Source organism: Tiliqua scincoides, chromosome 2, assembly GCF_035046505.1.
Source record: "Tiliqua scincoides isolate rTilSci1 chromosome 2, rTilSci1.hap2, whole genome shotgun sequence".
Classification (NCBI taxonomy): Eukaryota; Metazoa; Chordata; class Lepidosauria; order Squamata; family Scincidae; genus Tiliqua; species Tiliqua scincoides.
Genome location: NC_089822.1, coordinates 54,597,481 through 54,669,569, shown reverse-complemented (window position 1 = coordinate 54,669,569; position 72,089 = coordinate 54,597,481). Strand labels below are relative to the sequence as shown.

General features: G+C 41.3%; 1 protein-coding gene across 3 annotated transcripts; it reads left to right on the top strand.

The window, feature by feature from the left end:
• The first annotated feature begins 24,318 nt into the window (after nucleotides 1–24,318).
• On the top strand, nucleotides 24,319–65,010 carry CEP120 (centrosomal protein 120). 3 transcript variants are annotated; one of them, XM_066616738.1, is made up of 20 exons: nucleotides 24,319–24,533; nucleotides 26,355–26,511; nucleotides 27,061–27,172; nucleotides 28,228–28,369; nucleotides 30,046–30,194; nucleotides 30,660–30,857; nucleotides 31,787–32,014; nucleotides 32,438–32,642; nucleotides 33,715–33,892; nucleotides 38,854–39,003; nucleotides 40,497–40,679; nucleotides 43,274–43,370; nucleotides 43,465–43,617; nucleotides 44,995–45,084; nucleotides 46,224–46,316; nucleotides 46,943–47,104; nucleotides 49,208–49,330; nucleotides 52,097–52,195; nucleotides 60,838–60,983; nucleotides 61,618–65,010. In XM_066616738.1, the coding sequence occupies exons 1-20, from the start codon at nucleotides 24,485–24,487 to the stop codon at nucleotides 61,847–61,849; spliced, it is 2,946 nt and encodes a 981-aa protein (XP_066472835.1). In that variant the 5' UTR covers nucleotides 24,319–24,484; the 3' UTR covers nucleotides 61,850–65,010. The 3 variants fall into 3 exon arrangements, with proteins under 3 accessions (XP_066472835.1, XP_066472837.1, XP_066472836.1); XM_066616740.1 differs by lacking the exon at nucleotides 61,618–65,010 and adding an exon at nucleotides 53,856–53,923 and having other exon boundaries at nucleotides 60,838–60,977; XM_066616739.1 differs by lacking the exon at nucleotides 61,618–65,010 and adding an exon at nucleotides 53,853–53,923 and having other exon boundaries at nucleotides 60,838–60,977.
• The last annotated feature ends 7,079 nt before the right edge of the window (nucleotides 65,011–72,089 follow it).

Below are 72,089 nucleotides of genomic sequence, written 5' to 3'. Positions count from 1 at the left end.
CTGCCCCCATCTCCAAGCTCTCGCCTGAGCTCAGCCTGCCTCCCCTCCCCCCGCGCTCTGCTTCCCAGCGCAGCTTCCAAGCCGGTGGAGGGCGCGGGGGACACGTGCTGACGCCGAGAACGGACAGGCAGCCAGCCAGCCAGGGAGATGGGCTGCAGCACCCACAGAACGCCCAGGTACTGGCTTGGCGGAGGAGGAGGGTAAGGAAGCTGGCTGGTGCAGCCCCCGTGCCAGTCTGCAGCAGGAGCCTAGGCGTGTCTACTCAGAAGTATGTCTCATTGTGCTCAATGGGGCTTACTCCCGGGAAAGTGTTATAGCCTTGCAGCCTGAGTAGACAGGCAGAGGAAAGGCTCTGTGGCTGCAGTCCTTTCCACACCTTCCTGGGAGGAAGCCCCACTGCCTCTAATGGGACTGACTTCTGAGGAGACAGGCACAGGATTGGGCCCTGAGGCTGCCATCCTATCCACAGTAAGCCCCATTCACTAAAGTGGACTTCTGAGTAGACATGCATAGGATTGGGCTCTTAGGCTGCAATCCTAGGCACTTTCCTGGGAGTAAGCTCCATTGACTAGAATGAGACTTACTTCACAGTAGACATACCTAGGATTGGGCTCCTAATCCTGGCAGAGATATATATCTGCACCCGTTTTCACATGCTAAGGGCAGGTGAAAAGGGATTCTACATGTGTTCAACGTGTTGTCCAGCCTTGCCAGAGATCCTCCTCATCCTTCCCCCACAAGCATGCTCTCCACCAGCCAGCATTTGCAGCTCCTCTCCAGCAATGCACAGCAGCTGCTCAGGGCAGCAGAGAACATACAATTGCATGCCAGGTGCCTTCCCAAAGACACAGAGTATTCTGATACCTGAATTAAACCATATTTAATCGCTTGTTTGCAAACGTAGCTGTTTCTATGTGCACCTAAGGACCCCTCTCATGTAAGAATTCCTTTTTTGTTCTTACTCTCACAGTTGCTTAGAATAATTTTATTACATGGAACTCATGTAAGCCATTTTTCAGAAGCCATTCACTGCTTCCTCAACTCGAAGTAGTGCCACATTTACATACTACATGCTACAAGTGCACCTGTACAGTATTTTTCCCCATGTGTAGAAAAAATAGCTAGGGGGAAGGGGATGAGGAGATTGACAGCCCAATCCTATGCATGTCTACTCAGAAGTAAGTTCATCTTTAGGGGGGAAGCACATAAAAAATATTTTATTTCTCCAATAAAAAATGGTTTATAAATAAATAAATAATAAATAAAAGATTAACAAATTGTGAGTTCCTGCACCTTTTTATTTACAAAAAAAGCACTGCCTATACACTTTATACAGATGAAAGGACTTTACTAAAACAGTGTTAGCTTTAAGACAAGAAAGTATAAGAAGGTATTTTGTACACATCAGGAAGATGGATATCCCCCCTCCAACCTCCCTACGAAGTATTAAATGATATGTCCAAATGACTTCCTTGCCTCAAGGACTTTCCTTTTTTGGACATGCAAAAGTTGTAAATCTTGTGCTGGATAGAAGTGTGTGAAAGGTGATTAAACCTGATTTTGAACTGTAAACCATGTATTGTAAACATCTTTGTCATCATGGCACAGAAGGAGAGTTGCAACGCCCTGATGACTAAGAGTTTTTAGGATACATGTGCAGGTAGCAAAACTGACTGAATGTGTATTAAGCAGGGTATGTTTTCAGGGTTAGAGCTTCTCTGTCTACGAAGCATTGGGAAGTCACTAGGTAAGAAACTAATCTGAATACCAGAGAAGCTTTTTTTTTTTTTTTTAAATACATCTAGGGACCAATCCTAAGGAGCGCACACTGGCTTACCGCCAGCATGCACTGTCACCAACATGCCGTAAGCCATGTTTGCGGGCCCAAGCACCAGTGGAGCACCGGAGCTTCACAGCTCGGTGGTCATATGCAGTAGAGAGAGAGGTGGGGGCATGGGGGGAGGCGGGGAGGAGACATTCTGGGGTGGGGGAAGCAGAAGGAGGGTGGGGAGGAGACATGCTGGGGGGAGCAGGGCAGGAGGGAGGCAGGACTGGTGGAGCATTGATCCACCGGATTCTGAGCCTCTGGGTCCTGCTGTCCGCCTGACGTGGAGGCTCTAAATTCTATGCTGACCCTTGGGTTGTTGTAAAATCAAGTAACCCCATTGTGGGTACTTGCTTTACACAGGGGAAGAGGACGAAATTCCCCTTCACCTGAGGAGGTGGCAGCAGCTGCCTGGGGCACACTGGATGCAGCGGCAGCCATTTTTTGTGCCACTGCAGCCCCGTGCGCTGGGTAGCTCAGGATTGGGCTGCCCGTTACACCAGCCAGTGTAACTAGAAACAATCATTTTCAGCCCAAATATGGTGCATGTGTAAGAGACAATTAGCAGTTAAAATGTAAATTCATTGTAGTACATTTCTGTGCTCTAGATTAGAATTATACAGAAGACAGCTTGAATGTTTGACTACTCTAAAGTTTCCTTTGTAACTTGCTTTAACGTGTATTTCATTGCATGTAGATTTTTGCTGCTGTTTGTCAAATTCAGTTTCTCAACGTTATTTAGAGATTAGTATCAAGAAACTCTAAGTAAATTCTTGGAATCATACACAAGTGCTTTGGATTCAAATCCAAATTAAGAGCATATAGTTGCTTAGATTTGATTCCAAACTAAGAGCATATGCAGCAATATAGTCAAGAGGTTACAATGCAGCTATGTTGTTTCAAAGAGAAATTAAGAACCTACCCCAAAAAATCACTGTAATCTTTCAAAACAAATGTACTTTACTCAGTTCTGATGTAGTAATTTTCCATAAGAGTATGTAATATGAATGAAAGATATGTGGCTTTAGTTATACATTCATTTGCTGCTGCAAGAGACGTATTCAAGGGCGATAAGTGGGCAAAACACACATATAAATGGGCAAGAACTACGTTTAGAGAACTGATAGAAATTGCAGTGTGCTAACCAGAAAAGGCTCTTGTTTACAGTTTGAGGGCATAGTTTGTAACCAATGTTTTTGTTACCCTGTGAATATTGATGGGAATGTATCTTACGCACCATTAACTGTATATGAAAGGCTCTTTACAGGAGCTGAAATGAATAGCAGAGTAGTGGACATTGTAATGCGAACATTAAATAGCATATAAAACCAACTTTATCATGGCCATAGCTTTCTAGTTTTCATCTCTGTATGGGTAGAACAGGAACTGAACAGAGTCAGTATAACACAGGAGTGTCCAAACTTTTCAGCAACAGGGTAACATCATCTCTCTGATACTGTGTTGGGGGACAGGGAAAAAAGAAATTTACATTTATAATTTGAATAATGTTACATAAATTTACATAAATGAATATATTAGAGGTGGAATTTATATGAAGGAATGAAGGTCACATGATAGCTCATGGCCTATAGAAGACCTTGCTCAAAGCAAGGCTGACCTTTCCTTTGCTGCCACTGCTCCTGTTTCACAGACATGAAACAGCAAGCTGCAGCTTGCATGAGAGGTCTAACAGCCTGCAGCTTGTACGAGAGGTCTAACAGTCGGCCCTTGCACTGAGAGTAGTTGTGTTGGGCCAGCACAGGCTCCAGCAAGTCTCCAGAGGCTCATTGGAGACTGAGGGCTCCCCATAGGCTAGATTGGGGGTCCCCAAGGGCCGCAAATGGCCTGCAGGCCATGTTTAGGCACCTCTGGTATAACATGTTATTTTCCCTCTAGGTCATAGATGGTGACTATGCATCATCTATGACCTAGAAAAGAACATTCCTACAAGTCAGTCCTAACCTTTACTCATAGTTAAGAGGGAAAGGCTAGGGCAGTGGTTCTCACACTTTTAGCATCGGGACCCACTTTTTAGAATGAAAATCTGTCAGGACCCACCAGAAGTGATGTCATGACCAGAAGTGACATCATCAAGCAGGGAAATTTTTAACAATCCTAGGCTATAATCCTACCAACACTTACCCAGGAGTAAGTTCCATTGAGTATCATTGTTAAAAGCATATACATAGTAGCCTGTTAAAAGCTGAGATGTGTAATATTTCCCTAATTAAAAGTACAGCTGTGTAATATTCCCCAAATGTGTAAAATTTCCCCATATGCAGGGTAGCATCAAGTCTAATATATTAAAAATAAAATATTGAAATGAATGGGGACCCACCTGAAATTGGCTTGCGACCCACCTAGTGGGTCCCGACCCACCATTTGAGAAACACTGGGCTAGAGCTTTCTTTAGCACTGGTTAAATGAGGCTTTCAGGCTGTGTTAGTCATTAGGTGCAAAAATGCTAGCTTTCTTCTCTAGCCTGGAGCTAGAAAAATCTTTCTTGTAGTTGTAGGGTGTCTTCCTAGATCAGGACAACTGCAGTGATAATCCTCCCTAGCTGCTTCTCTCATCTGCACTCCTATTAAAGGATGATAGAGCACATGCCATGGTGGCAAATGGAAGTATGGAAGCCTAATGTTCAAAGACATCATTTATTGGCTGGTGGGATGTTTGGAGGAGATAAAACTATGAAGATGACAACACCTGCCAGAGGGTTTGCCAGTCCTTCTATAGTCAGAAGGTGAGTCAGTAATACCCATGTTGGTGTTCATCAGCTTGAAGAGGTTGTGTCCCAGAACACACACACCCCACTGCCACCCTCTTACTCAGGGGTATTTCTTTCTCAGGGATATGATAGCTTTCAGTTGTTTTCCCACTGAAAATTGCATGTTTGAAACATTGAATCCTAGCACTACAATTGTAGCAAATGGCATTTTTGGGGTTAAATAACCACTTAGTACATTTTAAGTTCTAGAAAAAAATTACATGAAGGAAGAAGGTGAAACGCTCCCTACACTGCACTGCAGTCTAATCTAAACCATCTCAAACCTAATCTAAGACCCTTCAGGCCTGCTCAACAAGAGTAACAGAAGCCTGTACCTACACACTGATGCATTTAATGTCACATGTAGTTTGGCCCGGGAATGCTTTACAGCAGGGCTTCTCAAACTCTTCAGGAGTTTGAGAACCAGGTAAGTCTTTGTGGGGGTGGAATGGAAAGCACTGCTGTGGGGAAAGGGAGGACTCTTTTTAACCTTACTTGCTGCAGGGTCTGATGGAGTTCAGGGAGCCACGTAGAGACTCTGGAGGGCTCCCTGTAGTTTGTAGAATGTTAAAAAAACAATCGCAACCCACTTCTGGTTTAGCGATCGCAACCTGGAAGTGGGTTGTGATCATTTTTTTAAACATTCTACAAGCTGCAGGGAGTCCCCACGCTCCTGGACCCCTCAGCAAGTAAGTAAGGTAAAAAACAGTCCCCCTTCCCCCACAGCATCATGATTCTGGGGACCATGTTGCTGCTTTCCCCCTGCCCCCACCCTTTAAAGGGAAAACGGCAGGGGTTCTCAGGCTGGTGGGTTGTGACCCACCCATTTGAGAACCACTGCTTTACAGAATCAATCTTTGTAATACACTTTCACATTTCTTTGCATTTCATAGCAGTAGCACAAAGGGTATTTGATGTTTGTTTAACCCATGTTTGCCCAGCCCACAGGTGTCCACATTTGGTCCCTGTTGTGAATATGCAACATTGGGCAGAAATGGCTTAAAGCAGAGTTCTTGTTCTGGTAGAAAGGACTGGGAAACATGGAAGATAATATAATCAAAAACAATTAAGATTGTCACTGTTGCAGACACTGCTGTCTCTCTTTCTCTCTCTCCCCCCCCCCCCATTTCATTCAGTAAAATGTATGCAGTTGTTGAACATGGATGTTGTAATAGTAACTTAGCAAGCATGGAATATATTGTGCAAAGATTGCCCCGCTTGGTTATAAACACTTTGGGGCATTGAAGATGTCTTATCTATATTCCATAAAGCACAATGTAGATTTACAAGGTTCTATAAATGTTTTATAAGGGTTAGGATAATAATAGCAACAATGAGAAACACATGCTTCCTCAAGAGGAAAGGCTATGATGACTGAAAGATACTCCAAACAGATTTATAATTGAGTTGAATTTCTGGAAATGACAGCCAGCAAAGAGCATTCTTGTTCCCACTGCATTTGGTACTATAAGGGCTGCAATGAACTATATAAAAAATTGATCAAAATCAACTTTTCCTTTAATAAAAAGAGCTGTAACTTAAAACATCCCTGTTTTTAAGCAGCTATTATTGTTTTTAAAAACAAATATCAGCTAAGGTCTTACATAATTAAACAAAAACCCAAAACACCCATGGGATTTTGGCTGTAAGCAAAGTACAGCAAAAATTAAAAGATGTCACAATATAGCAAGAACTTCAGCACAACCAAGGTTTAGAATGTGTATAGTTCAACTGTGTGAATATGAGAGGCAGCAGGTATGTGTACTACCCAAGCAAGTCTTTTCAGAAGGATCTATATGCAGAAGAGGGCTGTTCATAAGAATAATTATCACTAACAAATGAAATAAAGCAGTGGTTCTCACACGCTTAGGTTTAGCACCGGGAACCCACTTTTTAGAATGAGAATCTGCTTGGACCCACCAAAAGTGATGCCATGACCGGAAGTGACATCAACAAGCAGGAAAATTTTTAACAATCCTAGTCTGCAATCCTACCCACACTTACCCAGGAGTAAGTCCCATTGACTATCATTGTTAAAAGAATATACATAGTAGCTTGTTAAAAGTACAGATCTGTAACATTTCCCCAAATGCGGTCACATACTATGTGTACACATCAAGTGTAATATATTAAAAACGAAATATTGAAATGAATGGGGATCCACATGGAATTGGCTTGCGACCCACCTAGTGGGTCCTGACCCACAGTTTGAGAAACACTGCAATAAAATGATGCTATACATACTGCACTATTTAGGGTCAAACTAGGTAAGCATGTAAATGCATGCTTTTGAGCCTGAATCCTCCCCCAAAAAACTGAATAACTGGAGGGGGGGGGTGCAATGGCAGGAAATGTGAAATGGTCCAAAACCATGATGGAGTATGAGGGGCTCTAACACTAAACCCTCTCTGTGAATTCCTAATCAGATTACATGTCCCCCACATGCTATTCTTAGGAGGAAAAAAGTTTCTATTGAAAGTCAGTGGCAATGGGTGGCATGCAGTTGAGCTGGGTGTGCAAAGGAACTGCAGCAGATGCTAAAGCTTCCTCACTTCTCACCATGCCTTACGGGTATTTTGTATGAGCCACCATGTTCTCCTTTCACACTAATGTTTAAAAAGTAAACAATTACAGGGTTGAAAGCATGCAATTCCATTCATTTCTAGTTTGAATCTTATTTTGAAATCTTATTTTGATATTAGAGCACAAGTTAATCAAACCAGTTACACTTTTTATGGTTGTTTTTTTCTTGTTCAACAAGACAAATGAGAATGCCCTGATGCTTTTTCATTCCACAGTATGAAAGTGAATACAGTTATAGAATTCAGGTAGTTCCAACCAAGTCAAATTCACCCTGGTGTATAAAATAACATCTTTTTCATCTACAGTTTATATAGTTATCCTTCAATCACTTGAATATTGCATATGTAAGTTGTGCCACTGTAGTCACAAATGACGCATATAAGCAGACAGAAAATAAGATATCAGACTGGCAGTGCACTCCTGAGCAAGTTCCACTCAGTTTAAATTTTTGCCTGGCCCACAAATGTACACATTTGGTCCCTGTTGCATATGTGCAACATTGGGAAGAAATGGCTTAATGGGACTCCCAATTAAGCATGTATTAGATCGCGACCTAATTTCTTTTAAAATTCACCTTTACTGGACCTACATGATACGAATTTGTGGCCAGATTAGTTTTCCAGAAATCTCAGGCACAAAACTATCATATTTTCTCTTTGAAAAGAGAATTCCTATTCCATAAGAATAATTACAGGTACTTATGATTAAATTCAAATACCCTGACATTCAATGTCAGTACAGTTCATTTTCTGATAGTTATGAGTTACAGTTATGACTATAAATATTGACATTTATGCAAGATGTATTGAGCTCAATAAAGCTGAATTCTACTCCTTTTTGAGTATACATTAGTAACTATTACAGGAACTGTTTTTGGAAGTCAGCAGAAAAATCTTTGATAGTTTTAATAGTGCAGAGTCAGTAACCATATCTAAGAATGCCTTTGTGCATATTCTGATGGCCTTGGACATAGCATATAATAAGATGAACACAACCTTCTGCCCTGAGACTCCTGATGATTATAGTTTACATCTTAGCACATATGAAGTTTGTGAGTATTCTGTGACATCACAATAGTTCAACCAATGTTAGGGAAGCAAGGGTATTTTAGTAAACGAAGGCCAAAGCCTTGGTAGTACAGCTCTAATATCTGAGTTTCTGTGGCATTACAACATCTTAATGGCTATGGGGAGCTCACAGATTGATTAACTTCTTGTGTTTGCACAATCTTTTGTCTTTTTCCAAAGTTTGAATGTTTTCACCCTTTTCAAAGTGACTTTTTAAATCCAATTATCAAAGTGCTACCTGAGGGAATCTACATTTTGTTATGTGTACGAGCAACCAGGGTAAGTTTCTTAAAACAGCGTTCATGTAGAAAATCTGTGTCCAGAATATAGATGTGGGTTTTAAACCATCAGTCAAAGCAGTACAAAAACATTATTGTTTATATGCTCTTGGTTTCACGGAGTACTATCTTTAAACTGCATGATGGAATACTAATAAGTAGTTCCAGAACTTCTCATAGAAAGAATTTAACAGACGACATTTTCCAAGCAAATTCTTCCTGTAATTTTTGTCAGGGATTGTCATCTGTTGTCAGATAAAACATTCATATACCATCAAAAAGCTTTCCAGAGAGAAAGCTGCTGGGCAGAGATCCAGGAAAAGACAACACCAGGTCTGCAAATGGAGAAGTCAGAGCAATACATTTCCACTCATTGACAAGAGTATCCTTCCTGGGAATACTTGGCAAGTGAATTAGAAGAACCCAGGTTTATTCTCAGCAACTGTTGATGGCGTTCTCCTTTCTTGCAATGCACACAATTGGACTTTCTCTGAAATGAACTAGAGCAGCGGTTTTCAGCAGGTGTGCCATGGCCCATCCTAAGGTGTGCTGTGAGTGGCACAAGGGGAAGAAGCAGCTGGCAAAAAGTGACTGTTTTATGCCCCATGCAGCGGCCTGAGCAGGGGCCAGAAGCAGCAGCTTGTGCTGCAGTATGCCTGCTGCCACGGAAGCCAACCCTCCTCCTGGCCCAATCCAGCCCCCCACGCATTTCCTCCCACCCTGTTTCACAACTTGCACTAGGCTTACCTGCCCCAGTGGGCCTCCCAATATCTACCAGTGCACTGGCACACCAGCAGCTAGAGTGGCAGCTTTGCAATAGTCTGCAACATACAGAGCATGCATTCTCTTAGTACTAGGTAGCATTGTGCCATTAGTCATTGTGCATGGAGTTAAACAAACGGCAGAGAACCACTGGTCTACACAACACAAAGCATGTGCATGAAAAAAACAGCAGGTCCCCAACTTATACAATCCTTTACTTACATAATTTTGATTTTACCTAAAGTTTGGGCTGTATAAGAGGAGCCAACCACACTTGCCCTCCGTAAGCTGGGATCATTCCCAGAGAGCCCTGCATTTCCTTCTTTTTTTAAAGAGCCAACTTACATTAAGGGTTCCATTCCAGATACCCAAGTTGATTTTATATAAGTTTGGAACTGGGTTATGCAAAAAGAGCCACCCATCTGACTACTCTATAAATAAATCTCCTAGTATTCCTTCTTTTGTTTAAAGAGCCCATGAGGAGGAATGGGCCAGTTTGCTGTTTTTGAATCTGATGGAGGAGATACCAAAGTGAGAGGGCAAGGGGCCAGGTCGCTATGATCTCACTCCTTTGTCCATGCGGTCGCTTTAAACAAAAGTGGAAATGCAGGGTACTGGGAACAATCCCAGCTTTGGTTACAGACTGGAGAGCATAGATGGCTCATCTTGTGCATCCCAGTTCCAACTTACTTCAAAAATCAACTTATGCAAGTATGTCCAGAACGGAACCCTTGTGCAAGTAGGAGAGTAAGGGGCAACATCCACTAAAATAAATTGCCTGTGAACGTAGGACAATGGTAGTTAGTAATCAGAATATGCCCAGTTACCATAAGTGAAAGCTGTCTAGTTCACTGAATAATAAGCTCTGAAGAGTCTGCACCCAGCTTTTATTCCTATAGCTAACAGACTAGTTACTATAAATAAGGGTTGACAGCAATGGAGCTCAGAGTGTTCTATTCCCTGCAAATCTAATATCCATGTCAAATGTGCTTGGCATACATAGGTACAATAAAATCAGCATCAAGTCATCATAATTTTTGCCTTGTAACTTAACTGCACATGACAAGTGATTTCTACAAGGTCACCTGCCTTGGAAAAAACACAGTTAAACATTTGCAAACCAGATTAAAATATACCTTGCTGTTTGGGAATCAAAAATAGGTTCTTGCTATGACTTACAATATATACAATAAAGCTGTTCTTGAAACAAGTTCAGTAATGCCATTTTGTAATTTATTGGCATTGCTGCGACAGAGCTGCCATGAACATTTCTGCATTCTGTGAGTCTCAAGCTGTTGAAAGGGCTTGACATAAGTCCATGACATAGATGGACATAAGTATGCAAGAGATTTGTGTCCAAGTTCTCCTGTGGTTTTTAAAATTGCAGTAAGAGTCTAGTGTCAGGAATTGGATCAGAACTCTGTGTATGGGTGTCTGTTCCCTTTCCCACATGCTATTTTCTCAATTCCAATTGTCCCTCAATGCTTCTTTTTGTCCTAGTGGAAACCATAGTGCACAGAGCGTAAATTTAAACTCCCATCTCCCTTTGCGACATAGTCCTCCTAATCCAGTTTGGGCTGCTCTGACACTGCTATTTGTGGGGGGGGGGGTTGCTGGATGCACCCTTGGTGCCAAGGGGTCTTGTGACAGGCCACACAGAACATGTGAAAACAGTACCTCATTTAAAAGGCACAAACATTCCAGGAGAGAGTGGAGAATCAGCTGTGCAGAGGATGTATGATCATGGCAGGTTTGCCTATTGTGGTTTATATTGGGGAGGCAGGGAAGATCTAACAAGTTTCAAGGTGTGAGTGAGAAAGATTTCATAAAAACTGAGAAATGCTGTTTTAGCAAGTTATTGACTGTAGCAAGTATTGAACTGGATACTGAAATGGGAAGATAATGTTATTAGCTAAAGTGCTGAAATGTAATCCTTTGACATTCTGTATACAAATTATCTGGCAAAGTCTATTTTCTTAGATGGTAATTATACAAAATTGAATGGGAAAAGGATCAAGGGTGCAATACTAAATACATACAAATTGGTGAATTACATTTGTTTCCGGTGTTATTTCATTCTTCCTATTGTTTTCATTTCCAGATTTTTTTTTGGGGGGGGGGGGCAATGTTTGCTGCAAAAGCACTGGAATTCCTTTTGGTAGTGCTTCCTAGTGGCAATTTTTTCCCCCCAGAATGCCTTGCATTATTCCTGGGCATTCTGGGGGAAAATGGTGGCCACTAGGAGGCAACTACTGAAATGGTTCTAGGAAAAGGTAAAATCCGTGTCCCTCCCAAAATAAGGAACGGACAGGATGACAAAAGCAAAACCATTCATGATTTATGCGAGGCTTGCAGCATGCCTTTCAGAATGCATGCTAACTGGACTTACTGTTCCCCCCCCATATGAGTCATTGTTTCATTCATTCGAAAACAAATGTAAACCACTAATATGTTCTGAGAAGTGTCATATAGCTAGGAAACCAAAGAGCTGTATTCTACTTGGCATGTCTGCAACTGAAATGCTCAAAAGATGCCTGACTACCCTGTCTGTCATCATGCATTTGACAAAGTGGCTTCTGTCCCAAGACTGTTTATATCACAATACAGGGGCATTTAAAGTGAATCTGCTGGCTGAATTGGCACAGATTTGTGGAGGATGCCGCCACCACCACCTGTCTTTGCCTCCTCCATTACTGTCCATCCTGCTCCTTCACTTACTCTTCCCAGATTTGAAAAGGCAGAGGGGTACAGAAGAGGAAATGTATAGGAAAGACCTAGAGCTGCTGTTGCCAAATTTTACAGTGCTGCAACCCACCTCATCCTCTGTGGTGGGCAACAACCCAATGCTCCCTGCTAGGCTGCAAAGCTTTACTGGGATCCTCTGGAGGCTGCTTCCAGGTTGCACCAGGCCCACAACCCTCTCCATTGGTCTCCATGGGCTCCAGAATGCCTGCAATAGCAACCCAAAGGTACACTGGAAGTTGTGGAAGCAAACTGAAAGTTGCTTCCTGTCGCTTCCTTATGGCATTCTGAGGCCCGTGGGGGCCAATAAAGTGGGTTGCGGGCCTGGTGCATCATGGAAGTGGCCTCTGGAGCTTCCCAGTAAGGCTTTGTGGTATGGCAGGGAGCATCGGGTTGTGACCCACCTCACATTGTTTCGCAACCCACCATGACTCACAGTTTGGGAAAACACTGACATAAAGCACCTGAGATGCTCTAGCTGGATACTCTTGCCCTCTTCCACCCCATTTCCCTCTTCTTTTTCAATTCCAGGGCATACAGTAGAACAGGTGTCAGCAACCTTCTATAGGGGCCAGACATTCTATAGGGGCCCATCAGTACATATCAACAAACCTCCCATTACTCCACAGAACTAAGAAAAAGAGAGATGGGCATGATACATGCCCAGACAGAGAACGACACTCAAAGGAAGCTTACGCCCTTAGTCTGCTTACACTGTAAACCTTACAGAAATAGAATTACAAACTTGAATTCTCTTTTAGGACCACCATGTGCTGGGTGAGTATATCATTTTGGGACTTCAGGCCAGATGATTTCAAGTTGCAGGGCATATTCAGCCTGTGGGCCCTAGGTTGCCTACCCCTGCAGTAAGAGTGCAGGTGGAGAGTAAGCATCTGTTTGCGCCCACTAGTGTGCTGCCAGGTAGGGGAGACTGACATTTGGGGCCCACCTGCATGCACCAGATCCCAGACCAAGCTTGAATGCAAATACACCTGACAGTGCAGTGGCATGCCTGGTACTGAAATGGCATGGAGGAGAAGAATGTCACACTAAGCTCCAGTGGAGCTACCTTACACCCTACATTTCTTGGACAGAATGACCAGCACTGCACCTATCATGCAGACAAGTTGAGTGATGAAATTTTGTAACACGGCAGCTGAAATTATGAGCTATAATGGTCAAGACAAGAGGGCCCTTTACCAAAGCTAAAACCATACAAAGGGGCCCCACTGTGGAGACCTTCCCTCCTAGTCGCATGGTGGGAGCCCCAGATTCTGATGGGGTTCCCAAAATGGATGTTAACTATGTGCTCCCTGAGATATATGGTGGGCTGCTGTGAGATACAGGAAGCTGGACTAGATGGTCCCTAGGCTTGATCTTATGTTCTTATCTTGGAAGCAAGTCAACACGGTCTCTGCTAAAACAGCCAAGACAGGCAGGTTAAAGATCAGAATAAGATGGAAAGTTATTGAAATGGGTGTAGCAGGGTAAAAGGTAACCATGAGCAGGCATGTGCAAAAAGGGCCATGAAAGGCCTAGGCACAGTTCTGGTAATACAACAGCAAGTAGGAAAAAGGCAAGCACTGAAAATCTGGCATGACATCCTAGAATTAGTGGCTTACTTACCACCCAATCCTAACCAATTTTCCAGTGCTGATGCAGCTGCAATGTGGCCCTGAGGTAATGGAGCAAATATTCCCTTACCTTGAGGGAGCCACCATGACTGCCCTGCCACAGGATGCAGCACATGCCCAGTTGACACAGCTGGATCAGCGCTGGAGACTTAGTTAGGATTGGGCTGTGAATCCAGATTCCTATCCCCACAGTACTTTTCTCACTGAAATTTAGGTTGGATGCCAACCATGCACTAGTCACTTGGTCAGAGTGAGGATGAAGAGTCAAGAGCATCCTTTGGTTGCATTTTGAATGGTGATCTCATCATTTCACCTCATTGTTCAAAGAGGGATCACCTGGGCACTGTTCCCCATCTTTGAAACCTGGTCAGGTGGACAAGGATGCCCAATCTGGAACGCAATAAACTGGTACCTTCTGGAATGATGGTGCTTAATCTGTAAACAGACCACGTGCTGACCCCTAATGACAGTGACCTCAGCTATTCATCAGCCTTTTAGAAACAGAAGAAGGTGAGATCTGGGGATTTTCACCACAAAGACATATACAACAGGCAACAAAAAAAAGCAAATTAGTCAAGTATTCCTAATTATTGCAGGCGGCCACAAGAGCTTTGCAATTAAACAAAAATGCAATGAATTAAAGTCTTTAATAACATGTCAGTTACAGTCTGCATATCTATGGCATAATTAATCCCACAAAGGAATGCATGATATGTGCTGGGTGAAGGACAGGTTTTAAATATTTCATATAACATTAACTATTAGATCTCATGTTTGTAATGCATCTGAAAATTTATATATATGAAAATTTTAAAAGCCTTCATTTCCTTTTAGGACTCTGTGATGAGTTAAAGGGGAAATGAGCCTTAGAGCATGGATGAGAGATATTATGTGCTACAGACAAATTTGATTTTTACATGATAGATGCATAAAGAAACTGCTGTAATTCCAATTCTCCTGCTAAAAGAGTAACTCAGTGTTATTAATTTGTACAGTGTGTGCACTAAAAAAAGAATTAAGTCAATTAAATAGAAAGATTCCAATGCTGGATTGTAGACATAATGGTGCTTTGGAGGAACACAAGAGAGACAATTAAAACTGGATGGGGATTGATTCGTTGTTCAGCAAAAATTTAAAAAAAACTTGGCTATCTTTAGTGACGGATGTGGATGCTAGAGCAGAACTGCAATCTTACAACAATGTTACCGTGTTGCTTATATTTTGTATAACTCCGAGGACCCAAGTTGGAGGAACAGAATAGACTTTGGGCAGTGATGGTGAACCTGTGACATGCTTGTCAAAGGTGACACGCCACAATGATTTGGGTGACATGCCAGCATTCACCAACACCCGACAACAACTGTCTGTTTTACTTGTATCTCATTTTTATAATTATTTGAAGTTTCTTTTATATGACATAAATAATATATTATATAATACTCAATTGGGCTGCATTTTTTAAAAAAATAAATGACTATGTAAATAATTGGTTCTCTTTTTTTGGAGGTGGGTGATGGGTTTGACGCGCCAGCAGAATCATGTTATGCATTTTATTAATTTTTGACGCTGAGGGTTTGCTATCAGTGACTTCAGGTCATCTCCTAAGTATTTACTGTCATTTGATTTTTCATATTAAAAGCTATTGATTAATTCATTTTTATCCTGACCAGTTGCCTTATCTAAAAAAAAAAAAGGCACTGTATAGCCTTAACTATGTGAAGTGACTTTGTTCAGCCAGCTTTGTTTCATGATGGTACTTAATGAGTTTTTCATTCTTACATGTTTCACTGCTTCCTCTTTAGGTCTCAGGCAGTTTTACTTTGTTTAGGGCCTAATGATAATCCTATGATTCTTGGGTCAGTGTGGATAGGATTGCAGCCCCAGTCTAGTAACATTTTCAGTCACATGCTATTATTATTATTAACAGTATTTATAGACAGCTTTTCAACAAAAGTTCACAAAGTGGTTTACAGAGAAAAATTGAATAACTAATGGCTCCCTGTCCCAAAAGGGCTCACAAACTAAAAGATGCAAAACACCAGCAGATAGCTATTAGAAAAGACACTGCTGGGGTGAGGAAGGCCAGTTACTCTCCCCCTGCTAAATAAAAGAGGAGCACCCACTTGAAAAAGTGCCTCTTACCCCATTAGCAAGGGTAATGATTGTTCTGCCAAATCCCAGTCCACTGGGCCTTGTGCCAGCTTAAGGCTAATTTGCTTCCCTTGTTAAACTCACAAGTGCAGCAGGCAAAAGTCAGAGTCCAGTCCCAGTCTAATAAGTGCAGATTGCCAAAGCAGAGTCCAGAAACAATATGCCAGGTCACAGTCCAAGGTCAAACTCTGGTCAGGTCAGGTCTTCTCTGGATCAGGTAGCGTCTCCCTCTGGGTCAGGATAGTCTTTGGTCCTTCTGAAGTTGCCTTTTATCCTTGGATATCTCATAATCCAAAATGCAGCTCAGCTGTGAGCTACCTTGCTAGCCCCTTGTTAAGTCCAAATTAGGCTTAGCTGAGCCATCTCTTCAGTCCATGTCCATTCAAAGTCCCATCAAGGTCAAATGAAGCTCAGGTGTCCAGCAGAGTCCCATTGGCCTTGATTGATTACAGCTGTGGAGCCAGCCCTGCCCTTCCCAGAGCTGTCAACCAGCTGTCAAAACATGGAATCGCTGTTCCCACATCATCCACCTGATGATCAAAACACCACATCATCCACCTGATGATCTTCTGATCTTCCATTACAATGATATAACATCTCAGTGAACTCCCAAAGAGGGGTTGTGCCGATTTGGATTTTGCCTCTGTCTGATCCATGTGGAAAGCCAATGCCACACATTATGGTGGGCACATGGAACCCAGCCACATGATTTTCAGTGACAATCACACATGCATCATAAAGTTTGATTCAGATTTTTAATAATCCTATGATTTTCCCCTTCTCAGTTCAGTTTGATTTACAGTAAAAGCTTGCTTAACTGGCATACTTAGGGCACAATCCTAATCCCTTATGTCAGTGCTTTCCAGCACTGGCATAGCAGTGCCAAAGGGACGTGTGCTGAATCCTGCAATTGAGTGTCACTCACGGAGGCCTCCTCAAAGTAAGGGAATGTTTGTTCCCTTACCTCAGAGCTGCATTGGCCTTATATCAGTGCTGGAAAGTATTGACGTAAGGGGTTAGGATTGCGCCCTAAGTTATCCAGCATCTAGATGCCAGTTTAATTTAGTCTGCCCTTTAACGACGTATTGGTTAACAAATTGCCAACCTGTCTCCCCGTCCTCTCTCTTACGTGACAGGGCTTGCTCTGCAGTGCTGCAGTGCCCTCCTTCTTTCCTTATAAAGTCCTTGCTTGGAATCTCCATTCCTCAAGGGCCCTCATGATCCTGGATGGATGCAGCAGCACCACAGAGATGACTCCTGCCTAGGGTAAAAACTTGCCACCGCTTTCCCTGTGGATGCCAGTTAATAAAGCTTTACAGTATCATGATTTCACATAAAACATTTAAATATTCTTTTGTCCTGTCTCAGCCTCACATAGGGGGAGGTAGGCAAAGCAATCAGAGTCGCAGGATCTCAGACAGCTTCAAAGAAGCACCTTGATCCAATGCAGTTCCAACCCTGTTCTTTTCTATCTCCTGGCCCCAATTGCCCCTCTCCATTGCTGCTTTGAGTGAGGATCCATAAAGTGGCAGCCTCTGGGGCTGGAGGGAAGCACCTACTTCCTCTCAATCACATCTCAACTGATGTATTCCCTGAGTTGTCAGGCAGGCAGTGGATGAGAGATTCCTGCGTGTCAGGGTCCAACTATCTTCAGGGGGCTGGGTTCAGGTTCCTGAGGCTCCTCACTGCCTGGTCCCCCCATCACTCATACAGGCTGGGTCCTGCAACTCAGTAGCAGGTATAGGTACTGGCTCTTCCTCTGTCTGGGTCCAAGTCCTGATTGTCAGCCAAGGTCAGGTCACTACTTCTTTGTCTATATGCAGCTACATAGCCTGCATGTGACACTATACCATTGCCTATTTTTTTTTTTAACATCTTGATAAGTCATTTCTGATCTGAAAATATCTAGTGTTATCCACACTTTATTTTTTACCAATGGTGTGAGACAAAAGGGGGGCGGCTTGTAACTGGAACATAAACCTGAGCTAATACTACATTACAACCACCTTAGAGCCTATCATCTTTCGTGCTATCTGGAATGTACCGTCTATGCAGTTTAGTTAGATATATAGCCCATCTATATTATAATTATTATTTGTGCAGTGTTCTGCTAAGCATTTTATGTACACATAAAATTTTTAAAGAGTCAGACCCTAATAGGCAGGCTCAACCAAAAGAAAGAGAAATTTAGATTCTAGTAACACAAAAGGAAATAGAAATGAGAATAGAGATGATAATCAGGGAGGAATACCTGAGAAAAGAGGTGGGTCTTCAGCTATTATTTAAATATAAGGACAGATGGAGATGTCCATATGTTGGGAAGCAGCATATTCCCAGGAACAAAACAGAGATGAAAAGAGATGATGAAAAGGTGTTAGAAGAGGAGACCTTAGACTTGGTGAATGGGAAAGTGCTAGTAAAATGAAGGCAAGGTGAAGATATAGCAACAAGGAAGAGAAAAGGTGATGAGGGCCAAAAGCCTGCAAGCACTTCACAGAAATTTAAAATGAATGCAAAATGGAAAGGGAAGACAGTGAAATGTTTAAAAAAAAGAAAAAGAAAAAAGTGAATAAAATTTGGAAGCATTCAACAAATGAAGATGGAAGAATTTTGCAGTTGCATGATTAAAAGACAAAGGGCGCAATCCTAACCCCTTATGTCCGTGCTTTCCAGCACGGACATAAGGGCAATGAAGCTCCGAGGTAAGGGAACAAACATTCCCTTACTTTGAAGAGGCCTCCGTGAGTGACACTTAACTGCAGGATGCAGCACACGTCCCATTGGCATCGCTATGCCAGTGCTGGAAAGCACTGACATAAGGGGTTAGGATTGTGCCCAAAGAGGATTAAACAACAGAGCCTAGATGAAAGAGTACAGACTAAAAGAGGGCAACAATCTGGATAAAAAGAACTAATGAAAAATGAGAACAGACCCAAAAAATGGTTTTTGAGACAGTAAGCAGACATCCAAGATGAAACAATAGCCAAATGAGGAGTTACATATTAGCTCAAAAAGAGACTGTCAGATTAGAACAGCAATTTTCAACCACTTTGCTTTGGCACACTGGTGCCAATGGTTTGCAAATTGGTCTGAATGGAACCACAAATGGTTCACAGGTGTGCCATGGGATTTTGGGGGAGGTCATTTATTAATAGAGCTACTGGGGGATGTAAGCCCCCCACCAGCAGCGCAGTATGCCTTGTTGACAAAAAAACTGATGGTGTGCTTTGGCAATTTTAGTGCCCCATCAGTGTGCCAGGAGATGAAAAAGGTTGAACATTGCTGGATTAGAAGAAGATAAACCAAGCAGAAGGTCACCATTATAAAAATTGGTCTTAAAGTGAACAAATAATGGTTACAGGAAGAGAACAGGAAAATAGATTTAACTAAAGAAGATCATTAGATAATAGCTGGACATGAATAAGTTAGTTGAGGTGTATCTCCAACTTATTTAAAAATGATCCAATATTTTCACCAAAAGATCCAGGGGAGGAAATCAAATCATGTGCCTAGTCATTTGAAGTTGAATTAATGCTTTTGCCTATTGCCCTCCCCACTAGCCTATCACTCCAGTGCCAGCAGGCAGCACATTTTACTCCCCTCTTCCTCCTGTTGGCAGAGGCAGCAATGATTTTAAACTGTGCTGCATAGGGCTTTTCTTAATGGATTTCTCCAAACAGGAGGAAAGAAGGTGAGGAGACTCATGAGCTTGTAGTCTTTCAGACTACTACTGCAATGGAAGTAACCCTCAAGAAGACTACAACTTGCATAAAACTTTGGAGAAAAGAAAAAAAGAAAAGCTGAGGCATTATCAGGTACTTTAAAAACATCCCAGAAAAAAGCAAAACAAAAGACCTGAGCCTGAATCACACACTGCAAAAGCCTACTGAAAAGATTTGTCTTTTCATGTGACTTGGAGATGGCCCACACCTATAAGATATAAAAGCAACTGTCTGGGATAGTACTATTCAAGAGGCTTTCGGGTAAGGGTGACCAACCTTTCAAGTTTAGGGCTCCTGAACCTTGAACAATCATGTAGAAGAGATAATTTCAGCAGGTGCAGCTTGTCATCTCACAGATTACAATCCACATTTGCTGCAATTCCCTCTTCTACACAATTGTTCAAGGTCTAGAAGCCCTAAACTTGAAAGGCTGGCCACCCCTGCTTTAGGGAAATTGGGAAAACCCTTGAATGAAGCGAATTAAATATGCCCCATCCCAAACACTTGGGAAAAGAAGATGTAGGGCAAGGGGTACCTGTGTCCTACCTTTTACACACCATTTTCCTGGCTGCAGAACTTTTCCCTCACCATTCACTTGCATGGAGCTGGCTGCAGTTAGGAACTCAAGAGAAGGCAATTTCTCCTCCCCATCCAACAAGGTGTGGGTGGGGTGGAAGTGGCAAAATTAATTTTCACCAAGGGAAGCAAAATGCAATAGCATGAGGTAGCCCTACTATGAATCAACCAGGCTCCTCATCGCTCCATCTTCATTAGACACTGAAATAGAAAGATTCAGATGGAAATCTTGTAATGCTGTTTCCCTTATAAAGTCATGATGCCTTGGTTGTGGGCAAAAGAATGGCACCATGTGCACACTTTTGGCTAAGTAGCAGTAGCATTGTTATATATTATTTATATATTTTTAAATATTCATTATCTTAAACCAATGGGCAACTGTCCCAAAATCACTTAAGTGTACAGCACTGACTTTTTTTAGGGCTTGGATGATGAACTGACAACGATAGATTGTGGGGGAAAGTATTTGAAATCTTGCTTCTGCTAAGTAACAAAGAATCATTTCAACTTCAGCAGGGCTATTTGTAGGTAGATTACTGCAGAATTGTGGTCTTACATTGGAGGAGGAGGGTAGATCTTTCAGAGAGTGTTTTTAATGGATTGCAAATTACATCCACCTCTTTACTCATAGCATTGACCCAAAACAGCATGGGAAGTGCCAAGGAAGGAATAAAAACTAGCAGCAGTAGGAAGAGCAAGTATAGAGCCACAGTGTGATGCTGAATCGGGGCACCCCAGGATTTTCAGCAGCCTCATGCTGCTTCCCTTACCCAGTGCAATGGCAACTCTTGATGCCCCCCTGTAAGTGCACCAGCAAGCTACTTCTGTTCCTGCTTCTTTGATAGATTTGAAGAGGAGATGGAATGAGAGAGGAAGGAAAGGACCAGAATACCTCCTCACCACTCACCCTTTACTTTCTCTTTCAATGCACCCCGTCCTCTTTTTCACATCAAATGAGTACAGGTGTTTGCAAGTGAGTGTGAAGGTTGGTTGACAGTGGGCATCAGCTTGTCTCATGATGAAGGCAGCCTTGCATGGGGCTGGAATGTTCAGGGAATTGAACAGAAAAGAATTGCAATCTTCATATGTGCTAAGGAGGCATGAGAGATGACACTTTCTCACTCCCCTTCCTCTCAACCAGAGGCACTTGTTCAAGGAAATGTGTGGCCAGGGTGACCAGATGCAATTGAGGATGGAGTGCCTATACCTTTAACATTTGTAGAGAAGAGGGAATTTTGGCAGGTGCAGCTTTTCAAGCTCTTCCATGTTGAGCTGCAGCTGCCAAAATTCCCTCTTTTCCACAATGGTTAAAGCAGGGGTGTCAAACATGTTTCATACAGAGGGCAGAATTGCATTCATCATGCCTGCTGAGGGCTGGAAGTGATGTCATTAGACAGGAAGTGATGTCATTAAACAGGTCATAACCAAAAATAAACACCTTTTCCCCACTTAGGAACTCATTAGCTGCAAATGACAGAAGAGAAAATATGCAAATCTTGATCATATTTCAAGATAAGGGTCAGCCCAATTTTCATGTGGAGTTCCCTTTCAGCAGTAACATCTCAACACTGCTCAGATGCTGAGAAACTGAGGGCTGAATAAAAAGCTTTCCCAGGCCACATCTGGCCCCCTGGTCTGCAGTTTGACACAGCTGGGTTCAAGGGTACTCTGACCTCCATTGTATCTGGTCACCCTGTGTGTGGATACCATTTGAAATTGCTGCATGTGGCAGAGTGGTACCAGAGTGGCACTATAAAAAAATGGGGTGTGGGGGCGAGAAGGTACATTAATAGCAAGTTGTGTTGCACATACACAAATTGAAAATCTTCCGTGTTTGTTCCTTCTAGCCATCATTTACCTTCCATGTGCCAAAGGGGTGGGGTTGTAAAGCAGAAGGAAGCACCTTTTCAAAGCAGCCCAGTCTAACTCTCTGTCATCACCACCCTCTTCCCTAGTAATAAGCAAGCTGCAACTAATTCCAGTAGGGAGAAGTTTCCTGTCTCCCTACCACCAGCAGCCAACAAAAATTGACAGGTGAAGTTTTTAACTGCATGGAAGAGCTTCACCTGTTGTACTTCTATCACAAAGCTGATAAAAAGACACAGAAGCCCTACAAGAAGGGTGACAAACTAGTAGGGAGTGTGAAACAGAGAAGCAGGGGAAATGAAAGTTGTAATAGTGGTGTTACTGGCATTGCTTTTAAAAACACATGTTAACATGGCCATATAGGGGAAAGCAATTGTGTGCGGGTAACCCATGTAGTGGCCAGTGGCACAGCTGTATAATTTGACCAGGAAAGGACAATGGAGGCAAGATTGAAAGTGGTAAAAAAAGGATTTATTTTAGTAATTTAAGCCAAAAAGAATTTAGAACTGGTGCCTGGCTGAACTTGCTTGCTCACACTTAAAGGGTGTCAAAAGGTAAAGGATGTCAAAAGGAGAAGAGACATAGCAAGGCCATGACCCATGGTTTCTTCTCCAACCCCCCCCCCCCTTCCTGGTCCAAACAGCCAAAATGGTGCATCCAAAATCTCAGAGGCCTGCGGTGGCAGGGGGGCAGTCATGGAGGCCTCCTCCAGGTAAGGGAAGGCTTGTTCCCTTTCAGCAGGGCTCCACTGAAGCTGTACCAGCACTGGAAAGTTGGATAGGATTAGGTCCTTAATCTGTTGTAGTAGGTGAGTCTTGCTTTGTTTGATGCCTATGGCCAGTAAACTGTATCTTGATAAACCTAGATTGTGACTGAGAAGGGATTAATTCAATTTCAATATCACATGGATATCATTTCCAAAATATTGTTCTCATGTGTTGCTAATATGTCAGTCTTTTTTGCCCAATAACTCACACACCCACCCTTTTTTTGGGTAAAATGTCAAATCCTGTCATGTTCCAGATGGACTTTGATAGAGGAGGGCTCAATAAAATTATATTAGAATGGTTTCTGATCTAAGATACTCTTAAGGCCCTATCCTATCCAATATTCCAGCACCTATGCAACTGCAATACAGCCCTGAGGCAAGGGAACGTTTGTTCCCTTACCTGGAGAAGGCCTCTATGATTGCTTTCCCACTACAGAATGCAGTGCATGCCCCATTTGCACAGCTGCATCAGTGCTGGAAAGTTGGACAGAATTGGACCCTGAATCTCTAGTGTCTCTAACAAATCCTGCTGCTTTTTTTTTTTTTTTTTTTTTGCATCCATGTCATTTATTAATGGCCTGTTCAATTCTGTTTCCCCTCTTTTCCCAGCTTTTACACCATCCCTGTAGAGAGTCAACAAAACAGGGCAAAAATAATACCTGGGGGCAAAAGTTGAGAAGAGATACTTGTGAATATCAATGTGTGTTATTAATATTATTGTGTGTTATATTAATGTCAAATTACTACTAGTGATTGCGTTGAAAGAGTCTGCACTGGGGGGGGAGAATTGTACTGTTGAACAGGGACATGAGGTGGGTGGGTGGGTGGGGAGGCAGGTCAAGGAGGCAGGTGAAGGTGAGGAGGCAGGTGGGGAGGCAAGTGAGGCAGAGCCTCCCCACCAGAGTCCTTTGAACAGCGCTGCTGCCATGTGAGGCACCATATGAGGGACATGCGGTGGGTGGGGAGGCAGGTGAGACAGAGCCTCCCCACCGGAGTCTTTTGAAAAGTGCCGCCACCGTGTGAGGGATTTGCGGTGTGTGGGGAGGCAGGTGAGGCAGAGCCTCCCCACCGGAGTCTTTTGAAAAGCGTTGCCGCCGCGTGAGGCACCCACAACCCACATGCTCTGCACTCCCTCCCTCCTTGCTCTGTGTGTGGGTCATAGGTGCTTGGGTGCGCTGTTCAAAGGACTCTGGTGGGGAGGCTCTGCCTCACTTGCCTCCCCACCTGCCTCCTCACCTTCACCTGCCTCCCCACCCACCACACGTCCCTGCTGTCACTTGGGTTAACATCCATTTTCTTTTCACTAGGTGTCTTTGTGTGTGTCTGCTCAGTTTGTTTTCTGTTCATCTCGAGGGGAGTGCAGTGGCTTGTGGGCGTGTAAGCCGAGAGCAGTAGCAGTTCGCACTGTGCGGAGCATCTCTCCCACTCCTCAGCCACGCCAAGCCTGCCCCTTGGCTTGGTTTTCTCCCGGCCGTGCCTGGGCTCTGCAGCCTCCCGCCACGCCGGCAGGTGGCGCTCGTCCCCTTTTCTGAAGGAGAGTCACGAGCTGCTATGGGAGGCTCGGAAGTGGTGGGCGCTGCAGAGCCGTCGCTCTGCTCTCGTCTCCGTGGCTCTGCGTTGCTTAGCGGCGCCAAAGGGCCCAGGGCCGGCGGGAGCGAGCGAGCGTCCCTCTGGGGTGGAGGCTGCTGGGACGCGACTGCTGCGGGCGTCCTGCAGGGCAGAGGGCGCCGCCGGCCTGAAGAATGGGCGCCAGGCCCGATCAGCTTCTGATCGTCGTCTCCATCCTGGAAGGTAGAGCGAGCGCAGCCGCCTCGCAGGAAGACCCTGTGGGGCTCAGCAGTCGGGGGGGCCATGATCACTCTCTGGACACCAGAGCCCAGGTCTACCAGGTGGGTGGGTGGACCTGGGCTCCAGCCCAGGCTTGGAACCCTGGTGGGTAGACCTGGGCTCCCAGTGGAGCTTGTGGTCTCTGTGTATGTTTGCTGGGCGAGTAGACCTGGGCTCCCACCTGGACATGGATCCCAGATCTACCTGTCAAGTAGACCTGGGCTCCCATTCCAGTTCATCTCTGTTGGTGTCTAATGCCCCACCCAGTGGCCATTCCCCTAGCTCCTGACTTTACTCCCTGCTGGTGTGACAATTTGGGGGAGGCCATGCACCCATGGATCCACCCATGTTTACAATTAGATCTGTTTGAAAATGGTGTTTGTTATTTACCTTACTCTGAAGTAAGCCAGTTGTGTTCAGAAAGACTTAGGGTGTAAACCTATCTTAGTCACTGGAAACAAACACCTCTACTTATTTATGAGCTGGGAATAATAATAATAATAATTAATAATAAACTTTATTTTTATCCCACCCTTCTCCCCAAAGGGACCCAGGGCATATACTTCTTTCCCAGGAAAGTTACTATAGAAACTAAGGAGGTGCCCGCCTGAGCTGAGCAGAGAAAGAAACTTTTCAGAGTTGAAAAGCTCTGCCCTCTGATTTACCCAGGGATAAGTCGAAGTGATAATTTGAGCTTGATTACTTGACAAAAATTTTAGATACTATAGGTGTGTATCTTCAGTTAAAGTAAGAGAGCATAGTTGTTGCAACTTCTTTTGCAGCCTTGAGCCCCAGTACCTCACATTTTAGAAGCATATTGTTGCACATTAACTCTTTACAAATAAGTATTGCTGCTTCTTAATTTAACAGTGGGCAGTGGTACCATGCTGGATAAAAATTAGTAAACTTTTTTGAAGTATGTCAAACATAAAAGTAGATAATGGTTCAGTTTGCAGTCAATATAAAATGAGTTTATGCCAATGCATTTAACATGGAAAAAGTTGTACTGTGTTTATGTTTTAAGGTCAAGTAGACCTTCATTTTTTTTCCTCCATCTGTAGGTAAATTTACAAATAGCAAAGTAAGCATCCCAGTCCTGTGCATGTTTACTTGCAATTGTCCAATTGTGTTCCAAGATGGCAGCCATTCTGTATGCCTTCTGTAGTCCATAATCTAGATTGGCTGCTACTGGTCAAGGATTGGTGAAAAATCAGCTCCTGTTTTTCCTTGGAGAATAGTATTTTTGAATGCAGTATTCAGCAAGATCTTTGAAAGATTCATTGGATTTTAAGAACAGATTTTGAATAAGTGAATTGTGCTCTAATGCAGTGGTTCTCACACATTTAGCACTGGGACCCACTTTTTGGAATGAAAATCTGTCAGGGCCCACTGGAAGTGATGTCATGACCAGAAGTGGCATCATCAAGCAAGAAATTTTTTAACAATCCTAGGCTGCAATCCTGCCCACAGTTACCCAGTAGTATGTCCCATTGACTATCACTGTTAAAAGAATACACATAGTAGCTTGTTAAAAGTACAGGTCTGTAACATTTCCCCAACTGCAGTTACATATTGTGGTAGCATCAAGTCTAATATATTAAAAATAAAATATTGAAATGAATGGGGACCCACCTAAAATTGGCTTGTGATCCGACTATTGGGTCCCAACCCACAGTTTGAGAAACACTGCTCTAATGTATTTAGGGTCATTGTAAAGAATTGTTTCATATTGTTGTTCTCATCTGTCTGTGCCAGAGTTTCCTAACAATTTTTTTCCGTTTCCAGGGCGTTATTTTCCCAAACGACCAAAACATACACTTGTGGTTGAAGCAAGGTTTGATGGTGAATTTCTAGCAACAGACCCTGTGGAACATACAGATCAACCTGAATTTGCTACAGAATTGGCTTGGGAACTTGACAGAAAAGCTCTTCACCAACACAGGTTACTTTCTAAGAGTTTTTAGAGTCATCCAGATCAGCTCTTCCTCCTTCCTTCATATTAAATATTCACAAACTGTAGTGGAAAAGCTATCCCTGTTCTATATGTTGACTGGAAGTGGATTGAAGTTAAGACCAACCTTTGTTGGTCTGCCTTGTTACTTAAGAAACAGATTCATCTTGATTATATTTAAGTGCCATAATCTTACTAGACCCTATCAAAAGTTTCTAATTTATTCATGAATGTGAGATTAGGCCTTAGCCTATCCACACTTACTTGGAAGTAAGCCTCAATGACTATAATAGGATTTACTTCTGAGTAGCCATGCGTAGGATTGGGCTCTTGGATGGTAAAACTGGTAACATTTTCTTATTTTGGAAAGAAAATACTCTTGGTATTGGTTTTTAGAGCATTTAGTGAATTTTAACAGTTTGACATTTAACCAGGGTCAGAGCTTTCTGTTAAGTTTTTAAAGACTTTTATGAAAATGAAGCTTGTACCATTGGAATACACATTTGCAAATTGAGCTTCATATGTTTTTTTTCCTTGCAGATTACAACGTACACCTATAAAGCTGCAGTGCTTTGCTTTGGATTTATCTTCAGTGAAAGAAGCTATAGGTTACATTGTACTAGACTTAAGAGCTGCTCAAGAGAAGAAACAGGTATTATTTATAACTAACCACACTATGTGTTAGCCTTCCAGTTTCCCAATCTGTTGAAGACGTCTACCAGCAGGTACCAGCAAATATAGCAAGGAATGCTCTATTGTACCAGCTCAGTGTCTCAAAATTATGATGGTGGTTTTGTGTTGTAAACTGATAAGGTAATGGGAATTGAAAAGATCAGGATGCTAGACATTAGAAAGCATGCTAGAAATCGGGGGTGGTCAACCTTTCAAGTTTAGGACTCCTGGACTTTTAACAGTTGTTCAGAGGAGAGAATTCAAGGAGGTGTAGCTTGTCATCTATGAGATTTTGTCTTGTTTTCCTTTCAAAATCCACCCTTGACTTAGGTAAGTTGGGGGTTAAAATCTACTTATATAATGCGGACCAATATAAATTGATGTCATTTCAAGTGTAGTACAGTCGTAGCAATGTGTGTCTAATGGAATGATTGTCTTGTTCAGGGGTTCCCAAACCCCAGCCCTGGGACCACATGTGGCCGTCAAGGTCTCTCAATGCACATGCGGCCGTCAAGGTCTCTCCCAGTCTCCAATGAGCCTATGGCCCTCCAGAGTTTTGTTGGAGCCCGCACTGGCCCGACACAGCTGCTCTCAGCGTGAGGGCGACTGTTTGACCTCTCGCGTGAGCTGTGGGATGAGGGCTCCCTCCACTGCTTGTTGTTTCATGTCTGTGATGCAGCAGCAGCAAAGGAAAGGCCAGCCTTGCTTTGTGCAAGGCCTTTTATAGGCCTTGAGCTATTGCAAGACCTTCATTCGTTCATATAAGTTCATATAAGTTCATCTTTAATTTATCCATTCATGTAAACTTATGTAAATTCATTCAAATTTTAAATGTAAATTAATTCTTTTTTTTCCCTGACACAGTGTCAGAGAGATGTGGCCCTCCTGCCAAAAAGTTTGGAAAACTGATCTTGTTAATTTTAAAGTCTTTTAAAAACACATTTCTAGTTTGGCTGCATATTATCTGCTGATTACTCAAAGTACTTATTATGTGTTTTTCTTCCCATTTCTCTCTTAAAAAACAAAACTCTGCAGCCACCAAAATGGTATCCTTTACTCAGCAATAAATATACAAAATTTAAATCTGAAATACAATTAAGTTTAATGTTAGAAACTGACGTCAAAGCATCTGTGGATGGCTTTAAAGCAAAGGGAGCACCTCCCAGAGACATAGCAGGTTAGTAGCATAATTAAACCTTTACCAAATCCACTTATGTTCTGGGAACTGGAAAAATCCTATGACTTCACCAGTCTTTCAAGATGTTGAAGCATCTGTGATAACTATTAGCAAATTCATCCTACTATGTATTTTCCCTTTATTTATTTACCAAATGGATTATCTTTTGCATATAATCTGTTGGGTGCTCTTGGAAGACTATTTTCATCTTTGTGCACTTTAAGTTACAAAGTCATTGTATAGATTTATATTTGTTATTTAATGAACTGATCTGTGTATCAGATTAAAAATAAGTTTCCAGATTAATGCCATTTGACATTGTAGTGTTTACAATTACTGAGGGCAATGGTTATCTACCTATATTGGAGTTACAGGTCCAGCCTATTTATATATGGATTTTTTTATACACGGATTTGACTCAACATGAATGGCCCCTGCAGATGAGAAGGAATGTGCTGATCCCTGGAGAAGGGGAAAAGTGCATCCCTTTAAAATCAGTTTAAAAAACTGAACAGTCCTTTTAACAATAGCCTCCTTAATGAGAGAGAGAGAGAGGGCAGCTGGCTGACAATCCATCAGTCCTTCTCTCCCCAATGGACTCCTCCCTTCCCCCTAAGCACCTGAAAGAAAGGTGATCCCTTTGCATTGTTGAAGGGAGGGGCTTAGTGTAAACTCTCAGCTCTTTGTAAGTTCTTGGAGGAGGACTGATTGATGGATTGTTAATGACTCTTACCTTACATCACAAAGGTCAGCAAGGCTGTTTTTAAATCACAGGAGCAAAGAAACTTTGTTTTTTCAGTTGATTTGCTATAGTGCGTTTTTTGCCATCCATGTGAGTCCTTGGAATGGAACCCATGCAAATAATTAGTCTCATCCTGTATTTACAAGATCAGGTTCCGTGGCTGCTATGTCATGGTTAGCCTTTAGCATGAGGGATTGCACTGGACTGCGAACAACTATAAACAAACTATAAACTGCTCCTTTTCGTCTCTGTACCTTTGTTCTCTTTTACTAGCTATGTTCAATTCTTCTAATTTATGAGCAAGATTTTTTTGTACAACAAAATTTAAATTATAAATCGCAATACTAGATTTGCAATCTTTGAACTTGAGTTGATAACTTTAGTTTATTCGGGTAAATATTTGTTGATCCTCAATGAAATCAATGCAGTGCTGATGTCTTCTTGCAACTCCTCTTACTGATGGAGAAGATGGGGAACCAATTTCCTTTGAGGTGAAATGGTTGTGGACATTGGCAACTATACGAGAACGTTGGCCTATGACACATATTGAATTTATTCAGCATCATAGAAGCCTAACACAAGTTGGATTTATTGATTATTCTGGCCTCCATATGATTTTCACACTTTAAAAAAATTTCCCAATGGTGGTGTATGATCCACCCATTTGTGTGCTAGTTTTGGTTCAGGTTATAACTGAAGATTATTATTATTATTATTATTATTAACAGTATTTATATACCGCTTTTCAACTAAAGTTCACAAAGCGGTTTACAGAGAAAAATCAAATAACTAAATGGCTCCCTGTCCCAAAAGGGCTCACAATCTAAAAAGATGCAAAAGAATACCAGCAGACAGCCACTAGAACAGACACTGCTGGGGTGAGGTGGGCCAGTTACTCTCCCCCTGCTAAAATATTCATTTTCCTTTTTTCAAGTACCTTTTCCACTTCCTGGATTAGATCCCAAGAACCTTGTAGCAGTGCTGAATGAAGAGGAAGGATATCATCAAATTGGACCCGCAGAATATTGCAGAGACTTCTTTGTTTTGTCTGTTACTATTGCATTTGCTACACAGTTAGAACAGGTAACAGTGATTCACTGTCTTAGTACTACTATATGATTTGGCTTTAAGGGCTGATCTCTCTGGTACTTAACAAATTCTGCTAAGGTGACATTCAGGAGGATTATGTCTTGCTGCAACAGACTGTGCTTGATATTGTGGCCCAGCCTTTATATTTTGAAGGCTGTAGAATGTTCAGCTAAAAAATAAAATGAAATTCAAAGTAAATTTGTCACTCTCTTGATGGGTGCAAATTGCATAAATGAGTACGGATGTTAATCCGACCTGGATGTTGAATATTCTGTTAACTTTTATTTGTATCTGTGTATTGTACGTATGTTATATACAAAATATTTAAATACTTTTATAGACTTTTAGAATATGGAGAAATATGTGTTGGAAACACTTGTGTGTTCATAACATTCACAATTTCTAATAAGCCATTTTGAAGAATTCATACATTTTCCTCTTCTCCTTTGTTTATAACAGCTAATACCTACTACCATGAAACTTCCAGAACGACAGCCTGAGTTCTTCTTTTATTATTCGTTGCTGGGCAATGATGTCACTAATGAATCATTCACTGACTTGATCAATCCAGACTTTGAACCAGAGAGAGCATCTGTTAAAATACGCACTAGCATTGATGTTCTAAAAGCTTATTTCCTGGCAAACTCAAAGTTACAGGTAACTAATTCCTTATTTCTGTATTTTGGACTGAAAAAGGAGAAGTTGAATTTCAAAGCAAAGTGCAGTGTACATCTTTGGACATTAAGAAAACTTTGAGGAAGCAATCATAAACACTTTTTGTCACTAGTACACTAAATTAAGAGTCTTGCATCAAGGACGGTGAGATACACAGAGTTCTAAGATCCAGCTTATGGGTAGCCAACTGTTATCCCAAAATATGAATCCTGAGAATGTAAGACATGGTTTGCTGGATGAAGGCAAGGATCCACCTAATTCAGGACTCTATTTCTAACAGCAGCCATTCAGGTACATCTGGAAGCAAAAGCAGCCTTCTATAATTTTGTATTTCAAAACTTTCTAAGTCATGGCCTTAATTTCCTCAATTCCTCAAGTTAGGTTTGTGTTCCTGAGTAGGACAGAGTCAAACACCCACTTATTATCAGGTTTATGCTTCTCACAGCAACAGATAGTTAAACACAGCGTTGCATGGCATTTCAAACCCAGCTAACAGCGAATTGGAATCCAAATTCAGCAACCCTATGCACGTTCAGGGAACATGCTTCTGTATTAATTTATGGCAGGCAATAATTCTGCATGCTATTTGTATGCAGAATTCCCCCAATATCAGTAGTGAATGGTTTTAGCCTTCTCTTCTTCCCATCCCTTTATGGATATGAATTGTGTCTTGTTCATTTGTTGCCAGGAGTAAATCTTTGATGATTAAAAAAAGTCTGAGGAAGATTTTGATATTTGGGAACCTAATCTAATGAAGATACATTTGTTTGTTATAAGTACATTCCTGGTAAATAGCATTGTGTTTCAATTTGAATGTCACTGGTTTGTTGGTAACAGCTGTGTGTCTACAGTATTCTCTTAATATGGTCTGTATCCTAGTTATTTTTATGACGCTTTTTTTTAAAAAATAGGTCCATCTTTGCTGTGGGGACCAGTCCCTTGGAAGCACTGAAATACTTCTTACTGGCTTGCTGAAGAAAGGAAATGTGGAAATCTATGAACAACCAGTAGCTATTGAAGGAGCATTCATTCTTGTCCCACCTAACAGAGCTCGACAGAAACTGCCACCATTGCCTTTGGATATGGCACCCACTGTTGGAGTATCAGTATCTCTACAGAGAGACAGTAAAATTTCTCTGGTACAAATGATTAATTTTATTTCTTTCTTACATTTTTATTAATTTTATTGAATAACTTATATCCCATCTTTCCCATGTCGAAGCAAATGCCCAAGGCAGCTTACAAAACTCCATAAATAAATGTACAGAGTATCACAACAGGTAGAAAGAATAAGATCATTAAAACATTAATTTTAACATTCAACAATGAAGCATAAAAAGCAAAGCAAAAACCTAACGCATATCGTTGGGGGAACAAATTAGACCAGGGAAGCAGTCAAGTCACAGCAGTATTTCAGAGGGCGGATATCCACTCAACAACCAAATGCCAGACAAACAGCCCTCGCAAAAAAGCTATGAGGGGGGGAATAGTTCTCAACTCCCCTGGAAGGGAAATTATATACATTAAAAGAAGTTTACTTTTACATTGTATATTTTTTCTAGCCTGTAATCCAACCAGTTTCAAAGGCTGAGCCTGAAAATGTGAAGAGAGCCTTGTCTCCTGTGCATAATCAAGAAATAATACCTGAGCAAGGCTCCCATACGGCACAACCTCAGATTAGTCATTCTTCTCCCATAAAAGAGGATGCAACAGAAAGTGAAGTGGAAAGTCTTCAATATGACAAAAATCCAAAACCACAGAAAAAAGGTAGGGGCTGCATGGACATTTGTAGACATAACTGTACATTTATAGAAAACCGAGTTTTTGAAAGCCAAGACTGAACTGTGTTTGTAATATCAAAAACATTGGTGCTTAATCACTACAGGTAGAGCCTATTTATCCGCGTTCGTTCCGTTCCGTTACTTGGTGCGATTAACAAAAAACGTGTTGTGCTGAGTCCATAGAGTTAAAGTCCATAGAGCAAATAGGCTGCAGCCTGACACTTCCGGTTGGAAGGAAACTAAGGCAGCTGTTCTCAGTTCCCTCCCCTCCCCTGCTCAGCATTGTTGCCAGCTGTCCTGCTTCTTTCACAGTTGGAATGGTGAGCTTGCTTGGGAAGCCTCTGTGTCCCAGGCAGCCTCCCAACAGCACTACAGGTTCTCCTCCTCCTCTTCCTTGCTGCTGCTGCTCCTGCAGCCCTCCCAACCACCATCATGGAAACTCCTCTGCCCTGGAGCATTCTGGGACTTGTAGTCCAGCTCTCTGCTCACCATCACCTCTCTCTCCAAGGCTTCCCAGAGCCTGCATCATGGGGGGGGGGAATTCGGCAAACACTCCCTGGGTTCTTTAAAGCAATCCCCTCTTCTCTTTTAAAGCAATCCCCTCTGTTACTATGGCACCTGAGAGAGAGAGCGCTCCACCTCCAACTCGATGCATGTGTTCAGGCTACAGAGGTTCTTGCCCCCCCTTCTCCTCGTCAGCCTCAGCTGGCTAAGGGGCTCCAGGAATGTTACTGTTCCTTTGCAAGGGGAATCTCTTCCAGGGCTCCAGGGCTATTCCCTGCCTGGGCAAGGCGGAGCCTTTTTGCAGTGTTTTGGGCTGCCTGGAAATGGATCAAGACGCCAGCGCAGGGCAAAGGAGGCAAAGGTGTGTGTGACATTCAGTACCCCACCCCATTCGTTGAGATAAATCAACGATAAAAAATCCGTGGATAAATAGGCTGCACCTGTACTGCATAACTTGGCTGCGTAACTTGGCTGTTAAGTCTTGAGAAATGATATTCTCTTGAACAAAAGCTGAGTTTTTGAAAAGTCAAATCACTATTTGTTTATGTTTGCAGCTTTGAATCCTCAAGTATCTGCTACCCAGACTCAGCCTGGCAATGCATCTGTTGCCACCGAATCTAATACAGGGCAAAAAATTGCTGTTCCAGCAACATCCCATCATTTCTGCTTCTCAATAGACTTAAGAACTATTCATAATCTGGATGCTGGGTTTCCTGTCAATTGCATATTGAGGTACTTCATGTCTGTTCATAGTTCTTTTGCAAGTGCAAATGTGCTTTTTGTTTTTCTGTTAGAACAATGCAGACTTCACTGGGCTTTTAGGTTGCTTAAGAACATAAGAACATAAGAACAGCTCCACTGGATCAGGCCATAGGCCCATCTAGTCCAGCTTCCTGTATCTCACAGCGGCCCACCAAATGCCCCAGGGAGCACACCAGATAACAAGAGACCTGCATCCTGGTGCCCTCCCTTGCATCTGGCATTCTGACATAGCCCATTTCTAAAATCAGGAGGTTGCGCATACACATCATGACTTGTACCCCATAATGGATTTTTCCTCCAGAAACTTGTCCCATCCCCTTTTAAAGCCATCCAGGCCAGATGCCATCACCACATCCTGTGGCAAGGAGTTCCACAGACCAACCACACGCTGAGTAAAGAAATATTTTCTTTTGTCTGTCCTAACTCTCCCAACACTCAATTTTAGTGGATGTCCCCTGGTTCTGGTGTTAGTGAGAGTGTAAAGAGCATCTCCCTATCCACTCTGTCCATCCCTTGCATAATTTTGTATGTCTCAGTCATGTCCCCCCTCAGGCGTCTCTTTTCTAGGCTGAAGAGGCCCAAACACCGTAGCCTTTCCTCATAAGGAAGGTGCCCCAGCCCTGTAATCATCTTAGTTGCTCTCTTTTGCACCTTTTCCATTTCCACTATGTCTTTTTTGAGATGCGGTGACCAGAACTGGACACAATACTCCAGGTGTGGCCTTACAATAGATTTGTACAACGGCATTATAATATTAGCCATTTAGTTCTCAATACCCTTCCTAATGATCCCAAGCATAGAGTTGGCCTTCTTCACTGCCGCCGCACATTGGGTCGACACTTTCATCGACCTGTCCACCACCACCCCCAGATCTCTCTCCCGATCTGTCACAGACAGCTCAGAACCCATCAGCCTATATCTAAAGTTTTGATTTTTTGCCCCAATGTGCATGACTTTACACTTACTGACATTGAAGCGCATCTGCCATTTTGCTGCCCATTCTGCCAGTCTGGAGAGATCCTTCTGGAGCTCCTCACAATCACTTCTGGTCTTCACCACTCGGAAAAGTTTGGTGTCGTCTGCAATCTTTGCAACCTTACTGCTCACACCTGTCTCCAGGTCATTTATGAAGAGGTTGAAAAGCACCGGTCCCAGGACAGATTCTTGGGGCACACCGCTTTTCACCTCTCTCCATTGTGAAAATTGCCCATTGACACCAACTCTCTGCTTCCTGGCCTCCAACCAGTTCTCAATCCATGAGAGGACCTGTCCTCTAATTCCCTGACTGTGGAGTTTTTTCAGTAGCCTTTGGTGAGGGACCGTGTCAAATGCCTTCTGAAAGTCCAGATATATAATGTCCACGGGTTCTCCCGCATCCACATGCCTGTTGACCTTTTCAAAGAATTCTATAAGGTGAGGCAAGACTTACCGTTACAGAAGCCATGCTGACTCTCCCTCAGCAAGGCCTGTTTGTCTATGTGTTTTGAGATCCTATCTTTGATGAGGCATTCCACCATCTTACCCGGTATAGATGTTAGGCTGACCGGCCTATAGTTTCCCGGGTCCCCCCTCTTTCCCTTTTTAAAGATAGGCGTGACATTTGCTATCCTGCAATCTTCTGGCACCGTGGCCGTTTTGAGGGACAAGTTGCATACCTTAGTCAAGAGATCTGCAACTTCGTTCTTCAATTCCTTAATAACTCTTGGGTGGATGCCATCAGGGCCCAGTGACTTATTGATCTTTAATTTATCAATGAGGTCTGAAACATCTTCTCTTTTAACCTCTATCTGACTTAACTCTTCGGTCAGGAGGGGCCGTTCGGGCAGCGGTATCTGCCCGAGGTCTTCTGCCGTGAAGACAGATGCAAAGAACTCATTTAATTTCTCTGCCATCTCTAAGTCTCCTTTTATCTCCCCTTTCCCTCCCTCACCATCCAGAGGGCCAACCGCTTCTCTGGTGGGTTTCCTGCTTCTAACATATTTGAAGAAGCTTTTATTATTCCCCTTAATGTTGCTGGCCATGCGTTCCTCATAGTCTCGCTTGGCCTCCCATATCACCTTCTTACATTTCTTTTGCCACAATTTATGTTCCTTTTTATTCTCCTCATTAGGCCAAGACTTCCATTTACGGAAGGAAGCTTCCTTGCCCTTCACAGCCTCTCTAACTTGGCTGGTTAGCCATGCGGGCACCCTCCTGGATTTAGTGGAACCCTTCTTTCTTTGCGGTATACACCTCTGCTGGGCCTCTATTACTGTTGTTTTAAGCAGCCTCCATGCACTCTGGAGAGATTGGACTCTTTTTACCCTCCCTTTTAAACTCCTTCTAACCAGCCTCCTCATTTGAGGGAAGTCTGCCCGTCGGAAGTCAAGGGTTTTTGTTAGAGATTTGCCTGGTATTCTTCCCCCAACGTGCACTTCAAAACGGATCGCAGCATGATCACTGTTCCCCAATAGCTCAGTAACATTTACATCTCTAACCAGATCCTGCGTACCACACAATATTAAATCCAGAGTCACCTGCCCTCTGGTGGGCTCCGTGACTAGCTGCTCTAAGGCACAGTCATTTAGCATGTCAAGAAATCCAGTCTCCTTATCGTGACCAGAACACAAATTGACCCAGTCTATATGAGGATAGTTGAAGTCCCCCATGATTACAGCCCTGTTCCTCCTTGTCACCTCCCTGATCTGTTTCCTCATTTCAAGGTCCCCATCCGATTTCTGGTCTGGAGGACGATAGCACGCCCCTAGTATTACATCGCTGCACAAGCCTGGTAATTTAACCCACAGAGATTCTAAGGTGGAGTCGGACCCACCTTCAATCTCTACAATCCGCATTCCACCAGGTTTCCGTTATGCCCACTATGTCAATGTTTTCCCTTGTCACCAGACATTCCAGTTCTCCCACCTTTGCTTGGAGACTTCAGGCATTTGCATAAAAGCATTTGTACACGGAATGCCCCAGGATGGGCTGCTTATTTGCTCCTTTGTCCCCACATCCTCTCATTGTGCCAAACCGTCTATCACATCCCATCACGCTACCTTTCCCAATTTCTCCTACTCTGCCTTTGTCTTGTTCTCTAACCTTCCCATCCTTATCCCATAGGGATGAGGAGTCCCGAACCGGATGCCCCTCGGCTCCTGTCGGCCTTCTCCCAGGGATCAGTTTAAAAGCTGCTCTGCCACCTTTTTAATGTTATGCGCCAGCATTCTGGTTCCATTCTGGTTCAAGTGGAGCCCGTCCCTCTTGTACAGGCCCCGCTTGTCCCAAAACGTTCCCCAGTGCCTAACGAATCTAAACCCCTCCTCCCTACACCATCTCATCCACGCATTGAGACCCCTGATCTCCACCTGCCTAGCTGGCCCTGCACGTGGAACAGGTAGCACTTCAGAGAACGCTACCTTTGAGGTCCTGGCTTTCGGCTTCCTGCCTAAAAGCCTAAATTTGGCCTCCTGGACCTCCCAGCTACACTTGCCCAAGTCGTTGGTGCCGACATGCACCACAGCCGCTACCTCTCCCCCAGTACTGTCTACCAGCCTGTCTAGACGAGAAGCGATGTCCGCAACCTTCGCACCAGGCAAGCAAGTCGCCATGCGGTCCTCACATCCGTCGCAAACCCCCCTCTCTATGTTTCTAATAATCGAATCCCCCACTACAAGAAGCCCCCGACCCCCCTCCCGCCGAGGAGTATCCTGAGTGCGTTCGGATACGGGCCCGTCCCCTGGAGAAGGGGTCCCCCCCAGGGAATTATTCCCTCCTCTCCAGGATAACGTCCTCCAGCCCCAAGACTTCCCCCCCCCCGGGGCAGCCGAGGAGCTGCACACCTGATGTTGGGACGAAGCCTGATCGTCCCTGGAAGTCTCCTCACGGTCCTCCTCTGCCTGTATGCGCTTCTCCAGGTTGGCCACCAAGGCTTCAAGGGAGCAGACGCGTTCCCTTAGACCCTGGAGCTCCTTGCACTGAGGACACACCCATGACTTATGCCCCAGAGGCATATAATCATACATGTGGCACTCTATGCAGAACACTGGATAGCCCCCACCCTGCTGCTGGCTGTCTGACTGCATAGCTTTCTTGTTGTTGTTTGATCTCTTTCTGTCTGCAAGATTGGTAATTCTAATCAAAAGTTGACTAGGTGTAGAGGTGCCCTGTTCTCTTCATTCTATCATCCTAGTTGTAAATTTCCCCAGCCTAGTTCTGGTCTTAAACTGATTTTATATTGAGAAAAGTTGTGTTGAAAGCAGAGTACAGTAGCTACTAGTCATATGGTAATTGTATCCCTAAGGAACATGGATAGGAGACTGTCCTGTATAGACTAAGAAGGAAACCTAGATCCTGCCCACTATTTATATAGCATGAATCGTTTCCAGTATACAGTTCTTATAACTTTTATTTAATGGATGTCTGTCACTTCTTAATTTTCCAAGATTTGCCATAAACTTGGAATCCTACGCCAACCTGTGGATTAAACCATGTTTTCAGGCTGTGATGACACTAGTGTTCATGCTTGTTGCTTTTTTTTAAAGCACTCACCTAATCTTTACTGACCTAACTACCTTCATGGACTTTAGTGTGTAACTTTTGTCTGAGTTCAGTGAAGCTTTGGCATTCCATTGTCTGTAATGCAGTAATTCTGCTGATGTTTGGAGTATGTGCTGGGGAACAGTTCAGTGTTTCAGGTTTGAATACCAGCTCAACCTCCTCACCTGTTTTCAAAGAAAAGGAAAATTCAAAATGTAGCATAATGCAACATTTCCATTGAAGACTGAGATGCTGAAAAGCTGAATTGGTGGAAAACTTACTTAATTTCCGTGTTCAAACATTGCTTCAAGCAGTTATTATAATTAGCTTGAAGTTCATTTAGGAGCTTTAAGTAAAGTCATGTACTGCTGGAATTCAGCTTGGTTTAATTTTTATTTCCTTTTCCTCAATAGGTATTCATATCCATTTTTTGGCAGTGCTGCACCCATTATGACAAATCCTCCGGTAGAAGTGAGAAAAAACATGGAAGTTTTCCTTCCCCAGTCCTATTGTGCTTTTGATTTTGCAACTATGCCCCATCAGCTTCAGGATACCTTCTTCAGGTAGCATATGTACTAGCAATATTTTATAGCAGAGGTTCTTAAACTGTGGGTCGTGACCCACTTGGTGGGTCGTGACCCAATTTTTGGTGGGTCACGAAAAAGTGGGCAACGCCATCTTGGATACTGGCAAAATGAGCTGGGGCGCCATTTTGGAAACTGGCAAAATGAACTGGGCTGCGCCATCTTGGAATCTGGCAGTGGGTGCTGCCATTTTCCAAGCCTGCATCAGTCCTGCAGAGAGAGAGAAGCTTCTCTTCTCTGGGTCTAAAAGAGCAGCACGAGCAGGTGCAAAAGAGTGAGGTAGCACCTGTTCCATTTGTCCAGTGAGCATGGCTGTACTGGCAGAGCAGAGCAGAGCCTGTCTCTTGAATTTCAGGTGGGAGTCTGAAGCTGCCCCTTCCCCCCTTGCTTCAGATAGGCTCCTTTGCAAAGATTTTTGCACAAAGTCTGGGAGGGACGATTCAGGGCTCAGAAAAGGATTGTCCTTCCCACAATGAAGGATTCACTTGGTGAAAGTTTTGATGTGCAGCAAATACAGAAACTAAGCACTGAGAAGGAGAGGGGGGGTGCAGGAATTGGGGAGAGTGGGCTGTGCATGTGTGTGATCTGAGGGCTAGGAGAGAAATGGGATGGGGGAACTGGGGAGAGTGGGCTGAGCATGTGTGTGATCTGAGGGCTAGGAGAGATGGAAGACTCCCTTCTTATAGGTGTGCAGACGAGTCTGGTTTTGCTGGATCTATAGGAGGCTTCAGGGTAGTTAGTTTGCAAGGTGCCATGAACACTGGTGGGCATATTCAAAATATATCAATGCCATGCTCAACACTAGCTGGAAGCAAGCGCACCCTTTACACACAGCTTGTTACAAGAAGTATATTGAATTTTACAAGTGGAATGCTTAGTAGTGATGGTAGCATGGGACAGAGAACTGGGAAAAGCTTCAGTGCTGGAATGTTTTCTCTTGTCATTTGAAGTTTATGAGTTCCTAGGTGAGAACCACTGTTTTATAGCATAACTTTTCTTATTGTCTATGTATGTTTTTCTGCTTTTATGAAAAACTAGTTGCCAATTCTTAAGAGTTTTGAAATGACAAAGATATCTGTTCCTAATTCAGTAGCCAATTTAGCTCAGGTAATGTTTCATGTTGTAAACTGTACTTTCTGTTTATGTGATCTTTATCATTGTCAGTTTCCTAGCAATTGGGCATTATCCTACTTTTCTCATAGAGGGCAGGATACATAGCTGTACATAGACTCTCTGACCATCATGGGGCACTGTGTTTCAGAAGTCATGACTGGGTGGCAGGTTGGTTCATTGTGGCTCTAATGGCCAGGTGTTGCCAGTGGAGCTCTTACATGCTACATGTCTGTCTGGAAGGTAGGGTTCTTGTTTTGCTGTAGGCAGAGACTCACCAGGGCACCAAAGAAAAGGGCTGTATGTGAGAACAAATTGAGATTTTGTGCATGTTATTTACCTGTGGTATTTCTGTATTTCAGATTACCATTACTGGTGGAGCTATGGCACAAAGACAAAATGGCCAAAGACCTGCTCGTGGGAGTTGCAAGACTTCAGCTTTCAAATGTTTTGACCACGGAAAAAACCCGTTTTCTAGGTGCCAACGGGGAGCAGTGCTGGCGTCAGACCTTCAGAGAAACAGTCCCTGTTACAGCAGCACAAGGGTACAGTGTATTTTGAAAAATAGAAGTTTCTTTGTTCGAACCAGTTTTGTATTTACAGGTCTTCTTGAACACTTTTTAGGATTCATGAAAACTTGATGTTTAGTATTGTTTTAGGAAATTAGGATTTTACATTTCAGATTTTTCAACTATAGAAACTTAGCCAGAAACTTATTTCTTTCAAATTTAAAGTTGCCTCAATGAGTTGCCTCTCATTGGAGGCAGTAGAAGAGCAGTTTGGGACGTAAATTACCTTCATCCTCTGTTGGGTCTGTAGTGCTTTTAAAAGGTGCATATGTTTTAAAAACATGCACTTGGTATTAATACGCATTAATTGTCCACGTGTGTGTGTGTGTATATATACACAAAGATTCCAAACTTAGCCATCTTGATCAGTCTTCTCACTATTGTCTGTTGAATTTGTGAAGATTGATTTACAGCACATGGTTTGACTTTTTTAAGGTTTTGTAATGTTGTGTGACAGTATTTTGTTTCAAAATTTAAAGTTCGAACGTTGCAGTAAGTAATCTAGAGATGATTCTCTCCGCTGAAGAAACATGGATCTTGATTGTACCTGAACCTAGTAACCACTAGATGGCACTCCTCCAAATATAGCTTTAGCACATTGTGTCACTCAGGTCACTGATACAGAAAAGTATTTGTAGTCCTGCATGGTGATTTGTTTTAAATGTCAGATCTTTGTTGGTAGTACCTGCTGTAACTAGCATAGGGAGCTGCTGAGTTTAAACATGGTGAAAAATTGGAGAAAAGGAAGCTCAGGAAATGAATGTAGATGTGTAAGATTTGCTGCACATTACCTGGCAGTCAGCTCAATCTTTAAATTCTTGAAGCATCTTGATTCTTTAGTAACACTGTAACTGTTTTTTAGAAAGGTTAGAACATTTGTTTTGGAAAAAAATAGTAGGTACCTGGCTGTGTCCATCCTGTGTCCACACATTCACAACTGTATGTGGATGTAATATTAAAACAGTTCTTTAGATTCACATGCGTTTAACTCAAGGTGTTGAACCCATACATTCTGAAGATGTGAAGAAAATAAACACTTGGTCAAAACTTGTTCCTTCCTGGTGCACAGATGACTAAAAATTTCATTCTTGAAGAAACCGCTACAGCTTCTGAATGGGTTTATTGAAATAAACTTCTGTGAATTCTGATCATGTCAAGTTGAAGTAAACCTGGAGATTTCCAAGGTTAAGGAAAAGTATCTCAGCTGGTCTTGTCAAGGCAGTTAGAAACGATTTTGAGGGGGGGTATGTTGACTTTGAGTCTGGATTCAGTGCAGGATGGAAGGAGGCTTGAAGTATCTGTTAGGAGAAGGGCATTCTACAAGTAAACTCAGTGGCCAGCACCACAGTGTAAGTGATTGAAATGTGCTGCTGCTGTACAGTAACTAATGCAGTGGGTGTCACTAGTATTCTAGGAGAGGCTAAAAGAAAAATAGACTATACCCTCTTTAAAAGGAACATATCTTGCTAACCATGTGATTTATCAGGGTCTCATGGCCCCTTTTAAACTATACTGTAGAGCCTAGTAGAGCCATCAGAGACTTTGGTCTAGGACAATGGTTCTCAAACTTAGCACCGGGACCCATTTTTTAGAATGAGAATCTGTCAGGACCCACCGGAAGTGATGTCATGATGGGAGGTGACATCATCAAGCAGGACAATTTTTAACAATCCCAGACTGCAATCCTGCCCACACTTACCCAGGAGAAAGTCCCATTTACTATCATTGTTAAAAGCGTATACACAATAGCCTGTTAAAAGTATTGATCATCTGTAACATTCCCCAAATGCAGTCACGTACCATAGCAACATCATGTCTATTATGTTAAAAATGAAATATTGAAGTGAATGGGGACTCACCTGAAATTAACTTGCAACCCACCTAGTGGGTTCCGACCCACAGCTTGAGAAACGCTGATCTAGGAAGAAAGGCTTAATTAAAGTAAGAATTGTGTTTTGCCAAGAAGTCTTGTGGATACTTGTGATTACCCAACATTTCAGAAGGGTCTGGACAAGCATTAGTGTCCTTAATGGGAGCTGCTACCACCTGCAGCACTATCTTCCTCTGTCGCCATCACAAAGAACATTCTGTCTCAACTATTCACATGTTTCAGTTTATATCAAAATTCATCTTGTGCCAGAGAAAGCTCAACTCCTGAGAGAAAAGGGGAAGTCCTGCTTTTTAAAAATTGTAATTTTGTGACTTTAGAGTAAATGAGCAACTGTACATGTTTCTTTCATTTATATAACTAAATGTGGTGTGTGTGATTTAAATAAAATAATAATTAAAAATTGAATTTTTGAAAGAATTTCTTGTATGGTTCTTGGTAAACTGAGAGCCCAATCTTATCCAAATTTCCAGGACCAATGTAGCCCCAAGGTAAGCGATCAAATTTTCCTTTAACTTGAGGAGGCCTCCATGACTACTCAGTCTCTGCAGAATACAGTGGATGCCTCATTGGCATGGCTGCATACATGTTGGAAAGTTGGGTAGGATTTGGCCCTAAGACTAGTAGGTAGCTATCTCAGTCTCGAAAGAAGAAATTAAATGTTTTGGATATTTGTTTGTAGGACAAGCAGCAAGATAGCAGACCTTTCATATACTGTGACTCTAGAAGATTATGGGCTTGTGAAAATGCATGAGGTTCTTGTGACTGATTCTTCTCGGGTAAGTGAAATGTATCTTTTCATATTTAGAGGGGGAGAGAGAGAGAGAGAGAGAGAAGAATTTCACTGTCATTAAAAATGCTTTCCTTACTTAGGGTCTAGGTGCTGATGAACCCCTGCCAGCCCCTCCGCTTCAGCCTTATAATGTTGCAGAAGTCCAGCCAAAACCACGAGAAACTCTGGAATACAAAGCAGCTCTTGAATTGGAAATGTGGAAAGAAATACAAGAAGATCTGTTTGAGAACCAGGTTTCTTTGTAGTTTTTTGTTATACTTGTAAAGGCTATGCTAAAAAAAAAAGCAATTGTTAGGATAATGAAAGAGATCTCAGTTAGTTTGTAGTTCAGGTGGCTAGAGTAATGGAAAGAGCACTTTTATAGAGGATGCCAATTCATGATCCATACATTTGTATAGAAGCATCATATGCTTGTCAAGTTCATCCTGGCATGTCAAGTCTTAAAGTTGCTACCAAATTGTAAAAGTGCAAGGCTCTGCCATCATGGATGGCTCTTTGGTGGTCAACTTTCTTAAGCTATCTCAGGATAGTCATGCCAGTCATACCCGTTTGTGCCATGTAACAACTTTACATGAAAGTGTTGGGTAGTGATAGCTGTTATGTCATAATCCAGTCTCTGAGTCACAACTCTATTTACTAGGAATCAGACCCTGAGGCATCTCACTGTAACTTTGTGATATACTCAGGCATTAATATATTAAAAATAGTTCTGAAACTTACCTGTATGAATATGTAAACAAAAACTCTGGAAAAGTTGTATTTTCAAGATGGATCGTATCTTTTGCTAGTTATTAGGTGCAGAAGTTGGCATCCAACTTCATTTACTGAGATGGAAGCTCTTATAGTATGCTGCCCATTTCTCAAACATTGAAAAGTACCAGTCATGAGCTGTATCTTTAGACTATGCCATTTTTTACAGTGAAGTGCAGAGAATCCCAAATGTTTTGCAGTACTAGCCTCATGGTTGCTGATCCTGGTTGCAGGTTAATTTCAGCTACATGTGGTTACAGACTGGGCCTTGCAATTCAATACAAAGTCCCCTGTCTAGAGACATGGATGCGAATTGGCAGATAAAAGGCAACGGTCAGTGATGTATTTTTGTTTCTCTTCAATTTTTGGTTACTTTCTTACCCTCCATACTACATTTAGTTGACCTCAAATTGAAACTTACGTGTACTTTTGAATCCATTTAAAGACTTTCTCCTGTTTATATCTTGGAACACATGGCAGCTGTAATTATTAACCTAGGGTTAATAATACAAACTGGTAATATTTCTGAATCCTTTAAGAAAATTGTAATTATGATGCCTAAAGCTGTTTGTTTTTTACTGGATGTTTTTGCAAAACTATTGTCTGAATAACTTAATTTTACATGAAGAGATCTATAAATAGTCATCTGTTCAGTGATGATAATGTGAGTTCTATGTATCTAAGTGCTTGATCCTGAATCTTTAAAGCCTATTTGAGAACTTAATTTACCTGGCTTTGGTAGGTTCTTAAGGAGAAAAGTTTCCCACAAAGCAGTGCTGACTTGTGTGTTAAATCAAACAAAAAAAAAACCCTTAGTTTTCAAAACTAAAAATGTTTTTTAAAAAGTCTGTTTTTTGTAGCTGAAGAAGAAAGAGCTGGCTCACATGCAAGCTCTTGCAGAAGAGTGGAGAAAAAGGGACCGGGAAAGAGAAGCTTTGGTAAAGAAAAAAGTAAGGCTGTTTTTCTGGTCTTAGATATTCACAGTGTAATGAATTATCATGACAGTTGGCAGTGGGGAGGCAAAATATTAAGCAACAAACCCAGGCATATATTGTAATCCATAAACATGTATGAGAGCACAATGGCTAACAAACCTTAGAGATATTCCAGCACTGTGAATGGTATATAGATGTTGGCTTCTTTCTTGTAGGGAGCATCCACAAGGAGGAGGTTATACAGCACACATGCCTTGCTGCATGGAGCCAAGCTGGTCTGCCTTCTTTGGGCATCAGTAGGTCACATTCCTTTAGGGATGCCTTGCTTTTGTTAACCCTCATCCTCTGCTGTCTGCAGCAGCTTCATATTCCTGCACCTGGAGGCCTGACATGGACTTGGCCATCATTCTGCCTCATGCTCCTCCCCTTCCTTTCTCCTGGCAGGCCAGAACTGCATCTGAAACTTTGCTTGTTCTGTAGGCAGCACTGCCACCAAGCCTATCCTCTAACCCCTCCCCCAACCTAGAGGGTCCCTTGTTGATAGTGGGGATTCAGCTGCTGCTACAGGCTCTGGGAGCCATGCAAGTACAGCTGTGCTCAGAGCAGACCTGAGTGTAGCTGCCACTGAAAGCCTGGCCAGATGCAGAAATGCCATCAAGTCTGGGAGGCAATCTAAACGTAGCCACTGTTGAAGGCATGGCAGGCCATACAGGCCTCATCAAACCCAGAAGTGACTTGAGTGCACAGAGGGCCTAGATGGCCAAGTGAGTGCTGCCAAGGCAGCCCCACTGCAATCACAGTCAGGTGTACCGTGGGGAGAAGGCCAGGCAGTGCCATACCAAGTACAGGTATGAAAACAGTAGAAAAAGCACTGATAGTACTTCTAATGGTAGAAAAAGAACAATCAACATGGTCCTGTTGAGGTTTCTATCAGTAGATTAAACCAAAGGGCTGAGAACTTCCAGTGCTTAGTATTTGGGTATTCACTTTTTATGTGTACTGTACAAGTAAATTCCTTATACTTACAGTTTATACCTGTTTCTTGGTTTTCAGACTCACCTGAGATCTGATTTATGTGATATCATCCAAGGACTGTTGTTTTATTTTTTAGACATATTTTAATTTTTCTTTTTTTTAACATCTTGCTTTTTTAGGTTGCAGAGTATACAGTTTTGGAAGAACAACTTCAAAAAACCTTGACCGACTTAGAGAAGCGTGAAAAACAACTTGTCAGTGCTGAAACTGAGGTAGATATATGCCAGGCAGTGTTGTCTGTACTAATATGCGTTTGGGAAAGCCAAATACAACAAAAATGATTCAAATTCACGCTTAGACTTGCATTTGGATGTACATAGGAATAAAGAAAACTGCCTTATTCCAAGCCAAAGCATTGGTCCATATAGCACATTATTGTTAACACTGACTGGCAGCAGCTCTCCAGGGTTTCAGGCAGTTCATTTCTCTGCTCTTCCTGGAGATTATGGTACATGATTTAGGGACTTTTCTAGTTCATTGGCAGAGTTCATTGGCATTGAATGGGGGAAAATGTACCACTTGTATATTTTGAATATCTCTATACTAAGTATAAAATTAACTCAGTGCTCCACTCTGACATAAAAACTGGTAGAGGAAAAAAAATAGCTGGAGACTAGAATTTCAGTCTCAGCTCCAAAGATACTGATGAATGTAATTTTTGTAAACATAGATCACACAGGTACATCAGGTTGTGAAAAGTTAATCATGGAAATGCATGCTGGCAATAAAAGGTGGTTTTGAGAAAACCAGCAATCAAATATGCATGCTAAGCGAAGTATGGTAAGTTTTTATCTGGCTAACTTGCAGTTCTAAAATTGCTGGTTTACAATATTTTAAGCTGCAAAGAGCAAAAAAAGAAGTCCAGGCAGAACGTGAACGGAATCTTCAGGAGCTTCAAGATGCAATACGGCGAGTCAAAGAAGATGGTATACACCAAGTTGAGCTGGAGAAGTTGAAGATCAGACAGTTGGAAGAAGATAAGATCCGCCTACATCAACAAGTGAGTAAAAATTTACCTTTTTGCCAAGGTAGTTAAATATTTACTTAAAGATAGAAATTGGTATTTCTGTATTGAATAGAACAAAAGGATGACATCCCAACCTGCAGTTCTACCACTGGAAACACGCTTTGCACATGGAAGCTTCCTTTGTGAACCCAAGGAACACCTGTTGCATTCACAGAGGAAGCTCTCAATGGCAGAAGTGTTATTCAGGCACCCAATGGTTTTTAATTCATTAAGGTTTGTTTATTTGATACTCTGTGAAGACATCCATCCTTTTTCATTTTTTCATTAAGACCAATATTAAAAATTTTTTTATTTCTCACATTCCTAAACCGCCCTTCCTCCAAGAAGGTCAGGGTGGTGTATACGGTTCCTCCCCTCCTTTTGTCCTCACATCGGCCCTGTGAGGTAAGTGAGGCTAATGACCTGCCCAAGGTCACCTCGGAAGCTTCATGGCTTCAAAATACATTTTAGAAGCATTTTGGAAATACATCAAGACAATGTTCAGTGACAAATTTTGTGTCTTGGTGAACTGGAAGCTTCTATAGAACAGGACAGTTCCTCTTGCTCTTGGTCACCTAGATTGTGATTGCCTGGTTGGCTTTTTTGGGGCTGGGGGGTGTTTGTTTCTAACTTCAGCCTTGTACATTTTTTTTTTTTTTTGCTGTAGTGTTTATTTTTCCCATTTATATGCTGTTTTTCAACCACAGGATAGTCTTAATTAAAATCATAAAACATCAGTTAAGAAAAATAGTAATAGTCATAAAAATGGTCAGTAATAATACGCAACACCCAGCAATGCAACTCAAAAGTCCTGACAGAAGAAAAAAAAATTAAGTGTTCTTTTAAAACAATAGTACAAATCTGGCAAGTTTTCCTCAGGAAGAATGTAAGAAGAGCCCTGCTGGATAAGGCCAGAGGCCCATCTAGTCCAGCTTCCTATATTTCACAGTGGCCCACCAGATGCCTCCTCGAGCACACAAGTCAACAAGATACTGGCATCCTGTTGCCACTCCCTTTTACCTGGCCTTCTGAGGTAGCCTGTTTCTAAAACCAAGAAGTTCTTCAAGGTGGGGGTCATGACTACAATGAAGCTACTATTTCTAGTGGGTGATAAGCTTGTCTTGTGTGAAAGTATCACCTGTAAGTTAAATCTCAATATTCAATAGAAAGGAATAGTTGATAAATGAGAGAGAGAGAGAGACTGCCTCATCTAACGTTACAGAACAGCTTTAAAGTTGTCTCTGCATAAATATCCTCCAATAAATACATTGTGTAGTTTACATGCTGTAGCACAGAAACGTATGTTGTCTTATACAGCTCAGGAAAACCTTGGTTCTCTGAAAATATGCTCCCCCGTGTGAAAAGTATTTTTGGTGTGCTGTCCCCCCCCCCAAACTGTTGATTTATCATCATTATCATATGAAGTTCATGGAACTCCAATTGATAGGCATTTATTCAGAGCTATTCAGTAAATTTGTGTTTTGGGTTTGCTGTCCTTATCCAAGATCAACTGGATCAGACTGGCTAACTGGAGGGAGGAGAAAAAACAAAGCCTAAATTCTATTGAGTTTGAGTAGCTTTGATTAGCTAATTCACTGTTATTGCTCACACTGTTGCTTACAAAACCTTTTCTAGAAGATTGAATATGTTACCCAGTTATGTACAACTTAAAGCTCAATTTTTATATTTGAAACAACTTTAGTTAATTTTTTCTAATTAACTGAGATGCTGAATTTGATGCACTTTCTATATCAAGTACAGAACTGGTAATTTCAAATGTTCCCTGTCTTCTCTGCAGTAGAGAAGATGCTAATGACTACATATATAAATGTTAATGACTACATACATTGCTAGATGTATAGCTAAAGACTGCAGGCAGATTTACCTCAGTATTTTAGGTAATTCATAGAGAAAGAAAATGTAGCTTTCTTGCCATATTTCTCATCAAATAGTAGATTCTTTTACTTTTACGATGACTGTCTCCTAGAAATAATTATAAATATAGGTTCTTGCTTGGAAAAGTGTTCCTCCCCAGTGTTGTGTTACATTGTCATCCAGGTATACATTCCGCTCAAGTGCTTCATTTTTTTAAAACAGCTGCATGAGGCAGAAAACAAGTATAAGGCTCTGGAAAAAGAGTTTCAACAGTTCAAGGAGCAGCAAAGCAGCAGACCTGAAATCCGCTTGCAGTCAGAAATCAGTATTTTAACTTTAGAGAAGGTATGTCTATGAATGTTGACAAATATTTCAAATGTATAACCCATTCCTGATGCTTGAAACATACTGCATTTTGCAACAGATTTTAAAAAGGCACTTAAGGAATTTTTTTTAAAAAAAAAAAACTCTGTTCTTGACCCAGCTACAAAATATCAGTATGAATGTAAACTTAACACAATTCCTTCTGGAAGATGCTGGTGCTTTGAAAGCCAGGCCAAGGATGGGATTTCTTAGCTCTGGAGCAGCCACATACCCTTTCAGTTCATCTGAGGCAGTATTTTCCATACTATTACGAACAGCTGATCAAGTGGAATACTCTTAAAAAAATCAGGTTTGATCTAGAATAAATTACACAGGCCTACATACATTTTGTTGTCTTAAAAGTTAGGCCTGTTCTTGTGTATATGTGGGGTGCTGAATCTAAAAATGGCATTGGATTTGCCCAGTTTGCTGTAGTTTTGGTGGTATGGCATAGCCACCTTAAATGCTGATTCAAGTAGTTTCCTCGTGAGGAAGCCATGGTGTTTTCTTCATGAGGAAGCTGTTTGAATTGGTATATAAGGTGACTATGCCATACTCCCAAAACTAGAGCCAGTCAGGCAAAAGTGATGCTATTTTTGGATTCAGCACTCCAAAAATATCCTAAATTCATTCAAACATCCTTGTCAACTAAAAAAAGGTGTTTTGTTTTTTTCCTGTAGACCTGTGATATGATACATGTTCTTAGTGGTTTGGTTTTTCTTGCTATTACCATATCTGTGTAGGAGAAATAATGATAAGTTAGGGACATGGCTGCTGTTAGCAAATGGTTCTTTCTTCATCACCATTATTTGCCATATAGGTGCAGTTAGGTTGTAGAGCTCATCGCTTTGATTGCTTGGGTTTGTTTTTAAAATTACACTTGTTTATTTTTAAGAGAGATGTGACAAGGTGCCTATTTGACTATGCTGAATGTGTTTGTTTTCATAATCCCAAGATGTCTATGCTTTAGACTTGGGGTGGGTAACAAATACTCGGAGCCTGTGAAAAAAGATTGATTTCTCATGGTGTCCCCCGAGAAAAGCAGTTCTTGTCCCTTTTTGGGTGCAGTGTTGGGAAGAATGTGAAAAAGAGCGTTTTCTTGTGACAGCTAAGTTCAGGGGCTCTCTCAAATTCCCAGACAATTACATACTCAGAAACCTCATTTTTTGTCCCGGAGTCATAGTCTTGAACTCTTTACATTACAATTGGGATGCCAGTTAATTTGGACTGGTGAATATTCCATAGAGGAGGCTGGCAATTTTTAAAAAATTACCCTATAGCAGTGGTTTTTGAACTGGGGCGTTGCGATGCCCCAGCCTGAGGTCCCTGGATAGTTTCCCCTTAAGGGGCGGGGGCAGGGAGGAGACAGCGCAGTCCCCAGGATCGCGCTGCTCAGGGGGCTGCAGGGGCTTGGCTATACTTACCACAGCCTCCTGCAGCCTCCGGGGGTGTGGGGAGCCCTACATGACCTTCTGCAGGACTCCCCAGGTCAGGGAAAGTGAAAGCGGATCAATCACACCCCACTCTGCTAAACCGGAAGTGGGGCGCAGTCACTCCACTTTCTCTTCTGACGGGGCTGCAAGGACTGGGATGCACTCATCAGTCCCTGCAGCAGCGTCCTGGGGGTGCAGGGAGTCCTGCGCGGGCACCTGCAGGGCTCCCCAGGTCAGGGAAAGTGAAAGTGGAGCGATTGTGCCCCATTTCTGGTTTTGCGGAGCAGGGTGCAATCACTCCGTTTTCACTTTCCCTGACCTGGGGAGCCTTGCAGGCGCTTACACAAGGCTCCCCACACCCCCAGGACACTGCTGCAGGGACTGGTGAGTGCATCCCAGTCCCTGCAGTCCCCTGAGTGACGCAATCCTGGGGATCACATTGCTGCCTTCCCCCTGCCCCCACAAAGATTTACTGCAGATTTCAAACACCCTGAGAGTTTGAAAACTGCAGCCTTATAGTGTCCTGTGGCCACAGTTGAAGGAATGAGGACTCCTTGACCCTTGGTCATAGTTTTGGAAGTATATGAATGGATTCACGCATGGCTTTGCTTCCTTACACTTTAGAAGAAAGTTCCTTCTTCCCTGAGGCTCTCACCAGAAGGCTTCCACTTCTCAAATGCTTCAGATTCCAGCAGAACTGAAATCAACCTGAGTGTACCTTACCTCAATCATATCAGACTCAATATGGCCCAGGAACACACAGTAGTTTTATTTTTCATAGCTCAGTACCAGCAATGCTCATGCTGCTCATTCAAGTTCTGTTGACAATGTTTGTCATGGGAGTTAGGGAAGCTCTGACCTTTTTCTTCCCTAAAGAAAGGAAAGGGTAAATCAGTGGGTGGAGATGTAGCCTTTCAAATTGAAGACATAAAAAGTGCGCTCTAACTAAATTAACAGGCCTGCATTTGCTGCACTTTCAGGATAAGATACTGCCAGCCTTTGCATCATCAATTAAACTGAAATATGTTATAGAAAAATGAGTGTTCTTTGGAGTTCTTTGAAGATGTTTAAAAACTGTTTACATGAGCTGTACTGAAATACAGAGTAATCTGGTTTCACTGCTAGACAATAAAAATAAGGCTGGTGCTTGAACAAGGATATACTTATATGCCACAATATTTACATCAAATTGCATAACAGCTTTAGATGTTGCGTGTTATAATAAACAATTTTCTTAGTCAAGCTCTGTGTATGTAATCATCTCAAGATTATTACCACTTATAGTGTTTGTTGATAGAACTCTGCTCTTTATTAGGGGGACCTTGAAAGAAAGTTGGAATCAGCCACCAAATCAAAACTGCACTACAAGCAACAGTGGGCGCGAGCTTTGAAAGAACTAGCAAGGCTAAAACAGGTGTGTAATGGGGGATCAAGTAAAGGCACAACAGGAAAACTGGGAGGCAGAATTAAGGAATATGCCACTGAATAAATCTGATGAGCATCTAGTCTCCTGCCCTTGCTTTCACTAATTCATAGGAAGCATGCAAGATGTACAGTGTTTGAGGAATGTTAACATGCTGCTTTGTTTATTTCAAACCGTTTGAGTTCGGAACATTCTGAGAATGAGTTGTCATTCCTTGTTTGGGATGTGGTTCTCATTTTGCATACTCTTACCTGTGCATTTTTAGCAGGGATTGTTTTGCTGTTAATACTGTGTGGATCCAACTCCTATTATGAATGAGGTGTGTGGTGCCAAAGCTGCTTCTACACGATTCTTTGTTTGGCTTTCTCACCTTTGGTTTTCTAAGATTTAAGTCGCTATTCAGTTTTGTTTGCTTTTTTATTGTCGGCTGCTAAAGAAGTGGTTGTTTGTTCTTTGTGCTCTACTGTTGTTGTATTGCTTTTATTGAGTTTCTTGCTGTTACTGGTGCTACTGTTATGAATGTTTTATTGCTGCTTGTTTTTTTATTGATTATTTTTGTATTTTTAATGTATGTTATTTTACCTTATTGTTCTGAGCCACTTTGTGTATCCCATTAGTTTGGGAGGAAAGGCAGGATAGAAATCTTTTAAAATATTTATTTTGATATAAAATAAGTGGCCTTACTAGAGATATTAGTGAAAGAGTACTCATGTTAACTTGTTATAAAGGTGCTTGTTTTTCGAGAGAAAAACCACAACTAGCTTGCCTACTGCCATAGCTTCTGCATCACAAAATTAAATAGAATGTTTTGGTTTTTGACACCATGGAGAAAATATTATTATTATTATTATTATTATTATTATTATTATTATTATTATTATTATTATTAATGATGATGATGATAATATTAACAGTATTTATATACCGCTTTTCAACTAAAAGTTCACAAAGTGGTTTACAGAGAAAAATCAAATAACTAAATGGCTGCCTGTCCCAAAAGGGCTCACAATCTAAAAAGATGCAAATGAATACCAGCAGACAGCCACTAGAACAGACAGTGCTGGGGTGAGGTGAGCCAGTTACTCTCCCCCTGCTAAAAAAAAGGAGCACCCACTTGAAAAAGTGCCTCTTACCCAATAGCAGGGCATATGGGTATGTTATTTGCCAAAGCATATCTATAGCTAATGCTTACAGAGTCAGAGGTGTATTAAAAAAAGCTAATGCTTACAGAGTCAGAGGTGTATTAAAAATTTGCTGGATTCATTTTTCTTTCAGCAGACCTCTGAAGTTTGTGTCCCCACATTACATATGTGATTTTGAGAGGTAGGGGTTGGAGAGGTGTGCTGATTAATTCAGGATTTGAACTTGGGCTTTTCACACCAAAATCCAGCATTGTGAATCTGAACAAAATGTGTGGTACTGTGTCTTGGTCATGGCTGCTTTCCATAAAATTCTTTTCTGCATCAGATTGTGCAGATGTGACTTGTTTCACGTGTCAAACAAGCTTTCTGGATCATGACCAGTAACATTGTTCTGTTTCTATGCTTGTTTACTGGTTTCCTCAATACCTTCATGATAGCTACAGTAAACTGTTCTGTCTGGGTCACTGGTCTGGCTAATAACCTAATCAATTACTATGTTTTTTTAGCAGTCTCCACAAATAACTGGATGGCATGAAAAATTAGAGGATGTCTTTCAGTGGTTTTTTCCCCTTTTAAAGTAAGATTGTCAAAACTTGAGACTTTCTGGGAATGCTTATCTTTTGCCATACTTGCATGCAGTCACACTTCCTTTAAAACATTTTAAAATGAAATGGGTATAAAGAATCCTGATTTGTGTTTCAAATATAAAATTACAAATTTAGGAGCTGTAAGGAATTTTAACTCTGCTTAAAGATCTGGTGATTGTATTTTTTTTGTTTGAGTTTGATTAATACCATGTTAATTTTGCACTGATTCTGGTGGAAAGGTCTGGGGTTGTAACTTGTGCCAGAAACTTGTCACACTAGAGCTCTCTGGAGAACTATACAAAACATTTATGTTGTGAGAATTAGACACAAAAAGCTGTATCTTGGTTTGTTAATAAATGTTAATGACAAAACCCAGCTGGCAAGTCTTAGGAAAGGCGTTCAAATGCTTTGTGGTCATTGCCAAAGAAGTGTTTAAACAGATTTCCATTAATCAAAAACAAACCATATAGTCAAGCTATGAGTTCTAGAATTGTGACGAGCATCCAAGTATTTAGCATAATGCTCTTTTATTCTAATCAGACCCTCCCTACCACTGATGCTTAGCGCAGGTAACAAGCATTTTAAATAAAAGTATGAAAACACTTTAAGCGCAAATACTAAAAGTTTTCATGTTTTAAACAGAACTACTTAAAACATACATCATACAATATCAGCAGTATTTCTGGAAAATGATTGACTTAAAATTTTTGAGATCTTATAACAGAAGAGTTCTAATCAAATTGTTTGGAAAGTTGACTCAGACTGCTGCAACAGCTCAGCAGTGAAAGCTGGCACTGTAGTTATATTGCTGCGGGAATGTAAATGGCACTATTGAGATCTGGAGTTAGGAATACTTTCTAGAATTTTATAAAACTGGGAATAATGATGGGTTTGCATTCTGCTAGACCAGGGGTGTCAAACATAAGGCCCAGGGGCGGGATGCGGCCTGTGGGAGCTTTTTATTCAGCCCTCAGGCTCCCAGCTGCTGAACAGTGCTGAGGTGTTACTGCTGGAAGGGCAGCCCATGTGAAAATTGGACTCTCCCATAAATTCCTTTTTGTTCCAAGAACTGGCATTTTCCCAGGCTGTCCTACTGTCATTAACCTAGACAGTTGCGTAGTTGGTATTATATGTGACAGATAGCCCAGTCCTATATGGGATTTGTGTCACCAGAACTAACATTATGGCAGTGTAAGTCCTTGATGGATGTCACAAAATATGACATGCCATCTGGAATAGCCAGACTGCTGCCACAAGCAGCGGCCTTCCAGCAGCTCTGTCATGTCCCCTGGTGTTGGAAAGTCAGCATGGGGTGGGTGAATGAGAGGAGAGGAGGAGATGGGGTGGAACGACAACTGGAGGGGGTGTTATTAGTGACAGCAGTACTGCCAATATCTTATCTCCCTTCCAGGCCTCTATCTACCTTGTTAGGTCCATTCCAACTCCACATAGACCCATTCCTGCACCAGGATCTTGCCCTCTTGGTAAGGGAACAAATGTTTCCTCCGAGACTGCCTCCTCTCACAGGATGCAGAGCACTCTTCAGTGGCCCAGCTCTTTAGTGGGGGAGGGAAAGGATATGATTACGGCCTTAGAAATAACAATGTTCCTTATAGTTGATGTAAGCAGCAAAGGGGAGTTGGGGGAGAAGAGGGTTTGACAAATAAATAATGCAGTGTTTCTCAAACTTACCTGGGTCACAGCGCCACCGCAGCCTCTACTTCCTGACTCAACTGACCACCACCATCTTGGATCCTGCAGGATATCACAAGGTCCAAAATGGTGGCACCCAGAGGAACAGGCAGGAGGGGCCACTGGTGACATCCTTCAGTGCTCCTATGAGTGTGCTGTGATGCACCTTAGGGCATCACAGCACACTCACAGGAGCACTGAAGGATGTCACCAGTGGCCCCTCTTACATTGGCAACACTTACATTGGGAAACCCTGGTATAGAGTAACAGAATCTTTGCAGGCTAGGGAGTTTCAAGAAAGGCTTAGGCTGAAGTCAGTAGGTGTGTTTGGTCATGCAACTGTAGTCAGTAAGAAATTGAAGCCTACAAACTACAGTTTTCAAAACCACTTTAGTTCTTTAGAGAATAATTATTTTAAGTTTTGCATCTTGAAATTTTATCTCCTATTGCAGTTGCAGAAATTTTCTGTTTTTAAAATGATTAATACAGTTTCACTCTGCAAATTCAATGCAATAATTTTTTTTTATTCCTACTGTTCTCCTGCTATTTGCCCCATATTCTTAAGTACAGGTGTGCCCGCATATCTGCGGGGGTTCCAGGAACCATGGATATAGGATAACGCCTACCCCCCTCATCCACCAGAGCCTAGGGGAACTTTGCTCCCCTTTCCTCTTTTGAGCCCTGCAGAGCTGTAGACATCCATCCGCGGCCTCTACCGGGCTCAGACTGCTCTCAGCAGTTAAAATAACACAACTTCCAGTTTCACAGAGAAACCAGAAGTGATGTTTTTAATGCCTTATAAGGCATTAGGAGGCCCAGGAAAGCCCTCCATGGTCTCTGCTGGAGCAGAGCTTCCCCTTGTCTCCCGAGGGGTCACGTGCGAAGGGAACCCGATCTGTGGATAATTGAATCCACAGATACGCCCCGCCGTACCTAAACAGTTGTTGCTTAGTAATTGTAATAATCTAACTGTAATAAGATAAATCATTTAGTTAACAGCACGCAAATGCCTGCATGTACTTGAAATTATGCACTTAACACACCAGTTTCTAACTTCAGTAGGAATAAAGCTTGTATTATGATTGCTTGACATAACAGGATTCTAACATTTTGTTGTATGAATTCACACATTTCTAATATGCAGCATTGTGCCTTGTGGTGATTGTGAAATTCTCTACTATCCATTAGATGAGAATGACACTCTTTATAAAATCAGACTACTACCTTAGAAGTCAAAATGGATGTGAATATAGATTCCAGTATACCAATTTGACTGTTTTGGCAAAACTTCAAAATCCTAACTAATGCTTGTTAAAGTAAGAAATCCTAAATTGTTGAACTATAGCGTGTTATCATTTCAGCTATAACTTGAAAATACTGTATGTCGCAATTCAGTTTGGATTATTACAAAGGGATCTCTCTGGATTTGGAGAGTTTCTGTAAATACTCAAAGTATGTACATTTGAGATAAGTGGTTATTAGAGCGTTTAAGTCTTGCTGTTTTTGTTCTCTGTGTGGATTTGTTCACAGCAAAACCAGTACATTTGTTTTAAATAAACACAGACTTTATTGGCTGACACTGGCTCTATCTTGTCCAGCCTCCTGCTTATCCTCTCAAAGTAATTAATGTGATTAATTTACGGGTAATTTAGCTAAGGAGAGGATGTAAATCTTTGCTTTAAAAAAACAGTTAGAGGTCCAAGTCTTGGTTTAAAACTGTGTCTTGAAACCATCCAGACCCTCCTACTGACTTGTCAGCTCTGGGTTATTTTCAGAAAACTTTAGTTGAGTTCCTTCGCTTCGGTTATACGTTCTTTCCCACAGACTTGTTTGGTATGTGCAAGTGGGAGAGTGAATAGTGGCCGCTATTTAGCCATTGTTTAGTCTAGTGTATGTATGTTTACATCTTCCCTCTGGATTTATAAGCTGCTATGACAAAATAAAGATTGTTCTCACTTGATTGAAGATCCTCTTAGCTCTAGCACCTGGCAGCATCAAAGATCATCTTGTACTGTAGATTGATTTTATTATATAACTTATTTGTGGTTTACCACTTGTTTAATTTTTTTTGTTTGTTTTTTGCTGTTTTCATACAGCTTGAATGCCCAAATAATAGTTTGCACTATGGTGACTTGCTTATAGGGCTAGCATAAAAGCCTTCCCTCTGTGATGAACTTCTGTGCAACAGAAAAAGTGCAAACTTGGTAGGAAGAGTTTAGAAAGATAAGGAAAGGTGTATGAACAGCAAATATTTCACCACTCTGTTTCTTGCTCTGTAATTTTATTTTGGCTAGTTGGTGTGCCATGTTACTGGAGAGGAAACCATAGGTATATGTCCATGAATAGACAGATAATTTAGAAAACAAGATGTAAAATACAGTTGCACTTCTTTATTTTCCATCTTTTCTGTCTTTTAGTGCAGTTGAACTTTGAGAGATACCTAGCACTGTGGAAACAATTGGCTGTGCCAGGTGACCAATGAAGAACATAAGAAGAGCCCTGCTGGATTGGGCTCAGGGCCCTTCTAGTCCAGCTTCCTATATCTCACAGCAGCTCCCCAGATGCCTCAGTGGCCACAAGATATTTGCATCTCGCTGCCACTCCCTTGCATCTGCTATTCTGTTTACCTCCCGCACCCCCAAACAAAGACACCAGATTGCACTTGGGTTTAACTTTATTAAACACAAGTGACCAATTTTTAACACATGAATCCTACTGAACACACCTTCCCTCACCAGTCTGGGCTAGGTGAAAAAACTGCCACCCACAGCCAATTCAGATGACTAAAAAAAATTCCTACCCAGCCCTCAAAATGAGCAACTAGCTAATCTCAGACAATACTTACCCATCATGGCTTGTAACCTGTGATGGAGTTTTCCTCCAGAAATCTGTCCAATCCCCTTTTAAAAGTATCTGGGCAAGACATCACCAGTCCTGCGGCAAGGTAAATGAAAATCCGGAGTTTAGCCTATAATATTAGGAATTCCAAAGTTTTTTGCTTTTTGTTTCTGATGAGCTGAGTTGGTGCTGTTGGGAGAGGATCCTTTTGCTATATGATTCTTTCTTCTGCTGTGTTCCAAGCAGTTGGAATGAGAGGGTTCTGACTGACAGCTTGTTTTGAAGGATGGCCATGTTCCACTGCTATAGTATTTCTACTGTCTATTCCTCCAAGTGAAATGTTGCCATGCAAGCCCACTCCTGTGTTAACAGTTCTTGGCACTCCTCAGATTTGCAGAAAATGATCATTGTTTCTCATTCACGTATCTGAGTACAGGAGAAACGGCCCTTGGATTATAGCTCTGCAGGAGTGAAAATCCATGTTAACTTATTACTGGTATAGTAGTTAGTAGAAAAAAAAGTAGCTCAATGAATGCATTCCACACCTTTTCTAAATTCCTCTCTGAAGAAGCTAGATAATTATACTAGGAGGCTCATATGACCAGCATGGAACCTCTTGGAAGTGCTAATTTGATATCGATGGCTCTAGGGAACTAAAGCAAGAGATAACCACACATTGACAGGAAATATTTAACAGTCAGGATAATTACATATTAATGGGATCACTGAAATTACTCCCAAAGGATCATTATTCCCAGGACTCTTTGTGTATACAGAAATACTTTTTGTGCCTTTGTAGTTAAAGTAGCCCTGAAGATCAGGTTGTTGAAGGATTATGTTGTTCATGATTTCTTTTATTTGACAAGAAACTTGTGAACCTGGGACTAGCCCAAGACCTTTTGCTGCCCAAGTTTTGAGAATCTAAGGTTTTGTAAAATGTGCCAGAGGATGCCAGATTCCTTAAAAACATTGATACCCCAAGCAAGTCCTTTGGTTGCTTGTATTGGCCAGACCATTCAGTCCCAAGCGAAAACTAATGTGGCTGGGAATATTCAAGATCTTTTGAATGAGGTTTTGTTTGGAGTAAGTTATACAGCTTGCCTGAAGAAGATAGGATATATTTTCCTGAATTAACTGTGTGTGTTTCACTATTTTTATTTAGCCATTAAAACACAAATTGAGCTATATATTCCATTCTAGATTATATGAAACTAAGGTATTTGAAAGATGCTCTTTATGAGGTGACCCACATTTCAGCACCAAACATGGGTAAAGAATTTTTCCCCAACAAAAATGGGACTGAAAAATGGTTCATTCTTTTTATAAACCTCTGATCTAATTATCATAAATCTTGTGCGTTAGAGTTAGTCTGGAGGTTTAGAATGGTTCTCTTACTTCAGTTCTATCAAATACATAAGGGAACTTCTCTTAATAAAAGTTGAAATTATTTGGCTGATTACTTTTGTTGATATAACAAGAATGTTGCACATGCATTGTGTGTTTGTTACCACTAGATGGCTTAGACATTCTTGTTGCATATGGTTTCCATGAAAATTATTTGGGACCTTTTAAGACTCTCTAGCATAGGCAATGCTGTATCTGTTTTGCTGATTGGTGTGTGGAATTTGATTCTTAGACAGAGATTCTTAGACAAAGAAAGCAGGTTTCTAGCTCTCATTATTTTGTAGAAATTGGTCTGCATCCAGACCTTTGGCACAGCAGTGTGCCATCAGTGAAAATTCCTTCTGTAGGTGGAAAGAAAGCTGGACCCCTGCAAGGGATCCTTGTTACAATTGAAACTTATCATTCACAAACAATTTCAGCCAGTGCTACTTCATTCCATCAAAGGATTTTGTTTGGATTTAAAAAAATAAAGAAGTCTGGTGAAACACATTTTTCAACCCATAACCATGCATGCTGTCTCTAGGCTGAAGTATAATGATAAAAAAGCATTAATTAGAAAATTAACCTCATACTTGTATTCCAGGAGTTCCCAACAAGTGCATCACGGTACCTTAGGGCAGCACTTCCCACCTTATGCAGTCTACTTCAGCCATTCAGTTAGTCATAGTAACTTACTACCTTGCCTCCTTATAGGACAAGGCTTATTTGTGCTCTTTCAAAATTGGTAACGTTTTCCTGTTAGCTTATATGTTGTAGTGCATTATTCATTTTGACCTATTTCTGTAGCTTGCACATTACCTGCATATGAATATTGTCCATCTATGGTATTTATATGGTATGCATGGGGTGTGCAAAGGTGCATATGTATGTATATTTCATCAGAATCTGCATTCCAGTATTAAAGACTGCTAGGTAAAGCAAGTGTACATCTGTGTGAGATTAAATGTAAATGACTTGACTTTCTCCTTAGCGCGAACAAGAGAATGCAATGGCCCGCCTTAAAAAGCAGCAACAAGAGCTTGAGCACATGAGGCTTCGGTACCTGGCAGCAGAAGAGAAAGAACTGGGAAAGGCACAGCGGCAAGAGCTTGAGGATATCAGAAATGAACTGAACAGGTACTGTACCATTTGTTGGATTTGTACTTCTGCTGCTGAATAGGTGAAGGTTCAGCTAAGTCAAATTTAATTGGCTGTCAGTCCAGTAAAGGAACACAGCTTTCTGTCCCTTAGGTAATATTTGCCCATTTATAAAATGTAACAATCTTGTATTATAGGAAATCTATGCCAAAGGCCACCAGACCCAGTTTTTTATCTTGACTGTAGCTATATTGCAGCAAATCTTTTTTAACCTTCTTGTTCTAAGCAAACCTGTTTGCTGCATAAAAAGACACATTAATCGCGGTAGTTCTTAAGCCTCTAGTAAGCATAACACTTTATATTTTAAATGACTCAGTACCTTCAATACCTTCTGACTTGGTGTCTTCTGTATGTTTTTTTTTTTTTTAAACAAGTATAATTCTTGCTAAAAATCACTCCAGTACAGAGACACTTGATCAAAGGCATTCTTGGCTTCTGGCAATAGGCTTGTACAGTGAAGCAAGCAGTAAGATTCTTAATATTGGACAATAGTACCCAGAAACAGTACAGTTTGTGTTTAACCTCAGTTAATTTCAGTCAGGATTTGCTCTCAAAACCATGTTCACTGGATGCATGGTGTATCGACTGACATGTTGGATTTTTTTCTTCTTAGATTAAAACAACAAGAAGATAAAAAGCAACCCCAAGATTCCCAAGAGGTTTTCGGGATGCAGCTGCAAAATTCTCATATTCAGCAAGTGAATGAGAGTTTAGATGACTACCTTGCACGTTTAATAGAGGAGAGAGATACTTTGTTAAGAACTGGAGTGTATAACCACGAAGACCACATTGTCGGAGAACTTGATCGCCAAATCAGTGAGGTGCTTGCCAAAAGGAGCAAGTAGCAGAAGTTGCTGAACTGGGTTTTCTCTCTCTCTCTCTCTCTCTCTCTCTTTATTAAGCAAGGGGTCAATGTTTTAAAAAATGATGCATTTAACTGCAGAGGCCCTAATTCCAGAGGACTTTTGGGCATGCTTCGGAGACGAACTTGCAGTATAGCACTCCTGAGGTCTTAGGATAAGAGCAACAAATGATTTTTTAAAAACTGTTTTAAAATGTTTACATATATTTAAATATTTATTTTTTACAGGTGGCTGAATATTTCTACCTCCCCCCCATTGCTGTAGCTTGTTCTGTTCATAGTGCTTTTTAAACTGGTTCAGCATTGTTACATTGTTGTGGTACATAACAACTTTCGTACCTACTTCTGTTTATATATTTGTATTAAATCCGCATTTCAATAAAATTGCACTAGGAAGAAATGGCTTACAATAACTGAAGAGTATTTTTTAAAATGTCTGAGCCTAAAGGTAGAAATGTTGCACCTTGTAACCTTTGGAATAATGTGCATCATAAGTTGTTTTAAAACAAACCACTATAATTGCCATTTGTATGGGTAAATATTTCATATTTTTGTGAATTTTTCAGTATGCATCTTCTTGTGAAATATATAACCTTTCTCATGACAAGGAAATGAGATCCACCAAGCATTGGTACTGTGCCTTACATGCCTTTAAATCAGGCATGCACGGCACACTTGCAGCCCTGAAGGATAGCTTGGTGAAATATGCCACTAACAAACACATACCCACTTTATCAAAACAACTGTTAAACAGTATTAAATCTAGTTAACAGATATTTTACTCTGTCTTGACAGCGTTTTGATATTATATAATGCTTTCTTTATACCAGTATTCTCTTCTATTCCAGCACTTGTGCAAATTGAAATATATGAAGGGATATACATTTTGTGATTGAAAGGCTTTTGCCAGGTACCACTGGTGGGGAAAGGGAAGAACTGATATTATCATGCATATATTTTCTTATGTGATGATTCTACCTTTATATAGAAAAAGGCGTGTGTGCTCTATTCCTTAAATATATTGAACAATCACTCCAGAAAGCTTTTCTGTTTTGTTGTGTTTCTTTAAACTTTAAGAGTGACAAGACATTTTTAATTTTAAGTGACATTCCTGCTAGTGAGTAATACAACACTTTTTGCCAGCCATATCTCAGGAAAAAGGAGGTTAAATGTTGGTAATTTATCAAATTCTTTAATTGTGTGATGGCAATAAATCTGGTTAAATTCTGATTATTCTTCACACCAGATACATTCCCAATTCAGCATGGTAAAAGTGCCCACAGTAGCAGGCCTCACACATGCAGATTCCTTGCATAATCAAGGAATCAGTGCATGTAACAGGCTGTGCAGATTTTTACTGTCTAGATAGTCCACATCTAGTGATTGGGCTCCACACATAGTGGCCAACACAATGTTGGGAACTATGTGCAGGGTATGCAATGCCTAGTGAGAATAGATTGGATGCTTTTTGGGGCAGAAAGGCAGGGTAGTAATGATAAATAAGTGCATACAACACATGTAGTTGCTTTCTGCATTCTGTGGTATGGGCAGGAATATCTTCATCCATTAGTGGTTCCCAACATGAATGTGTGTATGGTTAGTTGCAGATCACACCTTCCTGCACACAGCCTTCTCTGGGATGGAACTATGGGGGGGAGGGGGGTCCGGAATCTGCAGGTCCTGTATCCATTCACTTATCTGCTGATCGGGTCTGCAGCCCCCCCCTTACCACCTACCACCTCTAGAGGCGAGGGGACAGAGCTCCCTTACTTCTGGAGAGTCTTCTGAGCCCATCAGTGGCTGCACACGTCTGCCGTGGCCTCTGTTGGGCTTAAAATGTCTATTACAGGCCAAAAAATGCAACCTGGTTTTGGCCAAAAACTGGAAGTGACTTTTTATGCCTTTAGAGCCCCAAAGGGCTTCCCTGGCCCTCCTAATGCCTTTTTAAAAGCATTAAAAGTCACTTCCAGTTTTTGACCTGTATTTGTCATTCTGAGCCCAGCAGAGACCGCAGGCAGACACTCAGGGAACTCCCACGGATACGTTGGCATGCCTGTACTATGGATATAAGTATCTGTCTTCTACAGTTGAAGGAATATTCAGTAAGCTGCACACACCCTGCTGAGATCTTGTAATTGGCATTGTGTTCATTTTGTTCTTCTTTATCAGTAAAAGAACTATCCATCCTCAGTCCATTTCTCATAGCATATCCCTAATTAAAAATTGTCATGCTAGGGACACATGTTGGCAAGGCTCTTGTCGGTGATGGTACCAAAAGTAAGTTAACTTTGTAGTTTGTGTGGACTAATATGAACAGGCAAAAAATTTGAAGTTTTCACTTGAAATATACATATCAAGGTTAAGCTGATCCAGAGATGTAACGTACAGAATTGTCTTCTTGAAACACCTTTTTTGGTGGGAAGACAGTCATATCTCCCACAATTAACCTTTGCAAGTCAGGTGCAGTGAGGGAAAAACATTTCAGTATCACTTGAAACAAAATGGAATAAAAAGGCAGAGAAATGTAAGTTATGTTTGAAAATCCTCTAGACTTATCAACTGCTTGATTCTGTGTTATGAACCACATACTTTGTATTACTTGTGCCCTTGTGTTTGGTATTTTGTATTTCTTATTCCATGTAAATAACCAAATGCAAATTTGCGAAATTCTTAGATTCTTTCCAAGATCCCCAAAGTGGAAAACTAAGTTTTCTCATAGAGCTATTTCTTTGGAATAACTACTGATTAATCACAAATATCAAGTTTGTGATATCAAATTGTTGTGTGTATATGTGAATTATATTACAAACCAGCATTAACAATTTGCTATCATAGCATGGAAATAATGAGTACTCGGCTTACAAAAACAAAAATTTGTAAATTTTGATTGTGACTACTTAATGTTTTACTGATATGTGATCAGAAAGAAACGTCTATGACATCTGCAAAGTTCTTTTCTGCCTTCAGGAAGAGTTGGTTACATTCTAAGGTGTCAAAATATCTGACCATGTACTGAATTAGCAGTTGCTTTTCAAACACTAGAGGGGGCCTTAGCATTAAATAAAAGCTGTTTAAAAAAAAAATCCAAAGTGGTGGTGGTGTTTTTAACCTTCAGTGAATATGAATTTATATTGAAAGATTTGTACAATTCTGCTTGGTTTTTCTTTTAAAAAAAATAAAATAAATTATGCAAAGCTGTTTTGAGTGTGATTCTTAAAGTATTCAATTCTTTTTTTCCCTGTAAACAAAAAATAGAATGCATTCCAAACCACCTATCATTGTGCATAGCCTAGGTATGTACATTCTGCCACTTGTGAACATCTCCATGTACATACCCACCAAACAAGTACTTGGAGCTTTATGAACAGTTCTAGACATGTGTTATTAAGTGACCCACCTGGTCTATCTTGACAGTGCCAGTCACTGCAGATCTAGGAAGATGGATTGGAGTTGACTTTCCTTGCCAAACAGTAGTTGTCAGTGATTCTGTCAACTGATCATGTCAGCTAATTGTTAGGGAGTATGCACAAGCCTTTTTTTCCAGAAAGTATCACCATATATGCATGATGAAGAGAAATTATTTTATCCAAATTCTAAACACTGTGACTCCCAAAAAATATACATTTATGTAACCCCATCACTCCCAGTCGTACTGATTCTTGGACTGACCAATATAAACTGGTTCTTCCCCTCCCGCTTGCTTCATCGGGAAGGAGGTGAGATACTCTCAGGGAGGTCTACATGGCATTGGAGGGAAAGAGGACAAGGGCAGACTGGTGCAGCCATGACATCCACTGGGTGAACTGGTAATTCATTTGCATAACTTTTATTTTTAGAGCTTCATAACCTTCCAAGCTATGGGTCATGTGACCTGTACTTTGAAAACCCCTGATGTGTGATCATCCTTACCAATTCAAGCTGAATCTTAAACATTGAGTGCAACTGTTGGAAACTTTCTGTTATAGTGGATGGTTTTGACAATTCTGTAGCAGGAACTATAGTAGAGGTGACTTCTAGTATTCACAATAATGTTTTCTTAATTTGTGAGTGTGTTTTAGATTTTAAAAACCCCCATAGGGCCTGTATTAGCTAGACATTGCCCATTTTCTGCAACAGGTCAGCATTAAAAGGAGCAAATGTTTTACTCATCAGTCGCATACACTTTGATTTTTATTTATTATCTTCTCTTAACAGCAAAATTCATGCATGCTCTGAGATGAAATAGACTGCTGTGTATAAACAGAGGCTATATGATCAATATTTTTACAAAGAAATCTCTAAATTTCTTGAAGTGGGAATGGTTAAGAAGAATGTTCTGATAAATAAGATCATTGTTGCCTGTGTATTTGTAATGTATTGGGGGGGGGGGAGGAAGAGATATATGTCAGAATGTTGTTCTGCCTGGGGTTTAATTTCTGTACTCAGGATGGCTGTGTTTTGCTTTTAAAACTATGTTATAGTTCTGTTACAGCTTTCAGTTTATTTGTATGCTGTTTGAATTCAAACTGTCCTTAGAAAAGCGAAAAATAATTCAGGGTTAGAATTTGTGACCGAAGGAAATGAAGCAGAAGGATAATTTTGGTGGATATGAAAGACATGAGATCCCTAGATAGTGGAGCTTGAGTAGATGCCAGCAAGTTGTATGTAGTGATGTTGTCTGTTCTGTGTTCCTTACTTTTCATTGTTGTGCATATTGTTAGCCTTTTAGAACAGTTCCTCTTTGTATGTTAGTCTCCCTTGGAATTGGGGCCAGGCCTTGTTCCATGCTGGATCATACTTTAAAGCAGGGATGGGCCAGCACTTCTGTGGTGGTTTGAATATGGGGCATCTCAGTTCAGACATTCACATCTCCATGTAGTGAAAACCAAAGATTGGAAAGAGCATGTGATCCCCAAATCCATTTTTAATCTTTTTTCCTCAGTAGAGCTCTACAGAGAGAGAGAGAGATGCACCATGTGGATAGGTTTAGTCTCATTAAAATTAGTGAGATTTTATACACTTAAAGGCCCGACTGCCAATCCTAAGCATGTTTGCTCAGAAGTAAGTCCCCTTGAGTTCAATGGGCCTTACTCTTTAGTAAGTGTTTTGCACTGAAAGTTATATTGAAAAAGAATTTTGAAGAATCAATAGAACTGAAATCATGGCTAACTTTTTATACTTCTTTGGCACTTAGTAGGCATTCAGGCATTATAGACACTGAAATACTTAGAACTTGGAATTTTGTGGGAACTTTAATGCTTTGGGTGTTGAAGGAACTACATGAAAGTCTGTGGCCATAACGTTTGTTTCCAGCATGTAATTTGTGTGTAATTTGCTTCAGATTTGACCCCAAATTAGCTATTGACACTAACTGTGAAATGACACACCAAAATTTGGTTGGTAGGGTTAAAACTTCCAATTGTCTAATGAAAATCAGCTGTAGACACTGGGGTATTTTTCATTGGCAGTAACATTCTCAGCCACTTTGGCATTCTTCTTAGGTATATTTTTAGAAAGCTTGGTTTGACACTAGTGTTTTGGCTGTCATCAAGGAATTCAAAGCAATTGAATGATGACCAAGGATGTCAGTCCCTGATCTAATGAGATGGATATTACTGTATCCCATTTGTATAAGCAATCACATTTTCCTTTATTTTGATTTTACTACTGCTATTTCTAAATGATCATGACCTGTCTTCAGTCTTGAATGGGAAGTCCACCCTGCTATTGTTCAACTTTAAAGAAAGAACTGGAGAATGGTGGCAGCTACAGGCTTAGATCTCATTTCATTTGCTTCTCCAGGGGCTTGTATTAGTGTTTTCATTAGAAATGTTTTCACAGATGTTGGCTCTCCAGATATGAATTCTCTATGGTGGAGAGGTGGTCAGGAGTTTGGCATCCAGAACAAAAAAAGAAATCTGCTCTGAAAGCTTAATTTATGGAAAAATAATTTACTGTCTTTATGATGTATAAATGTATAGTTACTCTATAGAGGCTTTGAGATAGAGTAATTGAATTCCAACGAATATAGAAAAGTTTTCTATTAGTCTTTTAAAAAGAAATGTGTCATTCATCATGATAAAGGTTTAAAAAAGCACCTATAAATAACACATTTGGAAAAGTTGTGCTCACTAATTTATATATAAATATTTTCTTTTCATTTGAAATACCTATAGTTATACAGCCATATTTTTAAGAGTATGCAATGTTTTGACCCGTGTCCCATCAATGTGGTGTTTAGACATTTGTCAAGCATTTGAGTTTGGGGGTATATTTTTATGTGGAGGGTCTTCACTGTGGTGAACTTGCACTTACATTAATTCATAATCAAAATATAGGAAATGTATCAAATGTTTTTATTTGAAGCTTATTAAAATAGTGATGTCATTCCAGACTAATGTGTGCTGTCAAAAAAAAAAAAATCAGCACTGGTAAGAATGCTTGGGTTGAAACACACCAAGTCAAAGGATTTAGACCATTTTCCCAATTTTCTTTGCACTTCAATGTTCTTGTAACACTGGTGGTAGAAGTCTAATTTACATTGCTCTTGTTTTGTTTCTAGGATTATTCCCATTTTCTATTCAGAAAGAAAAATCCATTAATTTCACAGTGTAGAGAAGTTATATGCTATAGTTTATGTACTTGTGCCATTTGACTGGCATGAAGATGTCTTCAGTTTGCAGAAGATGGCAAAAACTGCTGAGACTTGATACAAGGCTGGATGATTAGCTAGTTGAGCTGCACTCATCATTTGAATTCTGGAGCAGGTGTAGATGAATTCTGGCATAGTGAGAGTCAGTATGGTGTAGTGGTTAAATCAACTTAGGGCGCACTTTCCTAACCCACTTTCCAGCACGGACATAGGAGTATGCAACTTCAAGGTAAGGGAACAAACATTGCCTTACGTTGAGGAGGCCCTCATGACTGCCCCCCAACTGCAGGATGCAGCACATACCCAACTGGCACAGCTATGTCAGTGCTGGGAAGTTGGTTAGGATTGCGCCCTTAGACCAAGAAGATGGGGTCAAATCCCTCCTTAGTCATGAAGCTTACTGTGTGACTGAGACATAGTGACTAGTCCAGGGGTGTCAAACTCATTTCATACTGAGGGCCGAATAGCATTCATGATACTGAGGGCTGGAGGTGATGTCATTACACAGGAAGTGATATCATTAAACAGGCCAAAACCAGAACTATGTACTCTGTTCTCGTGCAGGAACTCATTAGCTGCTAATGACAGGAGAGAAAATACACAAATATTTCAAGATTCAGGAGAGCCCAATTATCATGTGGGCCACCCTTTCAGCAGTGTCACCTCAGCATTGCTCAGCAGCTGACAGCCGGAGGGCCAGATGAAAAGCTTCTGAGGGCCTCATCCAGCCCCCGGGCTTTATGTTTGACCCCCCCTGGACTAGTTCAACTTAATTACTTCACAGGATGGTTGTAAGGATAAAAGAAGGGAGTGATGTCCACCCCATTGACCTTTATGGAGGAAGGAAAAAAATAAATATGAAATAAACCTTGACAATTCTGCTGAAAACACCCAATTTGCTACAAACTTACGGTGTTTGCTTGTTCTGAAGGCAGATGATACAGCAACTTTGCTGAAGCTATGCACGTCTAGGTCTGCTCAGTGCCCTGAGGGGAGACTGCTGAAGAATTCCACGTATACTGTCACTTTCCACATGAGAAGAAGAAAGAAGGCACATAATACAATGCATGAAATAAACACATTTATAACTAGTACGATGCACATATAAACATAGGAAACTGGTCATTCATAACATCTAGTTGGCAGTGAGGGAAAACCTTGACACTTTATGTACCAATCAGGAAAGTGGTAAAATTCTCACCGCATGACCAGGTGCCTACTATATTTCCATATGGTGCCTTTTAAAAGTTTTCTTTCTCAAAAAACAAAGAGCCTTTTGGCACTTTAACTATTCTTCCATTTACTTCAGCACAAATTTCAATGGACACATGCATGAAGGGCAATCCTCAGGAGGCACATTTTGTGAGTAAAGGTAATGGGTGCATGCATATGCGTTCACACACAGAGGTATGAAGAAAAATGGAAAGAGCAGAGTGAATTAGCCAGGAGAAATGACACTTGGCTGATTTTGCAACAATTAACATTCTGCAAGGAAAGCACAGTGACAATTCACAATGAGTGATAATGACATGATTGGAATGCTAATTCAATTAACTCTTGACTGTGATAGGAAACCCTAGTTGCAATTCAGACTCCCCTCCCCCACAATGGTGCTAAGTGCCATACATTCTAATTCAACTTTTCCCCATTTTTATCTCTCTTTGAAGTATTTCTGTTGTAGAATTGTCATTGTAAAATCTGCAGCAGAATGATTTTCTATATTAAAATGGTTCTGACTAGCTTCTGAATATTACCATTCCTGCTGTCAATTCTGTATGTGTTTTTTCTTTGGCATCAGGACCGAAATGTTTGTCCCATGCAGAAAGCAGGATGGCAATATTGAGCAGATAGTAGCATATATCACTGTGGAGATAGGCAAGGGAATGAGCCCCTAATAGTGTAGCTGATATTATTGGGTTATTATTATACTATAAATAAATAAATGCTGCTCTTCCACCTCTTAAACATTAATCGTTTCATTTAAAATATACATTGGAATGCTTGAATGTTGTGCTGTTCAACTTTCATGAAGCCTGTTTTTTTGGGTGGGGGGAGAGTGGACCTCTTTTGCGTTATTGTCCCTCTGTTGTTTCAGTCTTTGCCTCTTTGGGTTTATAACCACAGTTCTCTTTCTTGGGTCAATTTTCATCTTGATCAGTTCCATTCATTTTCAGTATAACTCGTGCAGGAGAATCTGTTTACAGATGTTGCCTCTGCCCTCCTCTTCTCCCACACAAGACATTTTAACAAGTTTAATTCCCATTGTAAGGCTGTAAATTATCTAAATGCGCCTGGAAGTTAGCATAAACACTCCAAAGTTCTACTGGTCCAGAGAGGAAAATAAGCATGACAGAGAAAGTAATCTTCTATAGTTTTGCTACAGGAATGTAAATCAATATCCTGTGCTGATCGTGCAAAAAAAATAAAATAAAATCCAACTATATTTTCTTCCAACACATCAAATAATTCCTGACATATTTGTGAGGGGAAAAAGATATCTGCTTCTGATCTCTGAGGCACACCAAATGGTTTGTTTGGTTTTTGTAACGGGTGAAAAAGGAGGAAGAATGAAGTACAGTAGCTGCATGTTTACATTAGGCCTCAACAAAAGCCATTGGTTCTGAAATAATGTTGATCATTTAGCAGGAAACTTTTCTTCTTGGTTTCTATAGCAGCATTCTGTATCAAAATGCAAAGAACCTACACATTGTAAACCTAATGAACCATAAGGTGGAAGATGGAGGTCTTGGAATAAATAGTGTGGGAGAGAAAGTGCAGGAAATGGGTACAGGTTTTTTCACTCAAATTATTTTCATGGCAGTATTGCTGTAGCCTCATAACATCTAGCCATTTCTCATTTTTACAAAGTGTTTGTTGCTTAATAACAAACATAGTGTTTGTTGCTTTTTAGCTGAGAACCCTGTGTGTGTGTGTATGTATGCATGCATGCCCACCCGCCCTTTGGGTTGCTTGTGAGATTTTCAGCAAACATCTTACATGTTCCAAGGAGGGAATCAAGGGGGTTGAGGGTGCTTTCCCAAAAGAAGGTGTGCTTTGTCAGGCAGCTCACAAGAGTAGTGTGGTTCAGCAAGTGCTGGAGCAGTGGCTTTTCAATTGCACTCAGAGAGGGGAGGTGGGGAAGAAGGAAAAGAGGCTGGAAAGGAAGAGAATGGTCATTGCCATTGTATTATCATAACCCGTAAGAGCTTAAACCAAACATCTTAAGTGGTTTTTACAAAATAGCAGTGATAATTCAGAGAACCTGCTTTTAATACAGAGAACCTGCTTTAATACAGTATGAAAACACTTAAGCTGGCCTTAAGCAATCCCCTAAAGGTGCATTACTGGAAAAGATTTTCCCTAAGAGAAGTTGGTAGGTTGTTTAATTTTATCAGCTGAAATAGTAAAGCGGTGCCTGAATAAACATGAAAAATATGTTTAATGAAAATTTTATTTAAAAATGTTTCTCAGGTCTTTATTTTACCTGTTTCGATTTTTGTTTGTTACTGAAATATATGTTATAGGAAATGCAGGCTGCTGTTATAGGAAGTGTATGCAGTCTATAGATGAAGGGGCCACACACACTGGTGTA

Excerpts from the sequence above, each read along its gene's own strand:
- CEP120 (XM_066616738.1), top strand. The coding sequence starts at position 24,485 with ATGGGCGCCAGGCCCGATCAGCTTCTGATCGTCGTCTCCATCCTGGAA. Across the intron at positions 43,371-43,464 it reads TTGTGACTGATTCTTCTCGG|GGTCTAGGTGCTGATGAACC; the intron begins GTAAGTGAAATG and ends TTCCTTACTTAG. Across the intron at positions 52,196-60,837 it reads AACTAGCAAGGCTAAAACAG|CGCGAACAAGAGAATGCAAT; the intron begins GTGTGTAATGGG and ends CTTTCTCCTTAG.